Here is a 72,089-nt window from a genome sequence, read left to right on the forward strand (position 1 = left end):
CTAAGGGAAGCAAAACCATGGATAAAGAGGTCCTATTGTGTGGTGTGTGTACATGCATACACATGTACACACACAGATAGGTAGATAGATATAGATCTCACATGTTGTACTTCACCCTGCCCAAGTTATAAAGAAGTTTACTAATTAATATGACATCAAAGAATCATAGGCTTAGATGAGCCTTCACAACCAATTCATACTTGACAGATGATAACCTCTACAATATTCCCAGCAAAGGGTTATCCAGTCTTTTCTTGAAGACCTCTAGTGAGGAGAAACCAGTACTTTCCAAGGTCAACCATTTCTTTTTGGAATAATTCAAATTATTTGGGAATTTTGTTTATATTGGGTCTCAGGCTGCATGTTTACCATTTCCACCCTTTGTTTCTAATTCTTCCCTTTGGGATAAAGCAGAAAAGTCTAATCCTTCCTTCAGAAAAGGTTTATCATGCCTTTTCTAAGTCTTTTCTTCCTTAGGATAAATATATAGGGCCTAGTCTTTGGGCCTTTCATATTGTGACTGCTTTAAATTGGACATTTTGGATTATGAGCATACCTCCAAAAGTTAATACATAGTCCTACACATATTAACAGAAATGTGATGTGCAGAGGGGGGAACTATTACTTCCCTCTCTCTTTCTGCATACCATGACTCTTGCTGCAGCCAAAGGATGGTATTCTTTTTTTTTTTAATCTAAATTGATTTAATTTTTTTAATTTAAGTTTATTTTAAATTTATTTTAGTTTGAGTTAATTTGTTAATTTGTTAACTTCTATATGGCATTATTGACTCACTAAACATTCAGTCCACCCAAACCCTCAGATCTCTTTCAGGGCTGTTACCTATTTCCCTATCTTGTATTTTTAATGTTTTTTATCTGAACATTAGTTTCAGACTTTTGGCTAATTCTTGGATCTTCAGGAAGTTGCAATCTCAAAATATCTTAGGTCTGGGACATTTTTTAACATACATATTCATCTTTTAATGGCATAAAAAAGAAGCAATGATAAATTAACTATATGTCAGGATAATATAAAGGGAAATTCAATCTTTTCATTTACTAAACTTTACCATCCATTTTGACTTAGAGATTATTTTAGCCAGTAATGTGAATTGTCATGCAACAATTATTTTTCTTTCCAAATGGAACAAATGAAAGAATTTCAGAGGATTTACATGAAGCAATTTTCCAGTGTGTTTGGCAAAAGGTGGGTTTCAACTTTATTCAACATGGTAGATATTATCTTTCCTTTTGTCTTATGGTGCAGTCTGTGGGCCAGCATGTTAATTCTAACATAGCTTATGTAACAAAAATAGGGAATGCTCAAAATATGGTTTCCACTGCATTGAATCCATATTTTTTGACATTTTGATTACTTTCCTCATTGAAGAAGCACATGGATTATATTCCATTTCTTTCTTTCTTTCTTTATCCCACATGACACATTTCCTTAGTATTGGTAGGGAAACATGGAGACATCTCAGATGCCAATGTCATGACCATGCAGGATTTTTTTAAGGGTTTCACTGTAGGTGTTTCAGAAGAGATAACTGCTAGACAAATATGGCATAATAAACCTTATAGGGGATGAGTGCCTGATGTTGAAATGTTATTGATGTCTAGTCATTTTCAGTCATGTCCAATTCTTTGTGACTCTTTTTGAAATTTTCTTGGAAAATACACTTGGAGTGGTTTGCCATTTCCTTTTCCAGATTATGTTACAGATAAGGAAACGGAGACAAATAAGGTTAAATGACTTGCCTAGGTTCACTAAACTTGCAATATCTGAGGTTGGATTTGAACCTGAGTCTTCCTGACTCTAGCCAAGCACTCTTATCTATCCACTGCATCCTCTAGCTGCCCGTTTGTGGGAATGAATTTGTGTTAATTCATCCCAGGAGGGAGTGAAGAATGGAAATTGAACTATAAAAGGATCAATTAAAAGAACTAGGGTTGTTTAGCCTGAAAAATTCGAGACTCAGAAGCACGTAAAGAAAGACTCTTATGTGGGAGAGAGAGTAAATGTGATCTGCTTGGTCCCAGAGGGCAGAAACAGGAGCAAAAATTGATATTACAGGAAGAAAAAGTGAGACTCAAAGTAGAATGAATGCTAGATTTAAACTCATAAGGTACTTGGTACTTAAAAATCCTACCTTTGAAATATATAAATTCAATGACTATGATTTGACCTCTCAATCTGATTCTTGATTGGGAAATGAAATCATACCTACAATATCTAATTCACTATTGTAAAGCTCAAAAAAAGATAATGTATGTTAGGTACTTTGCACACTTCAAAGAACTATAGAAGAGTCATAGTATATAACAAACGGGGATCATCATCAGGAAAATATGGATTTAAGTCCTGCTCTCCAGGTATATGACCATGGGCAAGTCAATTTACAGCTCATTGGCAACAGAAAGCTAACTATGATTTTAGGATACGGAACAGCTGCTGATACAGATAGACTACAAACTCCCTAAGGACAAGGATTTTCATTTTTGTCTTCCTACAATAAATACTGAGCATATTTTCTATTACATAGTAGGCACTTAAATAATTGACCTATGATAGAAGAAGATGCCATACTGGTGAGCTCCCTTTAGGGATAAAATCAAAGGTCTAGGGAAAAGAAAAACATTACCTAAATGTCAATTGATGGGAATTTTTAAAATTATATTTTTTTCAATTATAGATAGATAAAATTTTTAAGAATCATTTTCTGACACTTGGTGATTCATATTCTTTCCCTCTCTTCTTTCCCTCCTCTCTCCCAGAACATGACAGGTAATCTAATATGTTATACAAGTACTATCATGTAATACATATTTTCATGATCATCGTGTTGTGAAAAAAGGCACATATTGCTTATACAAGACTTGAAATCATGAAGGAAATAAAACAAAAATGCTGTGCTACAATCTACATTCAGACTGTCACAGTTATTGTTATTAAGGAAAATACAAAGCATCCCAACAATCAGAGGCATAGAGTTAGAATGGGTTGCCCTTCTAGGTATTGGCTTTCCCATCTTTAAGTAAAAGTCTCTGAAGTCTCTCCAAGAATTGAGATTCAATGATTTTTGACTTAAAATGAGCAAAGAAAATGCACCTGTGGTCCTAGATAATACAGATGTAGAGGCATAACAAAATCTTATGGTGTTATCCCTACTCTCTAATTTTCTTTCCTTGCAATTGCTGTTCTGACCAATTTTTAATTGCTTTTCTTTGTTGTTTTTTAGCATCACCACAATTTCCCTTGTATAATTTATGTACTAGTCATGCTTCTAAATACTAGTATATAAAAAAGGCACAAATATGGTTCCTGCCCTCAGGAAGCTCACTTTTTAACAAGGAGACCACATGGAAATAACTGCATTCATACAAAATATAAACAATATGGATGGAAGGTAATCTTAGAAGATATGGATAGGAACTCTTCTGTAGAAAGTAGGAAATGGAAAACTATCTCATACAACAAAGAATGTTTTTAAAGCAAAAAAAAAAAAAAAGAAAATCAATATAACTGATCAAAACATTTAAAAAAAAACCCTGAAAATATTTATTGCCATTTCTAATCTCTCTCCTAAGCTTCAATTGTCACTACTTTTTGGTCATCTCAAATTATATATCCTGTAGACAATTCAAACAGAAGTTGCTATCCTTCTTCCCAATTTTCCTATTACCATAAAGGACAATACAATCCTTGTAAGCACCCAAATATGCAACCTCAGTGTCATCTTCAACTGGTCACTTTAACTCACCCCACCTGATCTTGACAATCTGTTGGCAAGTCTTGATGTTTTTAAACTTTATAGTTTCTCTTGTCTATGTCCCCTTCCATTTGTTCACATAGCCACTATCCTTGTATGAGTTTTCATCAGCTTACACAGAAACTATCACAATAGCCTTCTTTCTACCTGATTTTGCTACCTCCTTTCCAATCCATTCTCCATTCAGCTGCCAAAATAATTGATTTTTTTTTTAATCATGTGAATCACACTTTGATATTGGTCATTTTGTAAGAGCACACTTACACAAAACTAGATCCCCCAAATAAAACCATAAATGCACTGATGTTGAAAGATAGTCTGCTTTGCTCTGCTTCCATCCAACTCAATAGTTATTTCTTTGAATGTGGATAGCCTTCCCCATCCCAACGCTTTCAGAATTGCCCCAGATCACTGCATTGCTGAAAGTAGCTAAGTTTTCACAGTTGATTATGATCCAATATTGTTCTTACGGTGTACAATGTCCTCCAGTTCTGCTTATTTTGCTCTGAATCAGCTCCTGCAGATCTTTCCAGCTTTTTCTGAAATCATACTGCTCATCATTTCTCATAGCACAATAGTATTCCATCACCAATAATTACTACAATTTGTTCAGCCATTCTCCAATTGATTGACATTCCCTCAATTTCCAATTCTTTTCTACCACAAAATTGAGCTTCTATAAATATCTTTTGTACAAGTAGGTCCTTTCCCCCTTTTTATGATCTCTTTGGAATACAGACCAGTAGTGGTATTACAGGATAAAAAAGATATACATAGTTTTATAGCCTTTTGGACACAATTCTAAATTGCATTCCAGAATTTTTGGATTAGTTCAAAACAATGTATTAGTGTCCAAATTTTGTCACATCCCCACCAACACAAAATGACCTTAAAATTTTTTTTTCTCATGTATCTCTCAATATAGATATTGTCTCTTTCATTAGAATATGAACTCCTTGAGAACAGGGACCACATTTTGCAATGGCAGCCCAGAAATTAAAACGCTGGCCCTGGAAGTCAAGCAGACCTGTTCAAATTTGGCCTCAGGTTCTTGTTGGCTTTGTGAGCCCGGGAGAATCACTTGAACTTCTGTTTGCCTCAATTTCTTTGTCAGTAAAATGGGGATGATAATAATAGCACCTCCCTCCCAGGGTTCTTGTGAAGATGGCAGGAAATAATATTTGTAAATTGCTTAGCACTGTGCCAGACCCAGAGTTATTCCTTTTCCTTCCCAATGTATTATTAGTACTCAATCAAAAGTGTGTAGAATGTGGGAAGCATTAATTCAGAGGGCTAAGCACCAAACACAGACTTGTGGAATTAGAAAATGCACCATTTTACCCCTTGGGAACCAGTTTGCTTGCTACCTTTCCAGTCTTCTCATTCTTTACTTCCCTCCATACAGTTTACACCATAGCTTGTTTTGCTCTGCTTAGTGTTATAACTCAGATGTCTCTCTTCTCTATCTCTAGGATTGGCTCTGTCCATATGGAAAGGATTTATTTTTATGTGGGTCTTCACCAGCACCAAGATCATTTTGAAAGAAACCCAGGTCGAAATGGCAAATATCAACCTCCCTACACAAAATCCCTGATCAATAAATCTGTAGAAAGAGAATTCGGCAGGAACACTATTTTTACACAATCTTAATGTAATTTCTACTTTTTTCATAGCATATAGAAATAGGTATTAAGTCCAGTGATTTATAGCAAAGGGCAGTTTGGGAGAACTCTATGCATTGGGAAAAGATCAGACCCTGGCAATTCATGTCCAAAATCACAGTATATATTTTTAAGTCCTAATTTTAAGACAATTTCTAGGCTTTAGATAAGGAATACTAGGTGGGGGGGGGAACTTAATTAGTTTTACACATCTCTCACATATCAATAAAAGTTCTGCTATGTTCCTCATCTCCACTAAGGAAAGACTAATAATAAGCTTCCCTCTGATTCTTTTTTCCCCCCAAAATGGTTTGAAATAAAGAATTTTAGCCTCGAAAGAAGAAGGGAGGATTTTCAAGGTTGTTCATTTAAGGAAGATTTTGATCAGGTAATATTAGTAACAGGATGCATTGAAAGTCTTTTTTTTTTTTAATAAGGCAAAAGTGAGCAGTGCAACTAGGACAGGGAGGTGGTAGGAAGACTCATGTTCCTGAGTTCAACTCCAATCCCACTTAGTAGATGTGTGATGCTGGCAGGCAAGTCACTTCACCCTATTTGCTTCAGTTTCTTCATCTGTCAAATGAGATGGAGAAGAAAATGACAAACCACTCCAGTATCTTCACCAAGAAAATTCCAGGGCCCACGAAGAGTCAAATGTGATTGAACAACAAAGAGTTGAGCAAGTCTCAAGAATGGATAAGAAGCAGAAAATTAAAATAATGGACATTATTATGATGCTTTAAGACTTGTCAAGTATTTAAAAGAAAAACCTGTTACCTTCTGTCTTAGAATAAATAATAAGTATCTGTTCCAAGACAGAAGTATCTGTTCTAAGGCAGAAGTATCTGCTCCAATTGGGGTTAAATATCTTGCCCAGGGACATGCAGCTAAGAAGTGTCTGCGGCCAAATTTGAACCCAGGTAAACCCAACTCCAGACCTGACTTTCTATCCACTGAATCACTTAGTTGCCCCTTGTCAAGAATTTTAAATGCATTTCTTTATTTGAATATCACAATAGCCTTTGGAGGTAATTTTCTGTTTTAGGGGATTGGACCTCTAACAATTGTTTTTTAGGAAATTTCCAATAATAAAACTCCTATTCATGTGGACTTGTACCTGCTCTAAAATTTACAGTATTAAATCCTGAAACCCAGAAAGGTTCAATGAATTGCTTAGGTTCATTCATATGACCAATATGTGGCAGAGACAGGATTTGATCCTACATCTTTCTGACCCTGAATCTGTCTCTATAACCACTCTATAAGAGTTTAAGTCTTGATTTTTTAAAATTTTAAACATTATTTTTTTTGGTCATTTCCAAACATTATTCACTGGAAACAAAGATCATTTTCTTTTCCTCCCTGCCCCCCCTCCCACCACCTTTCCCTCTCCCATAGCCGACGCACGATTCCGCTGGTTATCACATGTGTTCTTGACTCGAACCCATTTCCCTGTTGTTGGTATTTGCATTAGAGTGTTCATTTAGAGTCTCTCCTCAGTCATATCCCCTCCACCCCTGTATTCAAGCAGTTGCTTTTCATTGGTGTTTTTACTCCCACAGTTTATCTTCTGCTTGTGGATAGTGTTTTTTAGATCCCTGCAGATTGTTCAGGGACATTGCATTGACACTAATGGAGAAGTCCATCACCTTCGATTGTACCACAATGTATCAGTCTCTGTGTACAATGTTTTCCTGGTTCTGCTCCTTTGGCTCTGCATCACTTCCTGGAGGTTGTTCCAGTATCCATGGAATTCCTCTACTTTATTATTCCTTTTAGCAAAATAGTATTCCATCACCAATATATACCACAATTTGTTCAGCCATTCCCCAATTGATGGGCATCCCCTCGTTTTCCAATTTTTGGCCACCACAAAGAGTGCAGCTATGAATATTCTTGTACAAGTCGTTTTCCTTATTATCTCTTTGGGGTACAAATCCAGCAGTGCTATAGCTAGATCAAAGGGCAGATAGTCTTTTATCACCCTTTGGGCATAGTTCCAAATTGCCCTCCAGAATGGCTGGATCAATTCACAACTCCACCAGCAATGAATTAGTGTCCCCATTTTGCCACATCCCCTCCAGCATTCATTAATTTCCATAGCTGTCATGTTAGCCCATCTGCTAGGTGTGAGGTGATACCTCAGAGTTGTTTTGATTTGCATCTCTCTGATTATAAGAGATGTGCTTATTAATGTGCTTTTTATATTTCATGTGTTTATTAATAGTTTTTATTTCTTTGGCTGAGAACTGCCTGTTCATGTCCCTTTCCCATTTATCAATTGGAGAATGGCTTGAATTTTTGTACAATTGATTTAGTTCTTTATAAATTTGATTAATTAAGCCTTTGTCAGAGGTTTTTATGAAGATTGTTTCCCAATTTGTTGCTACCCTTCTGATTTTGGTTACATTGGTTTTGTTTGTACAAAAACTTTTTAATTTGATGTAATCCAGATTATTTATTTTGCATTTTGTAACTCTTTCTAATTCTTGCTTGGTTTTGAAGTCTTTCCCTTCCCAAAGGTCTGACATGTATACTATTCTGTGTTCGCCTAATTTTCTTATAGTTTCCTTCTTTATGTTCAAGTCATTTTGAATTTATCTTGGTGTAGGGTGTGAGGTGTTGATCTAAACCTAATCTTTCTCACACTGTCCTCCAATTTTCCCAGCAGTTTTTATGAAATAGTGGATTTTTGTCCCAAAAGCTGGGATCTTTGGGTTTGTCATATACTGTCTTGCTGAGGTCGCTTGCCCCCAGTCTATTCCACTGATCCTCCTTTCTGTCTCTTAGCCAGTATCAGATTGTTTTGGTGACCGCTGCTTTATAATATAGACTGAGATCTGGGACTGCAAGGCCCCCTTCCTTTGTTTTTTTTTCATTATTTCCCTGGATATGCTTGATCTTTTGTTCTTCCAAATGAACTTTGTTATGGTTTTTTCTAAATCAGTAAAAAAAAATTTTGGAAGTTCCATGGATATGGCACTAAATAGATAGATGAGTTTGGGTAGGATGGTCATTTTTATTATATTGGCTCATCCTACCAATGAGCAGTTAATGTTCTTCCAATTGTTCAAGTCTAGTTTTAATTGTGTGGAAAGTGTTTTGTAGTTGTGTTCATATAGTTCCTGTGTTTGTCTCGGGAGATAGAGTCCTAAGTATTTTATTTTGTCTAACGTAATTTTGAATGGGATTTCTCTTCCTAATTCTTGCTGCTGAGCTGTGCTGGAATTATATAGAAATGCTGATGACTTATGTGGGTTTATTTTGTATCCTGCAACTTTGCTAAAGTTGTTGATAATCTCGATTAGCTTTTTGGTTGAATCTCTAGGATTCTTTAAGTAGACCATCATGTCATCTGCAAAGAGCGATAATTTGGTCTCCTCCTTGCCTATTTTAATGCCTTCAATTTCTTTTTCTTCTCTAATGGCTACTGATAGTGTTTCTAATACAATGTCAAATAATAGAGGTGATAATGGGCATCCTTGTTTCACTCCTGATCTTAATGGGAATGGATTTAGTTTATCCCCATTGCAGATGATATTAGTTGATGGTTTTAGATATATACTGTTTATTATTTTTAGGAACGACCCTTCTATTCCTATGCTTTCTAGTGTTTTTAGTAGGAATGGGTGTTGTATTTTATCAAAGGCTTTCTCTGCATCTATTGAGATAATCATGTGATTCTTGTTGGTTTGCTTGTGTGTTTATGTGTTTCTTGAAGACAACAAATGGTAGGGTTTTGGGTTCTAATCCAATCTGCTATTTGTCTACGTTTTATGGGTGAGTTCATCCCATTCACGTTCAAAGTTATGATTGTCATTTGTGGATTCGCTGGCATTTTGATATCTTCCCCTAGTTCTGACCTTTCTTCTTTAGCTATCTCCTTTTGAACCAGTGATTTACTTTAGGTCAGTCCCCCTAGTCCCCTCCCTTGAGATGCTTCCCTTTCTAGCCCCTCCCTTTTTATGCTCCCTTCCCCTCCCCCCTCTCCTTCCCTCCCTTTTTATACTCCCTCCCCTCTCCCCCTCCTTAATTTCCCTTTCTTTCTTGCCCTATTTGATAAGATAGAATTCACGATCCCACTGGATCTAGATGTTCTTCCCTCTCACATTTGACTTCACTGAGAGTAAGGTTTAAGTAATTCCACTTCGCACTCTCTTCCTCTCCTTCTCATATGAGAGTTCTTCCCCTCTCCTTCCCATGTGTATCTTTATATGGGAAAGATTATTCTATTAAGTCCCCCCCTATTTCTTGAAGTAAATCTTAGTGTTATTGACGTTTCCCCCCTCCCTTTTCCTTTCTTTGCTTCCACTTTCCCCAAATCTTCTTAATGCCCCAATCTTTCCCTATGCATTTCCCTTCTAACTACTCTTATGATGCATACAATTTATGAGAGTTACACAAAACATTTCCCCCACATATTAATATATATAATTTGATGTAAATGTAGTCCTTATAGAAGAGAGTTTGACTTAAAGAAAAAGATAAGATTTATCTCCTTTTCCCTTTCTTTCATATTTACCTTTTCATGTTTCTCTTGCTTTCTGTGCTTAGATATCAAATTTTCCACTAAGTTCTGGTCTTTTCTTAGCAAATGCTTGGAAATCTTATATTTTGTTGAATGCCCATACTTTCCCCTGGAAGTATATAGTCAGTTTTGCTGGGTAGTTGATTCTTGGTTGGAGACCCAGCTCTCTTGCCTTTCTAAATATCGTGTTCCATGCTTTGCGGTCTCTTAGTGTGTTAGCCACTAAGTCATGTGTGATCCTTATGGGAGCCCCCCTATATGTGAAGCTCCTCTTCTTGGCTTCTTGTAGGATTTTCTCCTTTTCTTGGAAGCTCTTGAATTTGGCAATTACATTCCTAGGGGTTGTCTTTTGGGGATTTAGTATAGAGGGTGTTCTATGAACCCTTTCTATTTCTATTTTGCCCCCTTGCTCCAGAATGTGTGGTCAATTTTCTTTTATAATCTCCTGTCGAATAACATCGAGTTTATTGTTTATCTCTGTTTTTTTCTGGGAGTCTGATAATTCGGAGGTTGTCTCTTCTTCCTCTGTTTTCCAAGTCTGTGACCTTTTCAGTGAGATATTTTATGTTTTCTTCTAATTCATTAATTTTTTGGCTTTGCTTTATTGATTCTTGCTTTTTTATGATATCACTTTCTTCTAGTTGCTTAATTCTGGTCGTTAGGGACTGGTTTTGCTTTTTAGCTTTGTCTGCCCTTCTATTGGATGCTTCAAGCTCTTTTTCCAATTGAGCAGTCTTATCTGTCAGACTGCTGATCTCTTTCTCCCATTTTTCTTTCCAGGTTTCCATCTTTTGGGTAAGCTCCAGTTTGAGATCTTCCAGAGCTTGTTGATAGTTTCTATTTTGGGAGGCATGTTCTGATTTTTTTTTTTTTTTGGATTTCTTCCTCATTCTCCTATTTTCCTTGGGTACTTCCACCATAAAAGTTTTCAATAGTCACCTTTTTCCCTTTCTTCCTGGAGGCTTGATTTTGGACCATGTGAGCCATCCCTTTGGTGGTTTTATTCCACTTTCCTTTTTGGTCTGGGGTCTGGGTGATATGGGCAGGTTTTCTGTGAATTTAGGTTGCCTCAGACTAGTTCTTCCCATCCTCCGAGGTTTCTTAGAGCGCTGGTCCCCTGATCACAGCCACAATGCCCAGGTGTTCAGCTCCTCCCAGATAATCAGCGCGTGGTCAGCCCCTGGTGTTTAGCTCCACCCAGATGTTCAGCTCAACCACCCCGAGTACAGCTACCTGGGCCCCCTTTGCTCGGCGCAGGATTCTCCCGTGTTTTTTCCTGGCAGTCCCCAGATCCCAAGGACCCTGGAGTGCCCCCACCCCCAAACAGAGACGTTCCCTATTCACTCACTGTCCCAGTGAGCGCTCTGGTAGCTCACTCTGGTTTGGTGGGGGAGGTGGGGGGGGAAGGGCGGCTCAGTTCACATTTCTGTGCAAGCTTTCCCTCCTTATTATAGTGTGGAAATGTTCAAACCCCATGTACCTTCTTCTCTGTGGGGTACTGGGGAGTACTGGGGAGTCCTTCTGTTCCTCCAAAGGTGATTTTTATGCTCCTTTGATGATTTAAGTACTACTGATATTATTATCCTCATTTTACAGATGAGAAGAGGGAATATCAGAGAGATTCAGTGTATTTCCCAGAGTTACTTGGCAAAGAATTATCAGAGGCAAATTTTGAAACCCAAACTTTCTTGATTTCAGTCTTGATTTCTTGTTGCAATATCATACTGCTTACCCAGAAGAAAAGATGATTGTTAAAAAAAAAAGAGAAAACGAAGAAAGAAAGGGATGTATTTAGCTGGTTCCCGGATAGGGCAGGCATGATGTTTTCATGCAGCCAGTCCTATCCAAAGAGCCCTTAGGGGGCTTCTCTTTTTCTACAATTAAGAATGGTTCCAAACATGGTAGCCACATGAGCTAGTGATATGGCAACGACAGGCAGTATTTCATCTTACGCTAATGGCTGTCTATTCTACAGATGTGTTGACGAGAAAGCCTTGTGTCTGTTGCTCAGTCTGAATCACCACTTACTTCTATCAATTTTTCTAAAAGGTGCAGACGATAGCTGAGAAATTATAGCTTTTACTCCATCAGCTCTGACTTGCCAATGAATGTCTGAAAGTACTTTCAAAGCTATTTTAACAACTCTTTGGAGATCTTCCACCCTTTAGCAGACACCATGAATAACAAATAGAACCTGATAATTGGGCCAAGCAATTTCTTACATCGTAAAATGGAATTGGAAGCTTTACACTAGGAAAAGTTAAAACTCTGTTAGCCAAGGAACAGATAATGGCCTGAATCGTATTCTCAAAGTCTGTAACAGAATCACCTCACCATTCACTCAACAGGCAATTATTAAGCACTCACTGTTTTCAGAACACAGTACTAGCTGCTAAAAGAGATTTGAGTTTTGAGGGATTTGGAAATGGTTGAATAGTTGGTACCAAAGAAAGTCATTAGTGATCTGATGTTGAGTCAGAAAAGGGTTTCTGAGGGAGTTGACAGAGATATGGGTTTGTTCTTGTACTAATTAACATTTTCATCAGTGACTTGGATAAAATCTTAGGACTTTTCCAAATCAGAAACTCTGTGATTCTGTAATAAGAGGGTTAGGTATATGGTGCAATGGATAAATAAAATCACAAGGCATGGAATCTGGAAGACTCCTCTTCCTGAGTTCAAATCTGGCCTTAGACATTAGTTGTGTGACCCTGGGCAAGTCACTGAACTCTATATCCGTTTCTGCCAAGAAAAGTCCAGATGGGGTTATGAAGTGTCAGACACAACTGAAAAACAGCTGAACAACAAAAATGAGAGACAATACTTGCACTCAGGAACCTTAAAGTAAAATCAGGAAGGGGAATTAGACATAATCACAAATAGTTTTAATGCAAACTATTATAAGAGACACATATTAGATAATGATTTAAAAAAGGGAAATTGTATGAAAAAGTTGAAAAGGAGTTATTTTTAAGGAAGGTAGCATTTGAATTGGGCTTTAACAGATGAGTAGGAATTAAATAGGTAGGGGCCAGCAAAGGAGTGGGTAAGCATTAACCTGTGTTCAGGGACCAGACAGTAATATAATTTGGCTTCAGCACATCATAATATGCAATGAGTTTGAAATAGATTTGGAAAGTTAAGGAGGTATCAGATTGTAAAGAGCCTGCTATTCCTGGCAAAGGAATTTGAACTTTAATGAGAAGGCAATATGGAGTCTTTGAAAGTTTTTGAGCAGAAGACCTCTATGCTCTCTGGTGAAGAAAAATAGTATGGAGGATAGACTAGCAAAGGAGAAAAACAGAGGTGAAAGACCTGCTGTAATATTTCTTGGGTTCATTGTCTTTGCATTGTGAGTAATCACATTCATCCTTACTGAGATCTTCCTAATCTCTTAGACTAAAGGACCATTGTTTTGAATTCTCCATTGTTCTCCCCATTTCAGAATTTTCCTTCTTCACTAAATCCTCTGTAGTTGCCAAACTTACCTTCCTAGGCATTAGTTGGATCATGTCAACTTTCTCAAGAATCTTCAGCAGTCTCTTATTGTCACTAGAATAAAATAAAACTCCCCACCATCTGGCTTTATCCAAGCTCTCCACACTAATTTTACATTATACCCCTCCCATGTACTCTGAGTTTCAGAAAACTGGCCTGCCAGCTGGTCCCTAAATTCTATTCTCCATTTCCTCTCCATCTATTTGCAGTAACAACCTGAGGCTGATTTGTGATGCCCTTTAATAAAGAGCATCTGTTGCCTGAACCCTGTCCCACCCCAGAGCCCTGGGGCTCACATCAAATGCTCCATTTCCATTTGGCCCCATAGCATCTGATGTAAGGTTCTTTTCAACTCGAATGTAGAAGGCATGATCAATGAAAAAAAGCTTGTTGGATGACTTTCTTTTGGTCAGTGCTCGGAACTGAGAGATCATCACTCATTGGGAGAAATTCTCAAGAGTTAAGTTTAAGAGAAGGTCATATGTCTAATTGTAGGGCAAAGATATCATCAGAGGGGGACCCCAGTTGGTGGGATGGACTCTACCCAGGAAGAGGCAGGTGGTGATGAAAATGGGAGAAAGAAAGAGAATCTGAGCCCTGTAGAGACGGAAGTGTGGAGGACCAGGTCTTGAATTTCAGAGAGTCCTGGGAAACCCACAAGCAGCTAGCAGAGAACCAGACTTGGTGATGGCAATAAGAAAGTGATGCCAAAGAGGAATTTGGATAGAATCCTGATTATCCTGCTGCTAAACTGATCCCTTTAGAATATTTCATCCTGCCCTTCCAAAAAAGGTTCCTGTTTACCAGAGAGATGAGAGAACACTGATATCAGACATGGATCTACTGACAGTTTTCTTAACCTCATGGCTCCACGCCCAGAAAATAGCTTCCCCTATCCTCTCATGGATTTTCCCTAGAATAATTCTATCCAATTTCTCTTCTAAGGAAATGCAGGAGATTGGCATCTACTTGTGTATGGGTACAGAGAACTCTTTTTTTTAAATTTGGTTTTGCTTCTATGTTGTTTCATGATCCTAATTAAATTTCTTTGCTTTTGAGCTTATTTGTCTTATTTTTGATCTGATAATAGAGAACATGCTGAATGTTGGTTTAGGTTGCACCATACCCAGAAAAAGTAGGAATTGTAGAGCTGAACTATAGCCACAGGGGAATGCTACTCTATATGATGTATCCTCAAAGTTTTAGTGACATTTCAAGCTCTTAATAACAGATAAAAAATAATCCTTAGGGGTGATCAAGATCAGGAAGACCTGAGAGAAAGGAAATCCTGGGAGTGGGTGTATTTTGATTCCCGGTAAAGCAGTGATATATCCTGATGATGGTAGATTCATAGAAAGAGAAGCATCAGGAGCAGTCATGGAGGAAGACCCCAGTCAGTCAGTAGAGTAACTCACTCCTAAGGAGTTTGTTGATCCTGCCTTTTCCCACTCTCTCTTTCTCTGATTCCAGGACCAAAATATGACCTTGCCCTGCCTGGAAGCTGAATCTTTCCACAGTTATTCTGTTCCATCTTTGTCACTTCCTTTGACTGTCTCACTCATCTCCTTGCATGCCTCTACTTTTTCCTTTTTCCCATTTTCAGAGATGGAGAGACAGAGAAGGATGTATATATGTCTAGCTTTCTGGAGCCAAGTCCTCTGTTTTCCAGCCTCCTCCTTGTCCCACTAGAACTCAGGATCTCATTCTTGGGACCCTGATTAGTAAACTTTCACCTTTTCTTACCTGGGCCCATGAGGCTTATTCCCAACTACCTGAAAGCTATGCCTCCACATACATAGCTCCTGCCCCATGTGCTCCTCCATCCTTCTTCCTTTTTTTTTCAAATTACCCATTCTATATGAGATTTTTCCCCTTTAGAATGTGATTTCCTTATATGTTTTGCCTGATAGTATTTGTATAATCCAGATCAATATGCCTACCATTTCTGGGAAGGCAGAGGGAAGGCAGAAGGGAGGGGAAATTTTTGTATCATAGAACTTCAGAAAGCTTACATGGAAAATTGTTATTACATGTAATTGGTAAAATAAGACAGCTTTAGAATAAAAGGTAATTTCCTTAATAGAAAGGACCATTTGTTTACATTTGTATTTTGGTCCTTAACACTGAGATTAGCATACAGTAATTATTTAATAAATATTTTTTTTGATTCTATCTAACTCCCCAGCCTTTCCTATTCATAATCTGACTTTGAAGGACAAATGAGGAAAGCAAGCAAAAACAACTTTTTATTAAGCACCTACTATGTGTCCAGCATATACAAATACTATTAACAACTCTGGGAGTTGGGTGCTATTATTAGTTCCATTTTACAAATGAGGAAACTGAAGGAAACAGGTTGATTTGCCCAGGTTTAGCCAGCCAGTAAGTATCTGAGGCAGGATTTGAACTTAAGTCTTCCTGACTCCAGGTCCAGTGTTTCATCCATTGTGACACCTCGCTGCTGGAAAAGAGTAGATTTAGTGAAGTACAGGGAGACCTTCTCTTTGGAGTTTGGGGAAATATTTCTCTGGCAATAGCTTCCTAGACAATCATCACTGAACAGAGTCAACCATTCCCTCCACCCACAGCTTATTGGATGGGCTTGGCAATATGAAGTCTCCTTGACAAAGCAGGGATCTAAGTTGATTATATAATCCTACCTTTGCTGTTGCCTGTGTGACCTTGTCCAAGTATTTTTCTCTTCCCTTGATTTCAGTTTCATGTGTAAAATGAAGGGCTTTTACTGAACCACACATATCTAAGATCTCTTTTGGCTCTAATTGTTACAGCTCTAAGATTACCAAAGCCCTACCCAGGGAGACATGCATAGAGGAAGGTGGGAATTCTACTGTCTTGTTGATTAATTGATTTTCCCGGCCTCAAACTCACTTCCTTTCATCATCCTACATCAAGAAGAACCATCCTAAAATGTACTGTGAAATGCATCATCCCCCACCCCATTCTGAAAAAGAAGTCCTGTCCACTGGAGAGCCTATGAAGGGGTTCCAAATTGTTTAGCTCAGTGGTTCTCAACCTTTCTAATGCCGTGACCCTGCAATACAGTTCCTCATGTTGCAGTGACCCCAAACCAAAAAATTATTTTGGTGGCTACTTCAAAACTGTAATTTTGCTACAGTTATGATTCAGAATGTAAATACCTGATATGCACTATGTATTTTCATTGCTACAAATTGAGAGGTTGAGAACCGATGTTTTAGCTCATCTCTGATGACTACTGTCAATTACTCATAGTTGGCTGTGGGCTAACCATTTCTCCATTGGACTTCAATTTCATCATCTTTCCATAAGATTTTTATAGTATATTATTTTTATATTATATTAATGACCTCTAAGACCATTCAAAGTCATAGGATGACCTCTCAGTCAGAATTTTTGACTCAAAGGAAGAGGGGAGGAGATGACCTGGGAGAGAGGGAAAGGTTCTTTTTTCAGGGATACTTCATATTGTCTAGCTCATCCAATAAGCTCTAAAGGTAGAGAGTGGTATCTTCAGATTTGACTAGGGCTTGTAAAGTTATTAAAAAAAGACCATGTCTGTGTCAAAGAGGTAGGAAAAGTTCTGTGAACATCTTTTTAAAATCTCTATTTAGCTAAGTTGTAACTTGCCATGAAGAAGTAAAGCAAAAAAAAAAATAGTAACCCATTCTCAATCTGAATATTTTGCAGGGTGCATGCATTCCAAGTTTCCTCCTTAGTTATCTAGTCAAGTTCTATTCTTTAACTAGACTTTCTAGGTTCTGTCTAGTCCAGACTAGGATTATGTCTACATAGGCAAGGTGGAGTAAAGAGATGAGTTAATTATCCAAAATATCTTGGGCCAAAGTTCTGTAGGATCATTTCAGCACATTTATATATGTGCCCGTCATATCCAGATAACGGGTTGTTGAATCTCCTTTCTAAGATAGACAGAAGGTGAGGGAAAAAATAATCATTTCCCCAATAAGTTCCCAAGGCTATACTGAAGCTCAATATCCTTTCTCTTCTCCAATCTCTTCCTTAGTTCTTGATTTCCGAGCTAATAAAACCATTGTCTATTGTCCTATATCTCTCCTCCCTTTCTCTGTTAAACTCATTAAGAAAATAGTCTACTTTTGGTGCCTATATTTGCTCTCTTCTCAATATTTTCTAAGCCCAACCTTCTGCCCTTTCTGAAGTGGCAATGATCTCTTAATTGGGATATTAAATATTCTTTTCTTCATATCTAAAACACTTGAAATATTTCATTATACTCTTCTAGATCTTTTACTCTCTAGATTTTCTTTGCACTTCCTCCTGAGTCTCCTTTTGTCTGACTGCTCATTTTCAGGCTGGGTGTCCCCTAGCTGCTATTGCCTTCCACTTTCAGAGTACCTTCCCACTGGTTTAGTCATTTACATATAGTCTCTCTTCATACACGTGTATGATCCTTGATGTCTGGAAATGATTTTTGCCTTTCTTTGCATCTCTAGTGCTTATTACAATGCCTGGCATTGTGAACCTTAAAAATTCTCAGACCCTACTTCATAAGGTTGGGTTAAGACCATTCCCCACTTTAAACAATGAAGGAACTTAGATCAGGAATGTGAGACTTCTACTTAGATCAGGAATGTGAAGACCTCTACTCCATCCCTACTTAAGCATACTTTAGGGGAAGATAAAGTTGTAAACTCTTTGCTGAACAATAAAAAGTACTTAAACCCATACTTGTAATAAGGCAAAAAAACTCTTAAGCTGTGCCTATTTTTAGATCTAATACAAAAGGGTGCTAAGAACCTATAAAGGTCAGGCAACTTGTGAACTTACAAGGAGCAAAGAGGTGAGAACTTACACAGAGATTCTAGTCTACTCAGGTGTGAATTACTCAAAAATTTAGACTTCTTAGGTGTGAATTAAGAATGGTCTGTCCTTTGAAAAACATCTACTGTGATTGGTAGATGTAAGAATTTAGGGGAGGTGACATAGGAGAAAATTCCCTTTAAATAGGAGCTCAGATAGAGCTGAAGGGAGAGTCTGATTCACATTCAGATTCAGGATTGAGCTGGTGGAGTCAGCTGAGATGAAGCTGGCCTGGTGTCACTAGAATCCTTGCTTGAACAGATCTTGTGGTGAGTGATTAAGGACTGACTGATCTTTCTCTTAAGGCTTAGGCCTGGGTTGGCCAGGGCTGCCCTAGGCCGGCCTATCCTTTTCTCATTATTTCCCTTTTCTCTCTTTCTCTCCTTTTCTTTAATTCCTCGTTTGTATGAATTAAAATCTCTATAAAACCCAGCTGACTTGGGTATATTTAATAATTGGGAATTCTTCCCTGGCGACCACCTTATATTTAATTTAAACAAGACAGTGTCTTGAAAAACATATTTTCTGTGGTCACAATTTACTCTTCCACTCTTATATCTACCACAATTTATGTCTTCCACTATTTTAATCTTTACAGTTTATGACAACCAACTATTTTAATTATTACAGCACACAGTAAGGCCTTAATACATGCTTGCTGACTAACTCAAACATCCCATTTAAAGACTCTGGTGGTTGGTCCCAGTGATAGAGTCCTCCTGGAAACTTTTCTCTATTCAAGGAAAGATTTCAGTCTTATGCTCCAAATTACTAGTTCATAACTTTTTATTTGGGAGAAAGAATAATATTTAGCAGAAGATGCTCTGTATCCCCAAGCTCTGCATTTTCTAGGAAGAATAATGGAATAATGTCCTTAAATCCAAAAAGGAAGGGTTTTTTTCCCTCTCCATACATTTTCATCTCCACTAAAGTCTTCCTCCAATACCTCCTCATGGTGTGGAGGCCTTTCATTTCTTCAAAGATATCTGGCAGATCAAAGGAACTACTAAACTAGAGTTTTCTGAGTGAACAGTTTTGACATATTGCATATTTGTGGTTCAAAAATCCACCTAGCTTAGAGCAGAGAAATGCCACTAGAGGAGTTTGATTGATGGGGTGATGCTTTTGGCTATGACAATTCTTTACGACCAATTACTTACCAATTTGTGGCAATATTTTTGCAAGTATAGAGAAGTCCTAGCTTGTTCTGAGAGGTAGAGTGAGCATCCATATCTGTAAAGTTATAGATACTTTAAAGATTTAAAATTTAAATATTCTGTACCAATCTCACAAAAATCATTATTTTCCCTATCTATAATATAGCTGCAAAATAATTGCTATTCTCCCCCTGATCAGCTAGGCTGGGGTCCCCTGTTCTTTGTGCCTTCTAGCTTTCCTTTTTCTGACAAATTAATGGGTGCACTTGGAAATAAATGCATGTTACTGCTGGGAGCCATCAAAGACCATGCTGTTTGACATGGTCCATGTGGAAACCAGGCACTGCAAAGCAGCCCCCAGGAAGGATGGAAACACCCACTGAAACCCCCCTATGTGACTTTCATTATTAACATTCCCTTATTATTGGAATTGCCATAATTATTATTCTTACTTAGACCCAGGAAAAATAGATGAGAGTAACATGCTTGCAGGGTTAATACAGATGTTCCATTCTATCCCCCCAGGATATTACCAGGAGAGTCCATTTACAAAATTAAATCTAAGGATTCCTATATACCCACTTAGATAGGACCCCCTTTTGTAGGCATAAAAACTTCTGGCAAATCTGTGCTCTGAATTCCCCAACCTATATCTGGGTCATATTGATTCTACCCACAGAACCTGCCCTTAGCAAAAATGTTTCATTGACTATCTTCCTAGGTTTCCTGTCTGTTGTTAGGTTCCATGGAAACATGTATGTTGAGAATGAAACTGTGTGCCTAGTAGATATGTGATCATGAGGGTATAAAATAAAGCCAGGCCTCAGCCAAGGTGGAGCAGTTTAGCCTGTGAAACCTGTGCTGTGGGTTGAATGCGAAAGCTGCATCCCATCCATCATTTCATCAACAACGTCCCACCTCTAAGACCCCATCCTCTGTGGGAGGCTGGCCTTCCCCACAGCATGTTACAAAATTATAGAATACAAGGACTTAACAAGATCCATACCATTTGGTCTAGGGATTCTTAATTGGGGAATCATGAACATGTTTTAAAAATATTTCAATAAAATATTTCAAAATAATTTGGCTTTCTTTGTAATCTCATATGCTTTATTTTATACATTTAAAAGCATGTTTCTGGGAACTGCCATTTTGAGGAAGGAGCCAGACTAAGTTTCTCTCAGTTTTCTAGAATTGGCCATAAGTCCCATCTCTAATTTTCAATTCCCTTTTTACATGTTATCTTCTCCCATTTTAATGTAAATAGTTATCCATATATTAATTTATATGTTCACTCAATAATGATGGAGTCCTGATTAGAAGTCAAGTATGCTATTAGCTACCTACCAATCAACGCTGGTTCCCAAAGTAGCTGAGATGGTATATAGCAATCAAATTTCTTTTTTGTTTCAAGTATCCAGAGTATTGGCCTACAATAGAATAGCAGGTTTACCATGGGCCAGAGGTATATGTTGGCTGTCTATGTACCCCAGTTGACAGTATCATGGAGGTATAAGGATCTGGGTCCCTTGACCCTGGACTCTGATTTTGAACTCTGAGATCTCACATACTCAGATTTATAGAACATTAGAGCTAGAAGGAACTTTTAAAGCTATCTAGCCCAATCCTTTCTAGCATTTTATAGAGGAAGAAACTAAGACCTAGAGAAAGGAAACTACTTATTAAATGTTACACAATAATGGAAAAGGAATTAAATATTTATAAAGGGCCTATGATTTGCTAGGCTCTATCTAATGCACCATTTATCTGACTCTATTAATTGAAAGTTCTAGAACTTGAATCCAGACCTTCCAATTTCCAGGCCACTATTCCTTCCATTATACCATAAGGTAAAAGAGTAGTTCTGAAATAGCTCCTTATGGGCTAATTCCTTTTAGGCCCTCATGGTTTTCCCTCTGGAGTAACACTGAATAGTCCCTTCCTTCCTTTGTTTATCCCCAGATTGGAGTAGATTGGAGAGAGGTCATTAATCAGAGAAAACTTCAGTGGGAGGAAGTAGGACTAGAAATTATGTATAGTTCAGTAGCAAACCACAATAAAGTTTCACTACATTATGAGGCATTTGAAATCTTAGTATTATGAGCCAAAGAACAAAGGAAAGCGTAGACTTGGGGACTTCTGTCCTTTAGAAGAAATGCCAGGAAATGGGTAGGAGAGTCTACAGCTTTTGTTTGACAAGTGGCAATGTGTGAAGCTTATTAAAAACTTCTGGACTATGACTCCTGCCTGATCGAATGACTGTAGGCTGAAATTGTGACATGAATTATTCATTGACAAAGGCTCTTTGCTCTGAAATCAGTACGCCAAATTCCCTGTGTAGTCAGACTGAAATTTCCAAATATTCAGTGGATAGCTGAAATAGGAAAAATCGGCCAAGAGCTTTGATGTTTGCCACTCTACAGCTGGCATGACAAGAGAAACTATGGCCCTTCAAAGCTTTTGTGAGGCTGCCTTGAATGTCACCCAAATCCTAGCTTTCAGGAATCTAAGGTTTCTCTTAAGAGAAAGAAACTTCCTGAGCAGCATGCTCCCTGGCAACAGAAAAGCTTCACAAATATGGTGCTAGGGACCTGGACTTCTTACTCTGTTCCTCCGGGGAGTTATTTGGAAGGTGTGGCTATTTGGTGGTGGAGACTTGTCTGCCATGAAGTCCCAAGTCCATTTCTTTTTTGGGAATCCAAGCTAACAGAGTAGTACCAGAAGGATTTGAGGGTATGTGAGTGAAAGGGGAGCTCCATATGATACTGAGTCTTCTATCTCAGCCCAAAGTGTATTTCTTCTCTGGGGCTATGAGTCTGGGAGTTACTGCATATATTTCTGTGGAAAATGAGACTCACCAGAATGTTGAAGGATTACTTCACTGGCAAATCACACAACGTCCTTGAATCTTCAGGACTTTAGGAACCAGGTAGAAAGAGAGTGAAAATTATGTACTTTGTCTAGGAGTTACTGTACAAACAAACATTTATAGATATGATAGACTAGTATCTACCTATATCTTTGTTTTATATTTATTTATGGGCTGTATACTGTGTGTGATGAATCTTTGGTGCTTTCTGAATATTCTGTGGGATGAAATAAAAGCTGTCCCATACCTGATAAGTGAACATTGTCACCTTAGACACTTATACAGGAGCTAGGATGGAAGATATGGGGGCAAAAGAGCATTTTACTCATATCTGTGAAGTACTTAATGTGCACAATAATATTTTTTTTGAGATTTCCCAGATTAAACCATGCCTGGAGACATAACTAGAATTAAACTTTTAAGGTGATCCCAAGATTGGATCCTGTCTCTGTAGATCCAGAGATGGGATATTACAATCTCTTTTCCCTCCTCAAAATCTGATGCACAAATGAAGCAACTTCAGTATTCAGGGACTATGAAGGGTTAATATATTTTGTGAATTTCTGGGAATTTGTAGCACCCAGTAAAAAATAGCTTCTAGTTGAGAATTACCTCTGTATTTTAAAAGAAAACTGAGAAACCAGTTAAAATATTGTCTGAAGGCCTCCTCCACCATTCTGATTTTTCCTTTGACCAAACAAATAAACGAAATTCTATTTTCAGAAGCAAGTGCCACCCACATGCTGCAATAATGAAAACACTCTCGGACACACATGCTGGAACTTTGCTGGTGGGAAGCAGCGGTTACTTCTCCTTTGGGAAATGTGGTGGACTAGAAGCAACATAGGACAATGGACAAAATGTTGAACTTGGATTCAAGAAGAACCGGGTTCAGATGCTCACAGGGTGTATGACCCATGGTGCTTACCTCTTAGGGCTGTCATATGTCTCCAGTGAAATTATATATATAAATTCTTTGCAAACCTAAAAGCATCTTTTATATCCATTTTTTTATGAGAAAGAAGATGAGCCCAGCATAACCAAAAGTTTTTTTAAAATACAAATTAACTTGATTCCCATGCCAACGAAGCCTTCTTATCCATGAAGGTAAGGATAGGGAGGTTTTGAAATGAATTAATAAGAAAATAATCATAAAGAGAAGGGAAGGGGATAAGCATTTACTAAATGCTTGCTGAACTACCTACTTTATAGCCCAAGTGGCATAGGTCTGGTCTCTGGGAACCCAGAGACACAAATTCTAGGTCTGTACCAAATTAACTGGCTGGATGGCCCTAGATAATTCATTGTTTTCTCTCTCTGGATCTCAGGTTCCTCTTGTGTAAAATGAAGGGTTTGGACTAGATGACTTCTGAGGTCCTTTCTAAGTGTCACATTTGACTGAATATAGGATATCGTTGTCTCAGGAATTCCTCTTGATGTTCTCTCCACAGATATAAGGAACCCTGAGGAGTTAAATGACTTACTCATACCCACACATTCAGCATATATATGGCAAAGGCTGGGCTTAGATCCCTCATGTTCTAGACTTTGAAGCCAGACTACCAACCACTGAACCAACCTTGTATGTCTCTAATAAATTTATTCAGTGAAATTCCTCAGTCCTTTAACACAGCCATAGGAGGAAAAAATGAAATCTAATTTAAGTTCTACCACTGGGCAGCAATGAGACCTTAGGTTTTACCTGATTTTCAGGAGCCTCCCCTGTAAAGTGGAACTAATATGTGACCTGCCTAAAGGCAAGAAATTGGCTGCAGCAATAATAGGATCATAGAATTTAAAGTGGAAGGGACCTTAGAAATTGCCTAGTCCAACCTCCTCATTTTACAGGTGAGGAAATTAAGGGCTAAGAAGATGAAGTGATTTGACCTTCTCTCTTTATGTTCCTTCTAACTCTATTGTCTAAGATGGGATAGTACTATTACTGTTCCTTTACAATAGATATCACTGCAAATTTCATGTGTGCTCTGAGATTTATTGCTTTTGACAAAGGGCCCACAGCAATATATTTTCCAATAAACTCTAACTTATTGGGATCATTTGGGGTTAAAGAAATCTGATTACTGTCTCATCATAAGGAGAATAATCATCATTTTGAAATTAGAGTTTCCCTGATAGTTTCATTTGGAGATATATCATTTGAAGAAAATAAAAAGAAATAAAGCTGTGGCATCTCTGGTGTGGAAAAGTAGTGTCTGGAATAAGGGCATTCACCCTGGTTAGATCATATTGGGGGTATTGTGTCTATTTTTGGTATGCTATCTTTTACAAAGTATATTGGCAAATGGGGTTTGTGCAGTGGTTGAAAGAACTAAAGATGTTTAATCTGGAGAAGTCTTTGAAGATAGATAGATAGATAGATAGATAGATAGATAGATAGATAGATAGATGGATGGATAGAGAGATAGATGGATGGATAGGTAGATGGATAGATGGATGGATGGATGGATGGATGGATGGATGGATGGATGGATGGAAAGATGGATAGTTGTTTACTTGGTTGAAGAATTAAATCTGATCTTTCTCTTCTCTTCTTTCAGACTCCAGAAAAGAGAGCTAGAGGTAGTGGAGGAGAAATTTGTGGAGAGGTAGATTTTTGGACCTGACATAGGCAGCTAGGAACTACAGTGGATAGAGTGTTGGACATGGGGTCAGGAAAACTTGGGTTCAAATTTGGTCTTAGATACTTACTAGCTGTATGACACTCAACCATTCATTCAATCTCTCTGAACCTTAATTTTCCCTTCTCAAAAAATATCAACAATAATAACTACCTCTCAGGGTTGTTGAGAGGACAAAATATTTGAGATAATAGTTATAAATAACTTTAAATTTTAGTTTTGATTATCATTATTCATAGCAGTTCAAGTTATCCCAAAGTGACAGCTTTCTTTGGAAAGTACTGGCCTGACGGTCTTTTAGCAGAAGGTAGATGATTTCTCATCCAGAAATTTATTGATGGATTCTTGCTCAAATCTTATAGTGGGAGTTGGCCTTCATGAACTCTGAGGTCCCTTTGATCTCTGAGAGTCTCCTTCCCATATACTGTCACCAATAATGAAGGCAATTGTAGAATAAACAATTATTATGCCTTTGAAGTGGCTTACCTGACAAAGGTAAGACTGCTGAAATGTAGGATATTTATTCCAAATGACAATAGGAATTGCTACTAATCCATTTCAGATGAACCTTCCATTTAGTAAAATGTAAGTAACAGCAAAGTTAGAAGCAGCTACATGGCATAGGCTAGAGAGCCCAGATCTTGGATTCAGAAATAACAGCAATAGGCATTTAAGCACTTAAATTGTATCAGAAAGGCCTGAGTTTAAATCCTGCCTCACATACTTAATAGAGAAATGTGATCCCAGACAAATCTCTTAATTTCTCTTGTCCTTGGTTTCCTCATTTGTGAAATTAGGAGTTTGGACTTCATGGTATCTAAGATCCCTTTGAATTCAAAGTCTGTGATTCCACAGTAAATCGTGAGCTTCCTGAGATGTCTAGCAGTAAAACACAAATATGAAATTTTGGATCAGAAATTTCTATTTCAGGAGAGCTCAAACCACAAAGCTATACCTGTTTATCAGGCAGCATCTTGAGGCAGGCAAGATAATTGAATCATCTGGTCCTGTTCCTTAGGATGCTATAAAAGAGGACACTCTAAGGAAATGCAGACAATGCATTGTGCCTTTGTGACTAGATGGATTTCTTTAACAAAAGGACCTCAGGCTCAGGTGAGGGTCTTTAGCTATGTGGGCAGGAATAGAAGCATTACTAGATAATCATAGCTTAAGCAAAAAGGCTAATAGATACCAAAAAAATAAGTTGTGGTGAATGAATGAATCTTTTGGATTCATTGGCTGATCTTGCAGATGGCTATTATGAGGATTGTGACATCCTAGAATTATAAAGAAGATCCCAGAGATATCATCTTGGTATTCCACCCCAAGTAAGCGTTCTACTTGTTTTGTTCTGAGCGAGTATCTGAGGGACAGATAGACAGGCAGGAAGACAGACGGAGAGAGAGAGGAAGGAAGGAAGGAAGGAAGGAAGGAAGGAAGGAAGGAAGGAAGGAAGGAAGGAAGGAAGGAAGGAAGGAAGGAAGGAAGGAAGGAAGGAAGAAGGAAGGAAGGAAGGAAGGAAGGAAGGAAGGAAGGAAGGAAGGAAGGAAGGAAGAAGGAAGGAAGGAAGGAAGAAGGAAGGAAGGAAGGAAGGAAAGAAGAAGGAAGGAAGGAAGGAAGGAAGGAAGGAAGGAAGGAAGGAAGGAAGGAAGGAAGGAAGGAAGGAAGGAAGGAAGGAAGGAAGGAAGAAGGAAGGAAGGAAGGAAGGAAAGAAGAAGGAAGGAAGGAAGGAAGGAAGGAAGGAAGGAAGGAAGGAAGGAAGGAAGGAAGGAAGGAAGGAAGGAAGGGAGGGAGGGAGGGAGGAAGGGAGGGAGGGAGGAAGAAGAAGGGAGGGAGGGAGGAAGGAATAAAGGAAAGAAAAGAAAGAAGAAAAATAATTTACATAGCAATATTTCTGTATTATTCCCTTTTCATTCATTCATATTCATATACATGATTGCTCAGAATGGTTTTTCCCACTGACTTGTCAGGCTCCCTGCTGGCCATTTGTAGTCCAGAGGGATATGGCTATAAGTCCTAAAATCCAGTTATTGCCTGACATCCTTCCATTCAAGAGTATTTATTAAGCACCTAGTCTAGGGGCAGAAGGTACTGTGCTGAGTGCTGGGGAAGATTTAAAGTTAAAATAAGATGTCTCTTTACCCTGGTGTAAACCATTTCCAGTTTCAGTATCAGCAGCTAAAAATAATGGGTAGGCAATGTGAATGTGATTTTTAAAAATAAGAAGTCAAGGAAGAGAATAGATAAACATCAAAGAGGAAAATAACTACCAAAAAAGACAAGATTAAAAAATAAAGCATCATGAATATAGAAGTGTAAAATACCTTCCAGGTCGTTGATTTCAACCCTCTGATTTTACAGATAAGGAAACGGAAGCCAAACCAGGTTAAATGACTTGCTGAGCATTTATGCAGCTAATGAATGTCTATAGTAGGATTCAAACTCAGGTCTTTTTTACTTCCGGTGATCCAAGGCAAGTCTCTTAATTTCTACTGTCCTTGGTTTCCTCATTTGTAAAATGAGGAGTTTGGACTTCATGGTATCTAAGATCCCTTTGAATTCAAAGTCTGTGATTCACAGTAAATCGTGAGCTTCCTGAGATGTCTAGCAGTAAAACACAAATATGAAATTTTGGATCAGAAATTTGTATTCCAGGAGAGCTCAAACCACAAAAGCTTTACCTGTTTATCAGGCAGCATCTTGAGGCAGGCCCTCTAACCTACAAACCATGCTGCCTTTTCTCCTACCATGACTCTTAAGACCTAACACTTGCTTCAAATACCTCAATTACCTCCCCAACTTCCAACCCTTTTGTCATGTATATCTGATGGTTAGCAGGAAAGACCCTTTTGGAAACTTGTGGATGTTCTGGTGACTGTCAAATATCTCCAGATTTCTCTCTCTCTCATGAGACACTATTTCTTCCTTAAGCAGCTACATGTCCTCTGTCCTTGATCATGTCTACTGATGGACTTAAGCCATTTGGAAATTACATGAGCAAAAGCAAGCAACTGACATTTGCAAAAAAAGACCACACTGGCCCTCTTATTTTACTGTCAAGAATTATTTGTCCTTAGGATGATTTGGCAGGGGGAAAAGGGGGACAATTTGGGAGGGAGAGTGCCCTTTCTGGTTTAACATCCTCTGCATTTTTTTGAAGAGGGAACAATTATCTCATATTTTAGTGTGGACATTAACTACTTCCTTGACTGTCTGTTTCTGTAACTTAGTGATGGAAAATTGGAGATCTGTCCTCATGTGATGAATCATTGTGATGTCAAGGGAATTCTGGGAAGGGGGAAAAATAGGTTGCCTCACTTCATCTGTCACTTTGCAAAAAGGAACGAATGTCTGGATTTCTCTTTTAAATCGCTAGGTGCTTTGGGGATGGCAAGAATGACAGGTCTGAGGAGGCTGGGCTGACTCCTCATGAGTGAAGCCCTCATCCATCATTTTTATACTGCTCCTTTATAGCCCAAACATCTTCCTGTTGAATCTCTGTTGGTAACTTTGCCCTACCTTGTCTTGACAGTTTAAAGAACCATTGAAAATTTAGGGAAACACACGCACGCGCACACACACACACGCGCGTCAGTTGGATCAATAAATAACAGCAGGCACAATTTGAAGGGTTTCTCGTTTTCGTTTTATTCCTGAGAATTTCTCTTAAAATCATATAAAAAGAGATAGTAAATTGTTTCTTCATCAGGTATAGGCCAGGAGTATGTGGGACTATTGCCTCTGAAGACAAATTAGGCTTAATTCTGCTTATCCCCAAGGGATGAAACTAGATGGCAGAAATTAGAGAAGACAGATTTGGGCTCATATAATTATAACACCTTTTCAATAATTGAATCATTTTAAGCCTAAGGAGAATACAAGGGGTCTTTATTTTTCTCTCTTATTTGATTTTAGGGAAATCATTTTAGAGGAAAAGTTATGAGTTCAGACACAATTACTCTTAGCTCCCAATTAGGGAAATTCTCAATATTTAATTGGTGTTCCTACACCAATTGCCCTGACAGGGCAGGCAAAATAACCTAACTGATTCATCAATGCACCTTGAAAAGAGAGAGGAAGCAGTATGTGCCACACAGTACAACCACCACCATTGGCTTGACTACCATCTCCCCTTGGACCCTGAACTCGAGAGCCTGTGGAATAGGTATTTTTCCAGCCCTGTATCAAATGGTTCATTGTCAAAAACTGTTATGGTTTTATCTTTAGAAATATCACTTAAAAAGAGACCTTGCTTTGTGACTGAACCCTAAGGACTTGGGGACCTTTCCATCTTACTCGAGGCTAAAACCTCCCAGTACTTGTTATCTTTCCATTGCAATGGGAGTTCTTTGAAAAGAGAAGTTGTCTTACCCTTCTGTTTGTGTCCCCAGTGTTTTATAAATATATAATGCCTAAAAATGCTTTATTCACTCAATAAAATAACAGATTATATTACAATTTAGGTGGATAGATGTGTTCCAGGAGGGAATTCTGAGGAAAGAAACTACCTTTTCAAGAGAGGAATTTACTTCTATTCTGACATGCTTGATGATCATACCTGAAAGCTCACTTCTTGGCAAGAGTGTAGTCCTATCCTTGTTCCTCAAAAATACAGTGGAATGCCACAGTTGGTCCAGCCTCTCACCTGCATCTTTTTTCAGTTCACTTGATAATTTATAGTTCATGACCTTGTGCATGACCAATTTTCTTAGTCTAAATTTGAATGATTGGGCATCTTATTTATTTTACACAAGTAAGTCATCACCCCTCTCTTACAAAAGAAGAACTTTCCAGTAATTAGAGTAGCAATTTTCAAAGTGTGGTCTAGGAACTCTTAAGGGTTCCAGATACCTTTTTGAGGAGTCCATGAGATGAAAATTGTTTTTGTAATAATATTAAGATGTTTTCCTTTCTAATATGAGAAATTCCAATATATTACCCTTATAAACAAAAGTTCTTTTTGGTTCACGGTAATTTTTAAGATTATGAAGTCCTTATCACTCACATGACCAATCTGAAGGAAAGCAGTCTGTGGGGCTCCTCCAACCTCAAGCACCAGCCTCGAACTGAACTCTAGCCCTCCTCATAGGAAATCCTGAGAACTCCAGAGGGTGTTCACTACCTCACTTCCTGCATCTCACATGTGCCAGTGGTGGTTCTAGCTTGACCTAGGACCGCCCAGAGGTCTGTCCTTTTTTTGCACATGTCTGTTGAAGGCCATATTTTCAAATAATTAAATCTTGAGTTTGCTGCAGCCCTTCCTAATCTTGTTACACTGAGTAGGGTGGAGAATGTAGTTTCCAAGACATGATTATTCTGTTATTTCAAGTATCTCTATTGTTATTGATCAGGAAATAGCTAAATCTGATCTTCTAAAGAATGATCTGAATAGGGTGTTTTTTTAGAAGTTTTAGTTTTAGGTTTAGTAGTTTTGAAATTCACATTGCATCTGTGACTCAGTTTCTTTATCTATAGAACAAGAAATCTTGATGGCTTGTAGTGTTCTCTCTAGCTTTAGATTTCTGTTCCTATGAAAACTTCCCCTTCATTTAACTGGTTGTGGAAACAACATAGATGTTGATGGGATTATAGATTTACAGTTGGAAAGAAACTTGGAGACCATCTAGTTCAAACATCTCATTATATATACATATGATAAATTCAAGTCCCAAAGAGAAGTGACTTGTCTAATGTCCTAAAAATAAGAGAGGGGATTAAAACTCAATTTCTCTAACTCTGAAGTCAGCACTGTTTCCACTAGACCACATTGATCAAATACACGATCATGTTTATAGAACACTAGAAATCCTGCTTTCACATAGATGAGACTTAAATCTATTACTGCCTTTGAAAGAAAATTTTTGTGCTTGACTAGGAACAAATGGCCTTGGGGATTTGACTTAGGTTAATGACTGAGACCTGGAGTATTGAAACATCCCAGGATTGGTTGTGGGTTACCATTAGTTTTGTTTTTCATAGCATCTCCCTTGTCCTATAAAGCAGAAGTCTAAAGAATTACCTATTGTTGAATTAACTTTTTTTTTGGAAAATTAAGTAACTTGCTTCTTTCTATAGGAAAATACAGCTCACTACATGATCTTTATTCTCCCACATGGAGAGTGATACAGAACAAAATGGCCATTTCTTAGTTTATGTTTTAAATCTTTGCTACTGCAATTTATCTATGATTTTATTAATGTGGTTATGCTCTCCAGCAATGTAGCTGGGAACTCATTCATGTCTGTCTATCCTATCTGACTCTTCCTCATTTAATCCCTACCATAACTCCACCACAGGACCCATTGCATGAATTGGATGTCTTTGCCTACTCTTCCTGTATGGACAGCAATGGAACACATTAACTTCACTAATTGCTCCTAGCATCCACTAAGAGACCCATTAACCTTTTTCAGGCTGGAATTTTTCTGATTCCATTCTTCCCCCCATAATTCCTCACTTCTAATGTATTGCAGTTTTCTCACACTCACTCAGTGTATTCATTGCTTTTTGGGTTATCTTCAACTTTTATTCTTCAGAGATTGTGGTATTCTATGACTCATAGTCATTCAGTATCTCCTGGAAGATCATTGGTGTTAAAAATACATGCCTTTGTTTCAGGGATAAGTTTGAGGTCATTTAGTGACTAGTGCCATTTCCCAAAGGCAATGCAATCTCAACAAGCAATTATTAACCACCTATAATTTTGTGCCCAGTTCTTATCCATTTGCTTTGTTTGCTTAGATAGATGTACTGATGGATGGCCTCTTTGGGTTGTCCATCCAATCATATATCATAGCCTAGAAGATAATAGACATCCTTTATTTAGTTGTTTTTTTTTTCTTTTGAGGATGGTTATAAGAAAAGGAAATGCAAACCTTACTTTATATGTTTTATAAATTCTGAAAAATACAGCAATTTGAACACATTATGCTTAAACATCAAATATTTTATCTTTTATTATATAAATTGGGCTTCCCACATATCAAGATTTTTTTAAAGTAGAAGTATATCTGTCTCAAACTTTTTCCCAAATGTTAAATTTGGACAGATACAATTTGGTCTGTGGAAGATCAAAATATGCCATCCCCCATTTATGAGTTATTATTTTTATAATGTGGTATATTATGTTTTGGGGTGGTGGTTTCTATTATATTTAAAAACTAAGGAATATCAATTTCTTATATGTAAGAATCAGTTCTTAACTGTGCCAAGCCATTGAGACTGGTTAGCCAAGGTTGCTCTTGAGTGGTTGTTGTGTGAAGAGGATTTAATCATCCCTTGTGGGAATAGAGCTATGGGGAGAAAGCATGGATTTGTTGCAGGTTCTCTTTTCTGAAATTTGCGCAATTGAGAAAAGTCTTTTAAGAAAACATCTTGTAATTACTGTATGACTAGGAACCAATGAATCATTTTGCCACTATGAAAACCCAAGTAAAATTAGCAGACTGTTTTTAGAATACACATTGGCAGCTATTCTGTATAGAGCTGTTCAAGTTCCACAAGTAGCTTTCCATGTGTTCCTGACTTAAGGAAATGAATGCACACACAGAGACACACATATTGAGTTAATAGGATGCAGGCTGGAGAGATGCAGAAAGTCAGAGAGAGGGAGGGAATAAGAAAAGGAGGATGAGGAGGAGGAAGAAGAGGAGGACGAGGAGGAGGAGGAAGAAAAAGAAAATGAAGTAAAGACAGAAGAAGAGGAAGATATGGGACAAAAGAAAGAGACATGAGAGAAAGAGAAAGAGACAGAAAAAGACAGAGATCAAGACAGAGGCTGAGATGAAGCAGCTTAGCATATTGGTTAAAGAGCTGAAGCTGGGGATAGATAGGTAGCTCAGTGGATTGAAAACAGGGCCTTAGAGACAAGAGGTCCTAGGTTCAAACTTTGATCTCAAACACATCCTAGCTGTGTAAGGCCAAGTCACTTAACCCCCATTGCCTAGCCTTTACTGAAATTCTGCCTTGGAACCAATACTTAGTATTGATTCTAAAATAGAAGACAAGAGTTTTGTTTTGTTTTGTTTTTAAAAGCACATACCAAACTGAGAAAAAAAACTAAAAACAAAAGCATTATTCTTGATAGTGTGTATTCCAAAAGTCTTAATGTGGTTTTAATCGAGAAACTTAAAAATGCTTTAAGATTTTGGGACTATATATAAATATTTGTATGTATGTATGTATGTATGTATGTATGTATATTTATCTATAGAGAGAGAACAGGGAAGATACAGATGTTATAGAGATAGATAAATAAGAAAGACAGATAGAGATGGATTTATGGATAGGCAAAGATAGACAGATATAGACAGAGAGGCAGGCAGGCAGAGAGAGACAGACAGACAGACAGACAGACAGACAGATAGATAGATAGATAGATAGATAGATATTAATATATAACCATTCTTCTTCTAGATATCCACAACAAGACGAAAGGGTCCCCAAGTTCCTTTGCAAAGCCTCAAGTTAGTATACTATCGAATATAAGGCAGGAAATTCCTTTCCAAAACATGTCTCATATCCAGTTCTAAAAACACTTTAAGTATATTCTTCTTTCTTCAGAGGTTCCCACCACTACTTCTCTAGAGATGTCCAGACTTATGCTACTATGTCATAAAGCTCCTTGTTCTCAAAAAGAAGGAAGTATTTTCAAACAGTAAAGAAATTACTCCCTTTTCTGGGTAAGTGACATATAAATACAATTTATTTCACCAATAAAAGACAGCACGGTCTAGGTTTGTTCTACTCTACCAGAGGTTTTCAGGGTGTGGTCTGGGGACACCTGGGGTCCCTGAGACTCTTTCAAGGGGTCCATGATGTCAAACTATTTTCATAGTAACAATGAGGTGCTTTAATTTCTAATATGACAAATATTTATAGATACAACCCATATAAGCAAATGCTCTTGAGGGGGTCCTCAATAATTTTTAAGAGTGTAAAGGGTCCTAAGACCAACAAGTTTGGGAACCTGATGCTCTACTTTTTGGTTCTGCCACATCCAACAGCTCAGCTTCTCCAGTTGGTTCAGGAATTGATCTGATTGGGCCAGAAACTCTGCTATTGTTCCATTATGTCTACTCAGCTGCCATCTTGAGTGAAGAACTCTTTATATATTGGCCATTGCCTCCATACACTGTTATCCATGGGAAAATGTTATTCCCTGGAGTAAATGATTCTCTGGATCAACCACAGGGATTCATAGGTTTGTTGTACATATGACATTTTTAAAGCTCTATATTTTATATGTATGCATATATGTGTATATATAAAACATTTGTGCATATATGGTTGGTTGTCTCTCGAACCGAGGATGATGATTGTCTTTGTGCGTTTTTGTGCACAAAGACACCTGTGCATGAAGATTTAAGTGGAAAAGTCGAAGCACAGTGACAGTCCCACTCTCTCGGCGTTGGAAGTCTGGGTCCAATGGCATGAAAAGTCCTTACACCTGGAGACTTCCTCAGCTGCATTGGATGGCCGTGTTGTCCTGTGTGCTCCAACATGCCCTAAGCACTCCACAGTGCCTTGCTGCATCGCCATCTCAGCCGTTGAACCTTCTTGTTGGTTTCTTCCGCCGAAGCAGTCTTCACATGCTGGGTGAGCAAAGCCCTGGTTCACCAGGGGTCGACGTCGACCCGATGGCTACCCTTACAAGGTTTAGCCAGCCTGTCGAAGCCGTTGCCCGGGGTGTGGCTGCTGCCGCATGCTAGCAGCTACTGGGAGCCACAAGTGAGAGCTGGGTGTCAGATGGGGGTCAGAGGCTGGAGAGCTGCCCTAAGAGGGCACGACAAGCCCTCCATAACAGAGATATTACCCCTCCCTGAGCACCCCATACACCCCTGTGCATATATATATATACAAACATATATAATATTTTAAGGTTCTGATACATGAACTGACCTAAACCAGCCAATTAGTCGTATGAAATAGGCAACAAAAACCTAGGGCAAGGCAAGGAAAGATTTATAGCATATCACAGAGTTAACCTGGAAAGAGAATTTCAGATACTTTTAAGAAGACATCATTAATATCCAAGACCCCATTAGTGTAAATATGGAGAATCAAATAGGGGAGTGGAGGAGTACTTTTACAGTCTTCTCTAGGGAGATAACAAGAATGCCAAGGTTAAGGTCTCATTAACAGAGGCAACAAGGACCCAGGATAATGCCTTGACACAATCACTATATTAACTTGGAGAAAAAAAGACATACAAGTCCTAATTTGGAGAAAGTCAGATGGTATGTCTAGAATATCTTTTTATGGGCTATTGCAAATGTCTAGAATGTACCCACTTCTTCCCTCTGTTTCACAGAATCCCTAGCCTCCTTTTAATCACAGTTCATGTGTCACCTTCTGATTCCACATGCTGCCCCCAGTAAAGGGCACCTTTCCTAATGCAAATTAGTTCATATCTATTTTATATTTGTTTTTCTGTGAACATATGGTTTCTGTCCAGTAGAATGTAAGCTTGATGCCAAGATCTCTTCTGTTTTTAATTTGTAACCCAGTGCCTGGCATATAGTAGGCACTATAATTGATACTTATTGGTTGTTGAATGAATATTGGAACATCTATCTTTTCGACAAACTATTGCTCGAGTAATGAATGCTGTGTAGAATTTCAAAATATTATATTTAAGATGTGGCTTAGCACCAGAGTCTCAAGCTATTTTTGCACATGAAGCTCTTAAGTCCACAGATTTTGAAAACCCTTAGAAGTGATGCTTCTCTAGTTAGACAGTACTTTTCTGGTTTTCAAAATTTAGACAGAAATAGCCTTTGTTGTGGTATTTCAAAAGCTCATTCTCTTTCAAATATCTGTACATTGTGGTATCAGATGTGCCTAAAAGGAAATGTAAAATAAAACATTCAAAACATACTAGTAACACTAAAAAAAGACAAATAAATTTAAGAATGATTGGAGGCTTCAAATTATGGGACGTAGAACTGGAAGAAACCTTAGAAATCATCTAGTCTATATTTATGGATGAGGAAACTGAGAACCTGATAGGAGGAATGATTAACCCATACCTACTAAGCAGCAGTAAGGGAAGCTATTAAAGATGGCACAGCCTTATTCATTAGGAAAGGATTTCTCTCCTGTCTTGGCTCGATTTCGTATGATTGTGCTTAGGCTTCAGTGGCTCTGTAATTTCACCAAGAGATAGTTGACTTCCATGCTTCTATGTCTGTCCCTGCAATATAATTATTGTGGTTTGTCCAATTCATTCATATTTTATCACCCTATGTCACTTAGTTCACATCTTCCCATTTATCTTCCACTGTGGGGATCCAAGTGCAAGGGAAGGGAAGTATAGGGTGGCTCTTCCTTTAAATCCATTGACAATAGTGTAGATATCAAAAAAATTTGCACACATGAAATTTTAATTCTTCCATCCTTTTACTCAGTTCTCCACCAAAAGGGCCCCTGTGATCTAAACCATTAAGCTATCATCTTTGGTGTTTTCTCAATAATAGCAAGTCCCACAGGTGAGTGGAATAATTCTTTCATTAATAAATGTTGTAAAAAGCTTTGGGAAATAATCACTGCTTTGTATGTAGAGGTATATGTGCTTCTTGGAACAGAATGATTAAATACCCATCAAGGTACCAGCAACATTACTCAGTACAGTATTAATCCCTATAATAAATCAAATAATTTGAATGATCTGAGAAAGGGGGAGAAAGAAAGATGTGTATTCAAACTTATGAATAATCCACACATCATTCTTAAGGCATGCCCTTTATGCCATACAGTAAGTAGTAAACTAAGAAATAGATTATGGGTTCCATTAAAGAAGAAAATGGAGCCTTTGTTTTATATGGAGAAAAACCAATTTTCGGGGTGAGTAGCATAAGCTCTGAAATAACATGTGAAGGCCCTTATTACTCCTTGTGAACCTGCTACTTTGCTCTGTAGAATACAGCAAAGAGTACATGGAAGTATAGTACAGTAGAAGGAACTAGACTTAGAGTCAGAGAGACTGGGTCCTGATCCCAACTTTGCTCCTTACTATGACCGTGGACAAGTCATCTAACCTTTGTAAGGCTCTGTTTCCTCATATATATAAAGAGTAAATTAGATTAAGGTCCTTTCAACCCTAAATTGATGATCATCTAAAAGGGCTATTTGTATGATGGTGATTCAGCAAAGTCATTTCAGCATTTTAATATTTAGTATTTTAATGTTTCAGAAGACCTACCCCTGATATTGGGAAGTTTAGAGTGAAGATGTAAGAATCTTATTCATGTGAGAATCTTATATATAATATAGAAGAATCATATAATTTTGTGTATGATATATGGGTAATATAATCCTACATGTGAGTATATAAAATATATGATATATAAGGATATAAATTCTATATAAGAATCTTAACTATTTTATTTGGTTCCAAAGGATAGAATTAGAAGTGATGGACAGAAGTTGCAAATTGGTAAATTTAAACTCAATTATCAGGAAGACAATCAAACAAACAAAACCTTATTAATCATTTGAGCTGCCTCAATGTGAAATAGTTTGCTTGGGAGGTAGTAGGCCCTTCTTCATCACAGATTTCTATGCAGAAAGTGGATGACAATTTTTTATATGTATTAGAGAAGGGATCCCTTGTTGGATACAACTTGGACTGCATAACCATCAAGGTCTCTTACAATCCTGAAATTCTATGACTGTGATTATTTCTTCCCAATCAGAGAATCATCATGATAAATTAATCATCTGAAATTAAATAACAAAAACTTGAGAGACAACATGATGCAGTGAGTAGAGGGCTGGAATTGAAGGGAGAAAGAACTTGTTCAAATCTTACTTCAGATATTTATTAGGTGTGTGATGCTACTTAAATCAGTGAACATCTTTGAATCTCAGTTTTCTTGGTCATATAATGAGGAGATTGAATTTATTGACCTCTAAGGTCCATTCCAATTCTCTAGTTATGATCTTATGAACTTTTCCCCTGCTCTTATTCATTGATTCTATAGACTAATTGATTTATTTGTTCATTCAGCAAATATTTATTGCATACCTACTATATGTAGGATACAGTGTTGGGCAGTGGATAGAAAGTTGAATAACATACAGCTCCCAACATCAAGCAAATTATAATAAAGATTCAATACCGTAAGTCTGAGCCAGGGGCAAAGTAAATGGTCGTCTACATGACATGACTTGAGGAGAAACAGAAAGTTCAACTTTGCCCAGAACATTTCTGCCCAAAATATTTATCTATGTGTCATCTGAAATTCCACGGTTAATGCTATAGTCTTTTGGTGTAAGGTTTTGAGTTTCCCAGTTGTCCTTTGATAAATGCAAATAACCTTGGAGAAGTAACCCATTAAGTTTTACTAGGCATTAACATCTTGGTGGGTATTAGTTTGGGATATTTCTATTCATGGAAGATAAAATTATTTCTAAGCCTCAGTTTCTTCATCTGTAAAATGAGGGAATTGGATTAGATGGGCTCTCATGTTCCTTCTAGCTTTATATTTGTGACGCACTTATCCTGAGATCCTAACTTATAGGCACAAAAAGGTCAGTTGTGGTGTATTGATGTTTGGAATGGGGGTGGAAGGATAGAATTGAAGGCAAAAATCTCAAGCTCACATTTATTTGAGGAGGTCAGACTGTAGTATACAGTTTCTATGGGGACTTTAGACATACAAGGGGTAGAATCCTAATTCTGTGTATCTGGAAGAGGAGATAGAAGAGTGAGTAGGTACCAAGCATTACATTTTTGCCCAAGGCTGGTTGAGTATTAGACATCTATCAACCCAGAAGCACAACCCTAATATTGTTTATTCCTGCAGATTATCTAAAGCAGAAACTGATGTCTATTAGAAATTCTATATCTGTTGCAATGGTTGGTGAAGACTAAAGACAGCCAGTTGGCAAAATGTAGTTTGGAGGGAGCAACTGGGTGGCTCAGTAGGATAAAGAAGCTCCTCTTCTACCTAAAAATTGATGCTAAAAAGGGGTGGCAAAATGGCTCAGTACATGGAGAGCTAGGTCTAGAGATGGGAAGTCCTGGGTTCAAATCTGAACTCAGACTCTTTCTGGGCAAGTCCCTTAACCCCCATTACCTAGCCCTTACCACTCTTCTGATTTGTAACCAATACACAGTACTGATGCTAAGACAGAAGAGTTTAAGAAAAATAACACAATTGAATAAAAAATAAAATAAAATAAAATAAAATAAAAGTGACTAAGCTGCACTGAAAGGTGACAAATGCATTCTCTTTGCTTTTTTCTGCAAACAATTTTTTTTCAGAGACTGACAAAATCCAGGTCTCCTTGCAGGCTAGGTGGAAAAAAAAACAATAAATACAAGAGTTTTGGAATTAATTCCCTTTTAAGGTATGATGAAAATTGGATTCTTGTTGAATGTGAAAGGTTGGGGGGAGATGCTTCAGATATTATAGATTTGAACAAGCTGATGATAATCCATCTACCATAGAGTTTTCTCAGTTTGTGCTTAGTATCCCTACAGGAAATGTAATTTACAATGCCAGCAGCTTTCTCTGCACAGAAATAATTTAAGTCACTCACTACAGCTTTCTCCATTATCTGATTGATTGAAAAGATCTTACATTTTTTTGAAACCTCTTACAATCATAGAGCTCTTAGAATTGGAAGTGGAACACTATAGATCATCCAGTCACAATATGGTGGAAAGGATACTGACTTTTGGTGGTGTCAGCCTCAGTAAAGTTCATTAGGGAGTCTAATACCTTTTATATATTCACACTCACAGTTGTCTGATTTCTGCTATAAGACACCAGGAATACTTTGAGATCTCATGTTAGCACCATTAAAAAAAAGACAAAAAACCTCTTACCTTCCATCTCAAAATCAATACCATATATTGTACCATGGCAGAAGTGTGGTAAGGGCTGAGCAATGGGGGTTAGTAGGGTCTCACAGCTAGGAAGTATCTGAGGTCAGATTTGAACATGGCTAGCTCTCAATGTACTGAGCCATTTTGCCACCCCTCTTTAGCCTCAATTTTTAGGAAGAACAGGAGATTCTTTAAGAGTTGAAGTGTCTTCCTGGGCTTGGAAAAAGAAGAAACCATCTCCAATTTCCTTGGTCAACGTTGGTCTTAACTGTCGACTGGAAAGAAGGTCCTCATACACCCAGTATCCCAATTGCTTTGAATGACTATGGCAACTTTTCTTCTACGGTCACAGTGCAGAATTACCAGGGATGCTGGAATTGGTTCCAAAGATATCTCCTGACCATAGTTATTTGGACAGGGCCTTTCCTAAGAAGCACATCACAGAGGGACTAATTTGAGTAGAGGAGAACCTACAGAGAATGCTACATTTTTATTTAATATTGCATCAGCTTGAGTGTTGCCACCATCAAAGGAGATTCCCATCAACATTTGTAGCCTATTACCATGGTGAAGATGGATAGGGCACTGGTCTTAGAGGTAGGAAAACCAAGGTTTGAATCTCACTTTACATACATATTTGCTTAGCAAATCAGATAACTTCTCTGTGCCTCAGTTCTTTATCTGTAAAATGCAGGGGGTCTCAAAGGTAATTTCCAGTTCTAAATCAATGACCCTATGAATCTGCAGGAAGATGGAATTAGTATTTTATTTTAACTATACACTTTTAAAGTGGGTTCTTTTAGTTCTTTAATAGTAAAGTAGTTTTTAATTTGCTTTTACAGAACGTAAGTTCTCATTGTATTTTAAATTTTGAACCTTGTAGACTATGCCTAATTGATTGTGCATACAAAATGCTTTCTTAGATGATGTGCCTGTATTTTTGCTTTGCCACTGTAGGGTAGTGTGTAAAATTAAGCCACATTCACACCTGAGTACAAATGTTGTTTAAAAACACATATAGACACAGACCATAGGAAGTAAGCACATTTATGATGGGAAAAAAGGTGGCATCCTACCTTTGTTGACCTCCCTTGTTTTTTGTGGTCTGGTTCAAATCCCCAAAGGAAGTGGGAAGCCAGAGGAAAAGGTACTCTGTTGCAACATGATAACATCATTAGCAGTGACAATAAATGGAAAATTCTAATTATTGCTTTGTCTATACATGTGACTATAAATAGTGTTACAAAATGCTTCGGACCATCATAGAATTGAGGATATACCCTCCAAAACAAATGCACACTTTCTTCTCTTTATCCTTCAGAATTCTCTTTATTCAAGGCTCAGCTCATCACACCTCCCTCTCTGAAGCCTTCTTTGTTTCCTCTCACTTTTTGTGCTCTGTTCTGCTTCAGTTTTCCTCATTTTATTTAATTTATACTATATCTATCTTTATTATGCTTGGGAAGGCAGTGAAGTATACTGGATAGAGCTTCGGCATCGGTCAGGAATACCTGAGTTCAAGTCTTAACTCAAATCCAATGGCTGTATGACTCTGGGAAAGAGTCATTCAGTCTCCCAGTTTCCAAGACAATTCTCTAAGACTTTAATTTGCAAAGTGAGTGTGAATCTTCATTAGTAGAGCTTCCTTTACCCATGCAATCTAAACCTGATTAATAATATTGTTCTTTCATTTTTCAATTGTGTCCTCTTTGTAACTCCATTTAAGTTTTTCTGGGCAAAGAATACTGGAGTGGTTTGCCATTTCCTTCTCCTTCATTTTACAGAAAAAGAAAGGAAGGCAAACAGGATTAAGTGATTTGCCTAGGGTCATAAAACTAGTGTCTGAGGCCAGATTTGAATTTAGGAGGATGTCTTTCCAACTCCCGATTTAACACTATCTACTGTGCCATCTAGCTGCCCCAGATTAATGGTATTACTTATTCTATATGTTTTTCCACCCAGAATAAAGTAACTTCTTTGAGGTCTAGGACTATTTCTGTGTGGAGGTTTATATTCTAAGTGCCTACTTAAAAGAGTGCTTTTACATCATCTGTATGTGATAAATTTTAGCTGAGTTCAATGAAATAATTATCCACTTTCATTGAGTTTTTTGTGTAAAGTTAGAATTTTAATAGTGCTTAAAATTCCAGGTCTCTAATGACTGTGGCTCTCTACTGGATTGAGGTAGGTGGTAATATTGCTAAATGAAACATCAAATTTGTTCTCTAAGGGTTCTCCCAGTCACTAATAATTTTGTTCTCCCTCTTCTTCTATACCATTCTTGTCACTCTATAGAAATATGAATTTCAAAAGGAAGAAATCCTCTTCTGAAAGATAAATCCCATTTGGTATTCACCATTATAATTCTGAAGTGTCAATGTGACATTTCAATACTTTTAGTTCCATTCAATATAGCCAAGGACTGACTAAACTCACCCAAAGCTAGAAGATGAACATTCTGCTCAAGATACACTGTTTGGGGAAGACCTTGCTTTTTGGCTTATTCTGCTATCTGAGATGCCAGATTTATCCTAGAACAGAAGGGCCGTTGTTCTGAACCAAGAGGCTAATACAAGATAATCATAACAGGGCCCATTAAGCATGATACATCCAGCTTATTCTATTCCAGAAGATATTCTAGGAGATTAGCCTGGGTGGTCACTCCTACGGTCCTAAGGTCACTGTAGAACTGGCTTTCCTTTTTCTCCTTGGACAATAAGCTCCTACTACTACCTCTACTCCTAGACTGCGCCTAGAACTAATCAAACCTCTAGAGATCTACGATATAGCAATTATCAGCACATACACAATATTGGAAGGCATAATGGAGAGCATGATACTGTTACAGCCCACTGGTTCCCACTGTGTGTTTCATAGTAACATGATAATGTGTTCCACTCTACCAGCAGTGAAAACACATATAATATAGTTGTTTAGAACTGTAATTCAGCTTCTCCAAATTATCACTCATGGTGAGGGATGAGGGAGACCTTAAGGGGGAGGGATGGTCCTCTAGGCACAGAAAAAAGAAAATTTAAGCAACTCCCTTTAAATTAAAAAGAAAAAACCCTTACCTTGTTAGAATCAATAGTATCAGTTCCAAGGCAGAAGAGCAGAAAAGTCTAGGCATTTGAGGTTTAAAAGACTTGCCCAGGGTCACACAGCTAGGAAACTTCTAAGGTCACATTTGAAGCCAGGACCTCTCAATTCCAAACCTGGCATTCTATCCACTAAGCCACCTAGCTGCCCCAATTTAAGCAACTTTTTAAGGGTTCTAAACACTTTAAAGTTTTAATGAAAACATGTCCTGATATGATGTTACTAAATGGATAGCTGAAGGTCCATCAATCAATAATGGAGTAAAAACACTTTGTACTCAGGATTTAAGGATATTAGCAAGCCCCAGTACTTGGAAAAGTGCTTCAACCTCCTGTCCATCATGAAAGATGATGCAGTTCAGTAATAGTTATTTGAGGAGAGAGAAAGAAAGACAGACAGACAGACAGACAGACATGGAGACGGGGACAGACGCGGAGACGGAGACGGAGACAGAGACAGAGACAGAGAGAGATCCCTCCCCCTTGTCCTTTGTTCCTTTATTATCACTAACATCATGCAGCCTGGCATAGTATACTTGACAATATCAAATGAGATGGTATCATATAAAAGTAACACATGATAGAAGGCATTTCATGATTTGGCCAGAAAAAACAAATTACATGGAGTGACCTGAGGGAACCCAACTTTATTAGAATCTTGGCCTCAGTGTACATTACCATTTTGCCCCAGTAAAGAGATTTTTTTTAACAAAAAAGGTTACTATGGCTTTCAGAAGGGAGACCTTATCCTTTTCAATTACATCTGATTTATGAAGTGTTTAAACTCTTTCCCAAAGCCTGCCTTCCCAACTTCTAGCCTATCAGATAAACACTACACGCAAATATTACTTGCTTGCAAAACCGTATTCTTGCCTGTCTGTATATGGAGAGGAAGGAACACTGAAGGCCCAAAGAGCTGTTGATGACAAATGTCTACCACGTTTCCTGATATTAGGAAACAAAAAGACTTGAAAGAAATAACAGGCTCACTGATGGGAACTTTTTCCTTTAGTTTCTTTGGAAACAATTGCTACCCTATAATATCTTTTATTTTTTCATTTTGTTTTTTCCCCCTCTCTTCTCTTCATTCTCTTTGTAATTGTGGTCTGCTGTCCTGAAGTACATTTTTGGTGGGTTGGGGGTTCAAACCAAAGTGAATTATAGAAAACAAAACTCTTGGAAGTTCCCAAGCCCACAGTTTTCTCACAAGCCAAGAAGCGAATGGGGGTGGGTGGGAATATAGAGGGAGGGAAGCCTCTTCTCATCCCACCCCCATCCTTTTTTAAAGTCAATTTCCTTTTAAAATGTGGAGAAATCACCACTCAGCAGTTAGCTGCCAAGGAGGAGGAGGTGATCATCTTTCAAAATAATAACAGTGCTGGACTCAAGTAGAAAGAGTAAACCCTTTGTTGTAGAGATCCTACAAATACAAGTAAGCCTCTCTAGAAGAACTTGTACAAAGGATTTTTTGGAATTGGTTCATGTATTAGTCTAGACTTCGAAAAGGCACCATAAAACTGTTATTTTTCAATGAGAGAGATTCTCATCCTATGCAGCTCCATATTCTGCACATTTTAAAGTTAAAACAATTTTAAACTGAGAATGGTTTCCCCTGCCCTGGGGCAGCTCCTCTTCCTACTTAGAATATGATACTGATTTCAGAGACAGAATTCCAATGAGGACTTTAAGTAAAATGTGGATTCTCCAGTTCCTATAAGACAAAGGTCTGGATGCTGGTTTCTACTGAGAAAAAGGATGCTAGGTTGGATGTGATGTGACATTCTGTCTGGCTTAAGCCCTGAATGCCAGTAACACAAACTGTTTTACTTAACTCAGGAAATTCTTTTGATCTGCCTCATCTTGATCCTAGAGGACAGGTTGTTGAGCTTGGGAAGATCGTTTTGTATATTTATGGTCATCCTTCCTCATCTCATGCTCCTCTTTCACCAATCAACACTGGGGATTTTTATATTTTCAGCATTAGGGTGTTGGCTCACAAGAGGCCTGGAGGGTGAGAGGGTGACTTCCCCTGAGATGGTGAGAGTGTCTGGGAATTCTGAGAGTCCAGTGAGTAACATCCCTCTGGTAGACACATGAGGTCAGATTTAAATTCCAAATGCTTGCCACCAAAGTCGAGGTGTGGGTGGATGGACAGAGGGGAGGTAAGACTGTTGGAACATTTGAGAGAAGAAAGCTCAATGGGCCAAAATTAGAACCTGTCCACATCTATGGGTGAGGCTCCTCCAAGTGGGCTCACTTGGTGCTCAAGGGCACGTATGTTGATGTTCAAGTGCACGTACCCAGAGCCAATATTCACTTCCTATTTTTAGGAGGGAAAGCTTCAGAGACTTATTTAAGGAAGACTCCGAAGTTTCTTTGGGCAGAAAATGAATGTTAACCAAACAACATTGTAATGGATTTTTAAAATATATGTGAATCAGAAACATATGGATTCAATTTCCCCAGGACTGCCCACAAGTTTTAGCTAGAAAAGCAACGTCTAGACATTTTTGTTGTTACATTTTTTTTGACAAATTCTCAAAAGTAGAAGGGCTGTGGTTGCCTCATAAGGATTGGTGATAAGGAATTGTTTTCTATGAATGGGAAAGTACCTGACACCACATTTAACAGCATTCCTTCCAAATCACTGAATATGTTGTATTTAGGATTTAGAATACACAGCTTAACAGTCCTTCTAAGTGATGACCTGTTCCTACCAGATGCATTGAATGGTAAGATTGTTTTGCAATACATGGCTAATGAAGAAATGTATTGTGAATGTCTTCATGTGTATCATGAGGCAGCTAAGTCATGCAGTGGAACACTGGGCTTAGAATTGGAAAGATTTATCTTCTTGATTTCAAACCTAGCCTCAAATACTTACTAGCTATGTGACCCTGGACAAGTCTTTTAACCCTATTTGCCTCAGTTTAATGAGCTAGAAACAAAAATGGCACAGCACTCCAGTATCTTTGTCAAGAATACTTCAAATGGAGTCATGAAGAGTTAGACGAGACCAAAATGACTGAACGACAACAAAAATATATATAATGTACATCAGGTATATGTGTATTTCTTGCCTTCCCAATGGTAGGGGAAGGGCGGAGAAGGAGAAAATTTGGACTTAAAAATAAAATTTAAACAAAAAAAAACCACAGTAATCAATTCCATTTAATTCAACAATCATGGATAAGTAAGAAACACTTTGACAGAGCTGGTAGAGAACCAGCCTAAGAATCAGGAAGGCTTGGGTTTAAATCCTGCCTCTCTAAGCTCTTTGCCTGCAACCTTGGGCAAACACTTATTCATTTACTGACCCAGGAAATTCTCTAAAATGACAACAGAGTCAAACAGTTTCTGATCTGTTTTGGTAAAGGGAATTTCATACTAAAGGTTTCCTATAAAAATAAAACCAGAGAGCCCAGCTTCCCCTTCACTCCCTCAATATGCCAAGTACTGCAGATTCAAAGGCAAAAATGAAATTTCTTGTCCTCAAAGGGCTTACATTTTATCAAAAGTGAGTAATTGGACAATTGGATGAGGCAATATGGACACAGCAATGTGAATTCACAATATAGAACAAGGAACAATGGAGTTGGGGGTGAGTGGCTAACAACTGAAAGAATCAAGAAAGAGACTAGAGCTCCCAATCATTTAAGGAAGGAGAGCATCCATTCCAAAGATGAAGGACAGTATGTGCAAAGTAGATATCCTGCATAGAACAGATAATCCAGTTTGGTGGAAATGTAAATTACACAAGGGAAAATAAATCAAATTGTGAAGGAATTCAAATGGTAAAGAAAGCTTCTATTTCATCTTAGAGGCAATAAGGGACTACTAAAACTTCTTGAGAAGGAGGGACCATGGTCATATATGCTTTGGTGGATTTCTAGAGGACTGATTAGAGAGAGGAGAGATTAAAGCATGGAGGTAAATAGGATTGGCACTTGGGTCCTTCAAGGAGCTCTTATAAGGAGTGAACATATTAGTGGCATAATGAAGAGGGAGTCAGTAAGTATTAATAGGAAAGCAGCTAACTTTCCAGACCCTTGACTGTGTGTGTTATCATCCCCTTTAGAATGTAAACTCCTTGAGGGCAGGAATGTTTAATTTCTATCTTTTGTCTCCAGTATTGAGGATAACACCCAAGATATATTTGTTGTTTAGTTGTTTTTCAGTCATGTCTGACCCTTTAGGACTCCATTTAGAATTTTCTTTGTTTTATTTCCAGATTACATGTTGTTACAATTAAAAAATATTTATTTATTTAGAATATTTTTCCATGGATATGTTATTCATTATTTTTCCCACTCTTCTTCCTTCCTCCTTCCCAGAGCTGACAAGTAATTCCACTGGGTTATGCATGTATCATTGTTCAAAACCTATTTCTATGTTACTCATATTTGCACTGGAGTGATCTTTTAAGGCCCAAATATCCCATTGAACCACATGATCAATCACATGTTTTTGTTTTGAATTTCTGCTCCCACAGTTCTTTCTCTGGATGTGGATAGCATTCTGATGAGACCAGCTTGATAAGTCCTTTCTCATAAATTCTTCTGGATTGTCTTGGGTAAGTGCATTGCTACTAGCAGAAAAGTCCATTACATTCAATTCTGCCAGACTGTGTCAGTTTTTGTGTACAATGTTCTCCAGGGTCTGTTCCTTTCACTCTGCATCAATTCCAGAGGTCTTTCCAGTTCATGTAGAATTTCTCCAGTTCATCATTCCTTTCAGCACAATAATATTCCATCTCCATCAGATACCACAATTTGTTCAGCCATTCCCTAATCAATGGACACCCGCTCATTTTCCAATTTTTACCACAACAAAGACCATGGCCATAAATATTTTTGTACAAATATTTTTCTCTATTATTACCTCTTTGTGGTACAAACCCAGCAGTGGTATGGCTGGATCAAAGGGCAGTCAGTCTTTTAAAGCCCTTTGCACATAATTCCAAATTGCCCTCCAGAGTGGTTGGATTAATTCACAACTCCACCAGCAGTGTATTAGTATCCCAATCTTGCCACATTCCCTCCAACATTTATTATTTTCCTTTGATGCCATATTGGCAAAGCTGCTAGGTGTAAAGTGATACCTCAGAATTGTTTTTATTTGTATTTCTCTAATCAGGAGGGATTTAGAACACTTTTTATGTGATTATTGATACTTTTTATTTCTTCATCTGAGAACTGCTTATTCATATCCCTTGACCATTTGTTGTTTGGAGAGTGGCTTGATTTTTTTTTGTAAATTTGACTTAGTTCTTTATATATTTGGGAAATTAAACCTCTGTCAGAGAGTTTTGTTATAATTTTTCCCCAGTTTGTTGGCTTTCCTTCTAATTTTGGTTGCATTGGTTTTGTTTGTACAAAATCTTTTAAATTTGATGTAATCAAAAATCATTCATTTTACATTTTGTAATATTCTCTATCTTTTGCTTGGTCTTAAATTCCTTCATTTCCCACAGACCTGACAGGTATACTATTCTATGTTCACCTAATTTATTTATGATTTTACTCTTTATATTTAAGTCATTTACCCATTTTGAATTGATCTTGGTATAGCGTGTAAGATGTTGATCTAGACCTGATTTTTCCCATACTGTTTCCTAATTTTCCCAGCAGTTTTTGTCAAATAGTGAATTCTTGTTTTAAAAGCTAGGATCTTTGGGTTTATCAAACACTAGCTTGCTGAAGTCATTTACCCCTAGTCTATTCCATTGATCCACCCTTCTGTTTTTTAGCCAGTACCATATTGTTTTGATGACCACTCCATTATAGTATAGCTTAGGATCTGGTACTATTAGGCCCCCATCCTTCACATTTTTTTTATTAGTTTCCTTGATATTCTTGATCTTTTGTTCTTCCAGATAAACTTTGTCATAATTTTTCCTAATTTCTATAAAAAGATTTTTGGTAGTTTGATAGGTATATCACTAAATAAATACATTAATTTGGGTAGGATTGTCATTTTTTTATATTAGCTCATCCTACCCATGGGCAATTAATGTTTTTTCCAATTATTTAGATACAGTTTTAATTGTGTGCAAAGTGTTTTGTAGTTGTGTTCATATAATTGCTATGTTTGTTTTGGCAGATAGATTCCTAAGTATTTTATTTTGTGTAGAGTGATTTTATTTAAAAAAATTTTTTTAACTCTTACCTTCCGTCTTGGAATCAATACTGTGCATTGGTTCCAAGGCAGAAGTGTGGTAAGGGCTAGGCAATGGGGGTTAAGTGACTTGCCCAGGGTCACACAGCTGGGAAGTGTCTGAGGTCAGATTTAAACCTAGGACCTCCCATCTCTAGGCCTGGTTCTCAATCCACTGAGCTACCAAGCTGCCCCCTAGAGTGATTTTAAATGAGGTTTCTTTTTCTAACTCTTGCTGCCTAGTTTTGTTGGAAATATATAGAAATGCTGATGATTTATGTGGGTTTATTTTGTATCCTGCAACTTTGCTAAAATTGTTCATTGATTCCCTAGGATTGTTTAAATAGACCATCATATCATCTGCAAAGAGTTAGAGTTTAGTTTCCTCATTGTTTACTTTAATCCCTTCAATTTATTTTTCTTCTCTAATCGCTACTGCTAGTGTTTCTAGTATCAGGTTAAATAATAGAAGTGATAATGGGCATCCTTGCTGATACAATTTTTATTTCTTTTCTGACATTTTGCAATCCATGTTTTCTCTCTCCGTCCCACTTCTGCCCCTTCTCAAGAAAGCAAGTAATATAATATAGGTTGTAAATACATTATCACATAATACATATTTCTATGTTCATCATGTTGTGAAACACGAGCCATATTGCTTACACTCGAGAAAAATTGATGGAGAAAATAATGTGAAGGATGGCATGTTTCAATATGAACTCAGGCTCCATCTGTTCTTGGGATTTTCTTGGCAAAGACACTAGAGTAGCTTGCCATTAACATCTCCAGCTCATTTTACAGATAAGAAAACTGAAGCCAACAGGGTTAAGTCACTTGTCTAGTGTTCCACAGCTAGTAAGTGTATGAAGCCAAACCTGAACTCAGATCTCCCTGATTCCAGACTCTGTGCTCTATCCATTGGGGCCACTGAGACATAGTAGGTTACTTAACAAGTGTTTGCTGTTTAAATGAATAATTTAGTTAGTGGGAAACTGGAGTAGGGGACAGAGAGGGGAATGTTAGGGGTGGTAAAGGGGATGGAACTGATCTGCGGCAAATTTGACTTCTCTCCTCTCCTTATTCATTTGGTTTAACCAGATCTGAGATAAGGATGGCAAATGGATTCCAGAGGGGATAGGCAAACACACGTTAGTAAACATCTTCAGTTCCCAGACAGTCTCCAGGTGCATCTGATACTTAACTAAGCTACCTTGTGATAACAAGTCGCCATGACCCAATTTAAATAGCATGCCCTAGAAAAAGCTGATGAGAATCTTTGGGGGAGAAGAGGTGGGATGGTACAATCACTTCTGCTAGAGTGCTTTGTTTGGTCTCTGGATTTATTGATTTCATGCTCTGTAGATACTACCAGGTGTAACTAGGCAACAGAGATAATGTGGAATTGTTCACCTGTAGCCTCCTTCCCAGGACTTCATATTTTCTCAGAAGTGTTTCAAATTCAACAGCTTTTTGTCATGTAAAACTTTAACATGGCCACTGAAAGCTCTATATTTTGCTTTCAAATATTTTCTGGTTGTGGTTAAATGCTTCTTCAATTAAGTTCTGGTTAGCTAGATAAAGAAAACTGATAGATGGCATAGATCCAAAGTAAAAAAAAAATGTGTTCATTTTCCTTTTCTTCTCTGTTCTTCCCACCATTCATCCCTGAAGAGCCAGCATGGGATAATGTCAGAGGTACTGGCAGAGAAGTCGAGAGAGAAGGCTTCTTCTCCTTGGAAAAATTATAATAATTTCCCTATTAAATCATGAAAAGAGTATTTTTCAGCCTGACTAAGATTTTTAAAACACAGACACTCTTCTCTAATGTGTATCTGCTCATTAGAGTCCTGCTCTAACAATATTCTCTTTAGATCTGCATACCAGGATTAATTTTTAGTTTAGATCATAACTAACTACATGACCTTAAACAGGTCATTTTCTCACACTAGGCCTTAGTTTCCCCCTCTGTAAAAAGAGCAATTTGGGCTATATGATCTCTAAAGATCCTAATGAGTACTGCCATTCTATAATTTTCTGATTTTTGGTGCCCTTGAGTCTATTAAGTGGTTTATTGGGAAACAGTGGCATTCCTCTTTGTCTCATTTTTCTCTTCCAAACCCACAAAAGGGAAATTACCAAGTAACTTTAGCATGGAAGTTTGAAAGGTCCTCTAACATTTTCAGTATTTAAAAAAAATAACAACTTGGGTTAAAACATATTACTGGAACTGGAATTTATAAAAGGGATTAAAGCATTCCTATCTCCTTTTGGGCTTTGCTTCCCTAGCTCTCAGGGGCAAGGAGATGATGAATGAGTTAATATTTGCTCAGTGCTGTGATGAAAAGGACTGTCTTAGCTCCTTAGGCATATGTGGTTCCATTCTCCCTCCTGCAGAGATTATTAAAGGTAAGAAAAGGAATGTAAGAACAGCCCAGAGGTTGAAGTTTCTCTCTTTCAGATAAATCTGCAAGATGATGAGAATCACCTTACCTACCCACAGATAACAATATTTATCCATACTCTCATTCTTGGTCAATCACAGTACCTATCGATGGTAAAATGGTGGAACCAATGAATTGTACCTCTAATCCATCTCCCCTGCAGCACCCTCATTTTTGTCAGTTCCTTCTCAGCTCCTTCATTTCCTGGTGTTACCCATTATAATAGCATTTATATAGGACTTGAACGTTTTCAAAGTGCTTTGTATATATTAGCTCACTTGATTCCCTATAAGAAGTCTGTGAAGTAGGTGCTATTGTTATCGTCATTTTACAGAAAAGGAAACTGAGGCTGAAAGCAGGTTAAGTGATGTGTCTCAAGTCACACAGCTGATTTGTCCAAGGTCACATAGTCAACCCAGACTAGAGATGATAGACTAAAACAAGTCTAAATAGACTAAACAGTCTAAAAGAGACCTAGAGTCATAGAAATATTTCCTGTTCCCTCTTGGATGTGTGACAAGAGCAGAATGAAGTCCTGCTCTTACTCTCTCTTTCTATTTTTTTTCCTGTGCCAGGGTGAGGGAGCAGACAGCAGAAGCCTTCTTGCTTTTTTAAAGGGAGGCTTCTCTGCTTCTAGTGTGGTTTGACCCTTCCATCCTTTCTGATGCTGCTTCTGCTGGGAGCTGTTGGGAAGACAGTGAGCTAGAACCTTCATAGCATCAGCATGAGCTTTATTCTGTCTGTCTTCTTCTCTGTGTCTTCTTCTCTCCGGATCTCTACCTCTCTCTCCAGTTCTTGGTCACTATCTTTATCTTTCTGCTGCTTTCCTGTGTTATCTTCTCCCATTAAATTATAAGCTCCTTGAGAGTAGGGATTATTATAGATTATTATATTATAGATTATTATAATATATATATAATCCCTACTCTCAAGGAGTTTATATATATATATATATATATATATATATATATATATATATATATATCCCTAGTACTTAGTCTAGAGCCTGGCATGTAGTAGGAGCTTAATAAATGTTTATGGACTGAATGACTCTCTCCTTATCACTGTCTCTGCCTTTGCCTCTGTTTCTGTATCTCTCTATCTTTTCATGTCTCTGTCTCTCTGCCTTTATGTCTATTTCTGTGTCTCTGTTTCTGTCTATCTGTATTTTTTCTTTCCTCCCACCTCAAACTCCATATTCTTTGATGGGGTGTGGTACATTTTTCCCCCTTAAGGAGTTGGAGTTGTATCTGCCCTTGTGATTTCCTCTTTCATTTTTTTCCTTGTCTCCTCTGCTTCTTATCTTGTAGCTGATGAATCTCTATAATCAGAGCATAGCGTCTAACTAAATCCAAGGTGAGGATACAGGTTCAAAATTTGCTGCCAAGTTGTGTGATTTTGAGTAAGCTACTTGAACTCTCTAGACTTATTTCCTTCTTAATGGAATTAGGAGATTGGATGTGAAGTGTAAAGCTGTTTCTAACTCTAAATTAATGAATATATCATTCTGCCACTCTTTTTTTTTTCTTTTCCCTCCCATTTCTCACTGGCTTGGGATCTCAGAACTTCCAGGTTACTTGCTTTACATATCAACCATGCCCATTTTGGTCTAAGAAAGACATAGCTTTATCCTCAGTGTCTAGTTTTCTTCTAAATATCTCTATGTTTATTAATTTTTAGAATTCATATAGAAAAGTAGATCTTCCATTAGAGAGGCTTACACATTTTGCCCATTTACGTCAAGCGAGTAAGTTCCTAAAATATTCCATGCACCATTCATCCAAATGACCTCTGTCATTTGTCATTCAAGAAGATATGATCTTTCCAGTTGGGAAAGATGACTACACAGTTGAAAATGTCTGAAAATTAGAGGACTCCACCTCACCTCACTCCTGGGAAAATCCTAATCCAAGGTAGCTGATAATAGCTCAATTGTTTACCAACTATTATTAGCTTATGATTTCTAGTAAACAAATTCACAGCTATGACTATTTCCTCATTTAGAAAATAAGAATATTGGGCCAAGGGTTCTTCAAGTGCTTGAATCCATATGTCTAAATGATCCATAAACCAGGTAATTGCATTTCACAAATAATGATTTAGGAGTATGTGACCTAGTAGTTTCCAGCAGTGTTACAAGACCAGTGGAGAGATATTTCAGGCAGATCAATTAATCAATCAACAAATTATCATTAAATAGCTTCTAGGTGCTCATCCACCTCTTCTAAAAGTTTAACCTATCTGGTACTTTAATACTTATATAGACTGTCATTTCATTAATGTGTTTATACTCTCAAGTGTTGCAGATTGTAGCTATCCATACCTTCTTAATTCTTGATCACTGTTCTATATGTGCTTTCATAAATCTTCCGTTGGCATCTTCTCATCATTCTTGGTCTTCCTCTAGTTCTCTTGAATCTGGAGAATATCAATGGAGCATGCATGTGGTCTTTTGGGCATTTTTCACTTGATACATATCCAATACCTCCTTTTCTCATGATGATACTCTTCACTTTGTTTCATCTGTGCAATTCTTTATTAGTAATAAACTGCAGTCTACACATGCCCATCATGTACTTCTGCATTGTCCTTTTGGTAACCTGCAACTTGGATTCTTCTGATGCTCTGATATTCCTTAATTTCTAACAATACAATATCACTAGAAGAATATTGGTGTAAAAAAAAGATAGGTATTGTTTCAGAGAAAAGTTTAAAGGTTATTAAAAGCTCTGCACAGTTTTCTAAATACTCCCAATCTTACTTTGTTCTTCTATTCATTCATGGGTCCATTTCATATTTCACCTATAGGTTTTGCACAAGATATGCATATTGATAGACCAACTCTATGAGCTATCCATTCAATTTTAAATCAGTCTGTCTTCATCCATTTGATTTTTCTTATGTGGATAATTAGAGTGCTTTCATGAGATTGATTTTGAATTCACATGTATTACAGGAACTGGTTCCAAAAACATCTTACTAAACAGTTCTTTCCACTTTCTATTTTTCTCTCTTCTCTCCACCAGATATACCTAGCATCTAGTAATTTTCTAGCACTCCATTTTCACCACATCTTCCTCCTGCTTAAAACACCTTTAATTAATCCGCAATCCTTATTCTAACATTCAAGGTATTCCACAATCTGGGCCAAGGCTGACTTTCCAGCTTTAACTCTTCTACTATTTCCTTTATAGAGTAGTTCTATCAAAACTCTTCTAACTTACAATTCAGTGTTTAAAATGCGCTATACTTTACCATCTCAGGCTATCCTCTCTTATTGTCATCTACCACTCTCTCTGCTTATACAAGATTTACCCATTCTTGGACTTTGGTACCCAGTTTTAGTGTCATGTCTTCTACAGAATCAACCACTAGCTCGTAATGCTTTCTATCTGTCAGGCACTGTGCCTATTTATATAAATAGAAGAATAAAATATCCCACTCCCTTGAAAGACCCAGGATCGCAACTTATACACAGTGTATATGCAGTTGGTATTTGTTGACTGATAATGATTTGGCAGGTCCAATTTGTAGGCTTCATGAGCAACGGAGACCCATCCTTTGACTTTATTAGGTCATATGGCTTCTCATTTGCCACTGCAAATTGTTGTGTTGTTTTCAATCACGTCTGACTCTTTGTGATGCCATTTGGTTGTTTGTTTCCTTGTTTGTTTTTTGGCAAAGGAAATGGAGTAATTTACCATTCCTTTTCTGACTCATTTTATAGGAAATGAGGAAACTTTAAGCAAATGGGCTTAAAGTGACTTGCCCAGGGTCATACAGCTAGTGTCTGAGTTCAGATTTGAACTTAGATCTTCCCTGACTTCATGCTCAGTGTTCTGTCTACTGTGTCAGCTTACTGTACCCCATTTCAAATTAAATACCTAAATCATTCAGAAGAGTACAAATTTTGTTTCCCTATTTTTAGATTCTGCTTTAAAATCCAACTCCAAGCAGAGGAAGTATTTACCAGAAAACTGGGCATCTTTAACTAATTAAGAAGTTTTCATTTTTTTAAATTAGTGTCTAACTCTAAGTGAATCTTTTCTAGTGTCTTTATTCAAGAGAAGAATATAACATTATCCAAAGAATACACTGGAAAGTAATTTGAAATATATGAATCATGCTCACTTCCTGCTCCTCAACACAATAGTCAAATAAGGTCATGTCCAGTAAAAACATGTCCTCTGCTTGCTTTTTTGAATACTTCCAATGATTCCTAATTTTATCAGTATAGGTGCTGGTCCCACTAAGCTACAGCAAATGCTCCACATCTTTGTAATCTTCACAAATTGTTGTTGGAGAAAATCATCCTCAACTGGAGGACAACCTTCCAAGTTTAGTCTCACCAAGCCTTGTTCTTTGATATAAGTTTGTTCATAGTCCAATGATCTATACAAAAATCTTTCCATTTTTGTGTAATCTGTCAGAATTGTATTCTACTAGCGTATCCTTCAAGAACCCATATCAATGTCAGTCCTATAGTGAGGCATCCAAATAGTACCTGATTGGAAAATTCAGTCTTCTCAAAAGAAAAAAAAATGTTTCCCTTATAGCTCCAATATAGAGGCAGATAGATCTCATAACGGATAACTAATATCTGAAATGACTTGAGAAAAACACTTATGAAAATTACTTTCAAAATCAATTGCAACTGAACTGGAAATCTAATGCAATTTGAACTTATAATTCTGGATACTGTAATTATGTGTCAAGTACCAGAAAGGAAATTGGTTTCATAGCTTTCTGGGGTTCTCCAAAAATGTGAATTCCTATTTAGGCAAGAAAGATAAGGCCCATAGGAGATTTTCATGAACTCTACTGATTTATATTTGTTTGTGAAAATATTACTCAGTGGAATAAATCTAAAATGATTACAGTGCAAATATTTTTTATTTCAGATGCACAAAATCAGACAAATCAAGATATTATTATAAATATGATGTACTTAGCAGGAATATTGTCTTTCTACTATATATTATTGCCTGCTTTTGAAGAGGTTTATACTAATTTTCTTAGATTCTTTTGCCCCATTCCTGAATAGTATGCTCTTGTAAAAAGCAGAGGTCACTGAAAACTTTTATCTGGGTAAAGTCAGTCAAAATTACATGAGAGTGTACTCAGTGTGATTTCACTGACTATTCAATGGGCAGTGTCCTGAGGGACAATAAGCTACTGCTTACTCTGGAAAAGATTTAATCTCCAGTTTTCTTATTAGTGATGATCTTTGTGTAACCAGTGTTTAGTGGAAGGAAGATTGTAATCTGAATATTACCTTCCCTTTTGAAAATGATTAGAGAAAATAGTGTTGATCCTAGGTTGACCCTAAGTATTAAATACCCATATTAACAATATGTAAGGCACAGTGGATGGCCAAAATTCTAGACTAATACCCCTTTTGGAGATAGGTTAGGGAAGGAGCAAAAACCCATCCACAATCCTTTTCCTACCCTCCCCACAAAGGCAAAAATCAGACTTGTTCAGAGAGTGGTAAGTCATATCCCAAATCAGGTATCTCTCCATGCCAGAAGGAACCAGCCACATATTTACATTGATGGTCCATATGTGTATATCTCTTACACTTATATGATTTGGTTATAATCTTTTTTATTACTTATTCCTAGCTCTTCAGCTTTGACAAGAGACAAACATCCTGCCTATATTCCCAGGCTGATTATACATTACTCTCTTTCTCTCTCTCTCATTCCCTCTACCATCTAGCCCAAATGGCATATTTTCTATTCCCATTACATTACATTATTCATTATCTCACCTCTGTGGCTTTGCAAATGCCATTCCTCTGAAACAGAATATTCTCCCTCTTACCTACTCCTGGCTTCCTTTAAGGTCCCATTCAAGTGCAATATCTTACAAAGAGCCTTTCCAGATCTTCCTAGTCAGTGCCCTCTCCCCTAAACATTTTGTACTGATTTTGTATATACTCTATACCTGTTAATATGATACACCCACATAAATATGTACATATGTGCAAGAGAGAGGAAAGACAGAGAGAGGGAGAAAGAAAGAGAGGGGGGGTGAAGAGGGAGTGGAAGGGGGGAGAGGTTGGCATACTGATTAGCATGTAGTGGGCACTTGGTGATTGATTGATTCTTCAAAAAGACACAATCTCATACAACTTTGGAACTGAAATAGACCTTAGAAGTTATCTAATCTAGAAGTGTTAATCTCAGGGCCAGAAGAAGCTTGAGGCTTGTAAATCTTTGAATAGGACCAGATTCAGATTAAAATATAATTGGAAATTGATTAATAAATAAGCAAAAATAAGATGCAACATAGATAACATTAATTTGTGCTTTTCTAAGTTGATGTATAGTCCATATGGATCCATTTCTATCACATTCTATCCTTTGGTCTAGTCCATCCTGCTTGCTTTACAGATAAAGAAATAGAAGTCCAAACAGGTTAAGTAAGTTACCTAATATCACATAAGTGAAAAGCTGAGTGGGGACATAAATCCATATTTATGGCACTTGAGTCCAGCATCCTTCCCACTACTGCATGCTATATTTCTTAGGTTTCCTTGTATGAATCTATAGCTCTGGAATACCCCCTCTATGCCAGAGATAAAGCCTTTGGAGAAAGCTTACATCCTTTTGAGTTGCAAATTTTCTGAAGGACCAGAAATGTAACATTATGCCATGCCAGCATTTGAGCCATGGTTGTGGTCACTCCTCTCCCTAAAAATCCTTATCCATTTGCTACTATGGATGTGGATTGGTGAATGAGACAGCTCAAAGAAAGAAGATGGGGATGGAGGTGCTATACTGGACATCATGGCTTCAGGTGATAGGGCCAGCATGAGTGGCTCAGTAGCCACACTTCAGCTACATTGAGATTTTGGAAGCAAAAACAAATATACCTCTATGGCTACTCTCAGGGTTGTCAGAGATGCGCTAAAAAATAACTTGAAACTACTTATGAGAACCGATTTTCAGTAGTATCATTTATATCTGTAAAGAGTAAAATTAATAATCAATAACAATTATATTTTTAAAGTTTTATTAATAATAACTAAAGTAAGAGGAAGTTCCTAAACTCAGCCTGGTCTTGTTAAAAAAAATGTGGGTGGAGTTACAGCCAGTTAAATATCAATAACGTGATCTCGCCTTAACAAGGAGACACAGGAGAGATCATAAGGAATTTTGGGAAATACTAAGGACTTCTGGGGAATGAAGTCAAAGTTTCAAAATCTCAATTTATACATATCTCCCTGTGATCCTATTGGGATACCAGTCTCCCCAAAAGGATCATGGAAACATAATCAACTTTAAAATTGCAATAATTTGTGAATAAAAGAAAGAAAAAAAAACAAAATTACTAGGTTGACAAAAAGTCAATTTGGGGGAGGTACCCTTTGGCATAAGAGTATACATTCAAAATAAAGGCATTTCAATCTCCCACAGTTCAATTCACATCCCAAAATTCACTCTGGATCTTCTGGTGTGGCATATGGTCTCTGCATGCATCTATCTTCTTGGCACATTCTTGATTCTGGGAGGTAACAAGTTTTTTATCCTAAAATTGCTCAAATGTAAATCAAAGTTCACAATAGTAACTTGACCCCCCTGAGGTGAATAATAAAAAAACACAGGGATCACTCAGGAATGCATGGCTAAGTTATGAGGTATATGAATCAATTTGCAAAAGAAAATAAAAAACATCAAAAAATCCAAATAAAAGTGATAAATAACGTGGATAAAATACAAAATGTAAAAGTCTTATGTCTAAAAAAAATCTAAGTAAAGAAAAAACAAATCTATAACAGGTCCTTGAATCAGAGCCCAATTAAAATTATTTAAGAAATTATGCACTTACCCAATCAGTAGCTGGGACTACAGAAAATTTGCCACACTATGAAAGAGAGAAAAGGGATTAGATTTCAGCACCAAATGGGAGCCAGGATGTCAGTGAAAAGGAGGTGCTTGATAGAATGTGGCTCAGAGGAAATCCAGCCTCTGACATATGTCAAAACAGTTGCAACCTCGAACCCCAAACAAGTTCAAGTCCTCTTGTCTTGGCTCAAAATTACATCAATCCCACTGGGATTGGTTTCTTTGACCTTGTGCTCCATAGGTACTATGCAGGTGCTCTGTGCTTCTTTAGGACTGTACAGTGGCTCTTTTGTATATTCCTTTCTTCTGGAATTAGAATCATGAAGTAAAGTCCCATAATATTTTTAACAACCAATGGCATCATTTTTATAGTCTAAAGCATTGGGGTATGCATTAATATAACAAATGTATTTTAAACTTATATTAGTGCAAAATCAAAAAAGTTAAAGAAAAATCTTCTCAATACTGTTGATATGTACTTCAAATACAAAAGGGAGAGAAAAATACTCAGATGGAATATTGTACATGCAAGGAAAAACAATAATAAAAAAGCTTTAAAAATAAAAATATATAGCTTATAATTAGTGACACACTGTGTCAGCCAAGGAGAGGTAGAATACAAAGGTTCCTCACTAAAATATGAGATCCATTTCCTTTTAGCTTGGCCATGAACCATGGTATGGGTATATTATGATTTTCAGAATAAAACAGTAATACAGTAGATAATGCACATTCAAAGAAGTACCAAAGTCCCCAAAATTCACGATAGCTCAGTTAATTACAATAGAAAAGAAACCCACTATCTAAGTTGCTGTATAATAGTAAAAAAAAAAACAACAACTCTATGAAATGAAAGATATTTGTCACAATTTTTACAGATGTAGCAAATCTTTCAACCTTGGCAAATATATTTTTAAACAAAATAAAACTTATTTGGGTCTAGAACATTACTAAGAAATCTAGATTGTTCTGGTGGGAGTAAATTAAACTGAAGAATTTTTCAGGAGATCTTTTTGGTTTCCTGCTTCATAGAAACACCTTGGTAGAAATATTTATTTGTTTCTCTACCTTTAATACAACATTCTTTATAATATAAATATAAAAAAATCATCCATTCAGAAACCACAAGTTAATTAAAATTATTTCTGAAGACCTCTTAGAATTACCATTTAAATTCCTAGCTTGTTAAATTCTCCAAAGGTTGCATGAAATTTAACTAGTTTTGTTGAAATCCATCATCATTCATGTGACAATTAACAAAAGCAAAAAACAAAAACAAAAAACAGAAAAGACTTTTTAAAGCAATATGTGATCTTCTATGGATCTAGATTTGGGCAAGATATTCATGGGCTTATACACTATTTTGTTCTTCAGTAGAGATAAAGGTACAAATTAAAGATCAATATAGGCAAAACATAGTAGCTTAAAATGATTCAGTTGTACAGAAAGATATTGATTGAATTAATACAGATAAACTTAAAAAAATTAAACTTTATAGCAATCAGTAAATACAATAATATAAACAAATGAGAAGATGCAGGCAGGCAGTACAGTCAAAACAACTTGTTTACTATTATAGGAGGAGAATAAACTCAAAATAGTTAGCAATAAACTTCCAGATCTCTTTGAAAGTTTCCTTCCCCTTCCCCAGTATTTATCATCCATTCGCATTTCTTTTGTCAGAGCTCTGAAGTTCATCATAGAGAGGGAGGATTCTATACTGAACATAGTATGGAGGTATCTCAAATTGGAGGTATTGTAGAGGTTGGGCAGGCCCAAATGCCAAAAGTGTGTAGGAAGAGGAATCTCCCCATCTGAATCTCAGGATTATTCAAGCTAAATGCAAGGATCCTTGTACCCAGGAACAGAAGTGAGAAAAGACACTCCAAAATTTTGAGCTGGTTGAGATAGGTAATGCATTGCTCTTTCATAGAGTGAGCCATGCTTTGTAACAGATTTACTCCTTAAATAAAAGTTAAAGGAAAGGAGACCCTGACTGAAGGTAAAGAGGAATATTTAATAAGGGGTTTTAAAGAGCTATTCTTCTGTGCTATCTTCTCTAAGGGCAAAATTTTGAGGGACAACAATAGCATATTTGCATATGAAGGAATGGAATTTTGGGTCAAGGGAGAGAAGGAAAAAACAGGCTTATTTCCTAAATCTGACTTTAAATCCACTGATTTGGACTCCCTTCCCTCCCAGTGAAAAACCTTGAATAACAATCTCCTAAACTAGGGAGTCCAGGGTCAGCTTAAGACTTCATCTTGGAAATTAGGAGTGGGTGGAGTTTCTTTTCCTCATGCTGAAAAATGACTATGACATGCAAAAAGAAAAAGAAAAAAAAGAAAAATGGCTATGGAAGGCTAAAAAATCCATGTGGAGTGTAGAAAGGGATTGGGGTGGAAAGATTTTTGTATGTCACCCTCTGTGGAACAAAAAAATGGCTGGGATTGTCAGGCTCTTGTGGAGGGTCTGATCTTGGCAAGAGGAGGGTCCAAGCTGAATGGAGAGCAGTGAGGCATGCTGACTCAAGCAGTAGGCAATGGCGGGTGGCAGGGCGGGGCAGGAGCATAGGCAGACCCACCACTGGACCCTCGTGGTTGGACCCTCGAGGTTGAATCCTCATGGTGAGTGGTTACCAGGCACACTTACCATCTTTACTGTAAGGCTATCTGCTCAAAAATTTTTGAGAATTTGTAATCGCTTTGTGGTAAGCCAAATTGTAAAGATTAGAATGAATAATCAATAACTAAGTATTATATTTTAAAAGTTTTACTAATAATAACTAAAGTAAAAGGAAGTACCTGAACTCATCCAGGTCATGAAAAAAAAGTATGTGTGGAGTTACCACCAGTTAAATACCAATAACAGGATCTCGCCAATGTGGTAATGCAGGAGAGATTATAGGGAATTTTGGGAAATACTAAGGACTTCTGGGGAATTAAGTCAAAGGTCCATTTATACATATCTCAGAAATCAGGCTTTGAGTTACTGTTTTGTTGATTATCTAGACTTAAGAAAGTGACTGAGAAAATGTTAAAAATACAGATTAAACTTAAAAGTGTCATGAATGCATTTTTCCTACAGTGCTTTTTGCTAAATATTTACCAGCACAGCCCTGCCCATATTTAAATGAAGTAATAATTATAAAGGATATCTATAAAAGGATTCTTATAAAAATGGCCTCATAACAAAGTCAGTAATAGCACCAAGAAATGTTTTGAGATGTATCACAATATGCTACCTGGTAGAGAGTCTGTGTCTGAAGTTTGTGACACTGTGAATTTAAAAAATTTTACTTTTCTTATTAATAGAATTTATATACAAGTATCTCACCTCTTATTTTTCCTCCCTACATCATAGAAGGCATCATTTTGCAAATAGATTTTATATATAGATTATGTCTTTCATGTTTCCATTTTTCACCTCATTCTTCAGAGGTGACATTCGCAAATTATTCTTCAAGTATTAAATCTGTATCTATATATAATGTTTCTTGATTCTATTCATTTTGCTGTTCATTATCCCATGTAGTTCTATTCAAGTTTTTTTTTAATTATCCTGTTCATTGTTTCTTATGGTGCAATACTATCCCGTCACCATCATCTGTCATAATTTGTTTATCCATTCTCCAATTGACAGACATTTCCTCAGTTTCCTGTTCTTTGCTACCTCAAAGAAAGCTGCTTTAAATATTTTGGAACTTATAGGTTCTTTTCCTTTTTTTCCTCCAGTTTCCTTGGGAAACAATAATTGCTGGGTCTAAGGGTATGTACAGTCTTATAACTCTCTGGATGTAATTCCAAATTTCTTGCCAAAATGATTAAATCAGTTCACCATTCTACCAACAGTATATTAGTGTTCTGATGTGTTTTTTAAAATTATCTTTGTTTTTACATTTATATTTATTGCACTGCTTACATTTATTACTACTATTGTCATTATTTACTACATTAGTAAATATAAATGAATTAGAACAAATTCTCAAACTAGGAGAATACAATAGGTGCACATTACCCATTCTCTGCTAACATTCAACAATTCTCTATTTACCAGCTCTGATGGATTCCATTCAGAACAGCTCAGGCACTTTTCATGGACAGCAGAGCCATAAACTAGACTTGCCTATGTTTTTTTTTTCCCCTGATGATCTATTAACATTTTCATTCTTAACTACTTGTAACATCCATGATGTTGCTTGGAGTCAATATTTAACCAAGTTTTAGCCATTAATTTTTTTTAAGTTCTTCTATCACCATTGCCGCCCTTTACTTAATCTGCCATTTTGTTTTGAAGGGAGAACTAGAAACACTGGTCTGGACAGCTTAGACGGTTAGACAGCTGGACAGGTTAGAAGAATCTTCTTTTCTCCTTTCTAGCATGTCAAGAAATTGGGCTGCAAGCACTTTGTTTACCCCCATTCCCATTATTATTGGCCTATGTAGTATACAGCCAAATAACATTAAAACTAAAATAGTTCTTAGAGATGACATTTGTCTTGCCTCATGCTATAGTGCTGATTATTGTCAGCGTTAGGACTTGAACCATCCCAGCTGATGACTTTTAGATTAAACCATGCTATGGTTAGGATAAAGGGACTTAAGGCTAAAGGGACCTAAAGGATCATCTTGTCCACTTTTTCCATTTTAGAGAGGGAGATTTGTGACCCAAGGAGGAATAATGAATTGGCCAAGGTAAAAAAAAAAGCAATGATTAAGAGCATTAGGATTCAAATCCACACCTGATTGTAAATTCAGTGCTCTTTCTCTTACATCATACTGCTTTCTCTGGGTCTATGAACTCCAACCTGTCTCAAAATTGTCCGGATCTGGTTTTAGACCCAAATCTCATGAATCTGAATTCCCAACCAGAGCACTTTCCCCTAAATTATGTTGCTTCATGATTTTTTTTTCCATCTGGAAACTACTTGAGAATGTTTTTAAGTTCTGTTGATCTGTTTGTAGTTCAATAGTGATGAGATGTAGTTTGGCCTAATTGAAAGAACGCTGACCTCAGAGTCAGGATAACATGATTTCAAGTCCTGCTTCTGACACATTCTAACTATGTGATCCTGAGTCAGTCCCTAGTTAAACTCTGAGTTCCTATGCAATTCGTTATATCTATAATATGCAGTCAGTAGCTCTTCTGTAGTGGAAGAAAGAGTTTCTTAAGTAAATTCTATCCACTGATTGTCATAGGTCTAGACTCTAGACCAATAAATAATTTTTGTCGTTCAGTTATTTCATTCCCATGACTCTTCATGATCCCAAATGGGGTTTTCTTAGCAATGATACTGGAATAGGTTGTCTTTTCCTTTTCCAGTTCATTTTATAGATGAAGAAACTGAGGCAAACAGGGTTAAGTGATTTGCCCAAGGGCACACAGCAAGTAACTGTCTGAGGTCAGTTTTGAACTCAAGAAGATGCATCTTCCTAATTCAGGCCAGGCACTCTATCACCTAGCTATCTCGAAATTAATAATATTAATTTCTTATCTTTTATCATTCAAGCATAAATGCTTTTCAAATATCAACTTTTGCTCAAACAAAATACCCCTCTTTGAGATGATTGGAGCAGGGCTTCAGTTATTTCTTTCTGGATAATTTTCTCCTATGGATTATGGACTTTTGTGTTTTGCTTCCTAACTTGCATTTTCCCCCTCTGTCCTCATTTTATATTTGTAGCATATTTCCATTTGTCACCATTTGCAAATCTGATGTTACATTGTTTTTGTTCCTTTCAGACCTTTCTTAAGGCTACATCATCAAGCTATTCTAAATGCCAGCTGCAATGCCCAGCCATCCCACATCTTCCTCAAACTGGCACAGAGGTTCACCATTCATTTTTGCCTGTGATTACTTACTTATGATGAATGATCCCCGCGAGGTTCCATGTTTCCTCATTTTGGGTCTTATAATGGTTGTTTATGGAATCAGTGCCTTGAGCTCCCAGGCCACACCACTGTGACCTTGTAAAATATCCCAGCAGCATAGTGAAGAGTTTTAAGGATTGTACCCCTATAGAATAGTACAGCATTGGATTTGGGACAAAATACTTGAGTTCAGAACCAGAACTATAAAGGGGCTGCTGGGACTTTACTCAGGGTGTTAATATTTGGAGATAGACTTTTCCTCTGTCCCATTGTGCTGGCACTGCAAAGATCCTGTTGCCCTTTTCCTGAGTTGTCCCCTTAGCCACAGTGGACTGCCCTACTACCATATTTCTGCCCTGCCCCTTGCCTGCCATTTCCCTGGCTTTGTCTCTTCCTAAGGCATCTGAAGATGCCCTTTGCCTGGGGCATCTGTATAGAATACACTGTCCTCTGTGTGTCACCACATTCTCATTTCTCTTCTCTTCAGGGTTGCCCAAGAGTACCTATATGGCAACCAATGAATGGGCTGCCCTCCATTCCTGCCCTACAACCGATTTTGCCCTGTGAAACAGAATTCCTAGTTCCAACTCTATCTGGGTTTAACTACAGTTTGGATACTGCTAATCTGTGTGACCTTGTGCGTGTCTGATCACTTCTTGGGGGTCTCATATTCCACATCTATGAAAATAAGAAGTTAGAAATGGATATAAATCATATAATCTTGTGAAACATCAAGTCTAATTCCTGCCTCCCCCTTTTAAGGGAAAACATAAAACTTTATTGGCATCAAGACCCAAACTCAGGCAAAATGTAAAGCAGATGAGGTGTGCCATTATGGTCCATCCCACTTGACGTCTATTCATTTTCCTTCTCCTTTTTCATTTCCTCTCCTCATTCTCATGAATTATGATTTCTTCAGCTGCCCTGAGTCTTGAACTAGGCTGCTTCTCTAGGGCTCAGCAGAATCCCCTACTCCAGACCTTTCCTGATCTCCTGCCTGCTCCTCTTCCATTTCCTCAGGACTGTGCTAAGTGCCTGCTAAGGTTTAATGGCTTACTGCTGGTTTATGTTACTGCTACCAGCTAGCTTTGGCATTTCAACAAAAGCCTTCAATGCTGCAGAATAGGAATTATAGGAATTTTAGTAGGTTCCAAGGTAGGTAGTCCCTCCTTTTTCCCAGGCCCCTGCCACCCTCCCACTCCAACTGGCACTACTATCATCCAGGTTTGTTGGTTTTTTTTTTTTGATAACTGGAGGAAATTTTACTTTACAGTTACAGAGACAGTAGCATTTTAAAATCTAGGAGATGAGCAAAGTCTAACTTGGCTAGGGAAGACACAGAGAGCATTTCACTTATATGTAGTCTTGGGTTCCCTGAATTATTGTCTTCTTAGGTTTGAAAGGAAGAATTGATCTGAAGATAACACTCAATCAAAAAGGATTAATTTTTTTTAATATTAACTTTATTTATTTAATAATTTAGCATATTTTCCCATGGTTACATTATTCATATTCTTTCCCTCCTCTCTCCTCCCCCCCCTTCCTGTAACCAATGAGCAATTCCACCATGGTTTACATGTGTCATTGATCAAGAACTATTTCCAAAATATATTAATTAACTTTTAACTTTGTACCAGGCATTGTTTTAGACTATGGAGATACAAAATGAAGGATAAAAAATGTCTTACTCTGAAGGCATTTTATCATTAATTAAACTCAGGAGATATAAATAGAAAGAATGAAACAATTCCTGCTCTCCCGGGACTTACACTTTACCTTTTATTAAATGCCTACTATGTGCAAGGAACTAGATGACCATAAAAATGAGTCACCAAATTAAAAGGCAAATAGAACATGCCTTCCTCCATTTTTTATGTTATGTGTGGATTTTCCAGGCAGAGGAAAGAATGGCCTTCTTCTCTTCTACTATTAAACTCTTCCTATTACCTCAAATTACACCTAGGCAAAAGGATTATTGAACTTTCTTTCCATTTGAATGTTCTATACTTGCAATTTATTGTTGATAAAGAGTATATTATTTGGTTGTTTTTTTTAAATCTTTACCTTCTGTCTTAGAATTGATAATATATAATAGTACTTAGGCAGAAGAGCAGTAAGGGCTAGGCAAGTAGGGTTAATTGAATTTCCCAGAGTCACACAGCTAGGAAATATCTGAGGCCACATTTGAACCTAGGCTCTCCCATCTATAAGACTGACTCTCTATCCACTGAACTACCCTTAGCCACCCCAAAAGATCATATTCTTGAACTCATCTCAGTGGAAGAAAGACTAAGGCTTACTGTGTTGAGATTACCTTAAATGTCAATGAGTTTATATATTTAAATTATTGAACTTTTTTAAAAAGTTAAGAAAAGGACAAATGAAAAGATTTAAAATATATCTTTTTTAGTGTCTACAGTTTATAGAATTTAGTTTTCTAGGGGGTAGCTGGGTAGCTCAGTGGATTGAGAGCCAGGGCTAGAGATGGGAGGTCCTAGGTTCAAATCTGGCCTCAGACACTTCCCAGCTGTGTGACCCTGGGCAAGTAAGTCAATTAACCCCCATTGCCTAGCCCTTACCACTCTTCTGCTTTGGAACCAATACACAGTATTGATTCCAAGATGGAAGGTGAGGCTTTAAAATAAAAAAAAAAAAGAATACTTTTCTAAATTCATTTTTGAGATGCATTTTTTTACATGTCTTTCATTTTCCATAGTGCAACTTCTACTCTGAATATGTTCTTGAGCGGGATGGAAAATAAGAGCTTTCATGTGTATGCTAAGAAAGTCAGAGCCATTTAAAATTGGAACAAGATATGAAAACACCTATTATGTCATAGTGTTTTGCTCTTTGCCAATGCAAAACTGTTATTTGCCATCTATTTTCCAGGGCTTGGTCCAGATCCATTTTAAATGACCCAAATAATGGGGTTTCCACAACTTCTCTTGGCTGCCCATTTTAGTGGGTAGTAGACCTTATTTAGGCAATGCTTTCTGATATTTAGACTAATTTTTCTGTTTGCTCCATTTCATTCCATTTCTCCTAGTAAAACCACATCACAAAATGCTTTCTGTTCAATTAAACCCACATATCGAGTGTCTCTTCTATACAAAGTGCTATGCTAGTTTCCATGTGTGCCAGAAAGAGGATACAAAGTTTAGATGTTTTAATGGAGTTTACAATCTCATAGTGATCATGGCCAATATTTATTTAGTACTTTATATGATTGATCCTTATAACAACTTAACAGTTCTGGCATAAGTAGTATAAATTTCTTATCTTGGTTTTATAGATGGAGAAATAGAGGCACAAAGGAGTCAAATGACTTGCCCAAATTATATTGGCAATAGGTGACAGTCAGGATTTGAACTTCCATCTTTTGACTCCAACTAGATTGTGCCTTTCATTGCACCACAGCTTTGGACAGGTTCATCCCTGCTTTATATTTTAATTCTTCATTTAGATCTTTTTAGTCACAGATTATGCCATCATCTAAGTTCTTTTACATTGAATGGCTTAATACATGTCGATCCACTGAGCTACTAAAGGACTGCTTTCTATAAAAGATAACATAGGAGAGGGAAAGAATACAGATGAATTAAGCGCTTACTATGATATGGACCAGGTAGTATACCAAGCATCTCTTTTGATCCTCCTTATGACAACCCTGGGAGGTAGGTGCTATTATAATTTTCATTTTACATTTGAGAAAATTGAGGCTGACATTTTCTCAGGACACACAACTAGTAAAGTGTCTAAGGCTAGATTTGAACTCACACCAAGCCTAAACCTCTTTTTCCTGTATCATCTCTCTCAGAAGATCATAGGATTGAGAGCTAAAAGACATGAAAGAGATCATGTAGCTTAATCTTCTTATTTCTAATACCTAGCACAGAGCCTAGCATGTAGCCGGGCTTAAATCAATCTTGCTGACTGACTCATTTCATTTATTTGTTTATTTATTTAGATTAAATATCACCAGGTGGTTAACTGGATCTTTGTAGGGCATGATCTCTGGCTCTTTCACCATCAAGCTGCTTTCCTCTCTTCAAAGATGAGCCTCTTTCACTTCTGCTAATAATTCTTGGAAGGATTATTAAGTGGTTTTACCTACTAATCATTCCTGTAATCAGGAAAATCTGAATTTGATCTGAACTCAGACACTTATTACTTGGGTGACCCTAGAAACATCACTTTACCTGTTTGCCTTTGTTTATTCAATTTTAAAAAGTTCCTGTCTTTCAGGGTTATTATAAGAATCAAATAATACTTATAAAGCATTTAGCACAGTACCCGACACATAGTAGACTATAGATGCTTATTTCCTTTCCCCTGTAATAACTTATTATTATTCATATTAATTGGTAGGCCAATATCCTATAGCTTTGGAAATTAAGGGAAGATTATCTAAGAAATAGAACACTACCTTGAATAATCAAAAACATTGAGCTTTCATCCTCCCTACTCCATCAAACATCAGAAAAATTAGACTGAGAAATGTTTTTTTTTAAACCAATAATTCATTATAGTGAAAAGGAAAATGGTGTTCATCTTTGACATCAACAACACTCACATATAAAAAACTGTGTTTCATACAATGGTAATTTCCATTCATAGTTCAGTCGACAAAATTCTAGCACAAAAATCATCAGTCCATCACTGATGGACTGATGGGACATGTTGGGAGACTATATTTTACTGATTTGGACTCAAGTTGAACTTTTTTGTCTTCATATGTCTTTGTGGCCAGTGGTTAACCCATGTGAATGAGACTTATCAGATAAACACATCCACAGCTAGTTTAGAAGCTTGTTTGCCTTCATTTAAACAATTAAGGGGATAAAGAATGAATGTAAAATAATAATAATAATAATAAATGAGGACATGTCTAGAAACTGAATTGGCTGTTTTAATACTGAGTAATTACCCTAAAAAGAATGAAAGGCTGAGTGTTTCTAGTTTTCTTTCTGCCTTTCTCTGAACTAGAGGAAATAGCTTTGTCTCTATTCCATTCCCTTGCAACTTCACCTACAAAGGAAAGCAGAAGGGATTTGAAGTTAAGAAAGTGTTGACTCTGTAACTCCAAAGCGCTGGCAGTTATTGGGCAAGTAGCCCCTACGTGAATGATGGGAAGCTATAGTGTGGCCTTGAGCTTAAAATTGGAAAGTATATGGAATACTCACCCTAAGCAAGAATGTGGTCACCCATATAAAACTAAGCACAGCAATCAAGAACTTCAGCTCAAAAAGATAGATTTGACCCAGAGGGCATTAGTCACTTAGAGAGTGTCTTCTCTTTGTTTCATGGAGGTTAGCACCTGGACCAAAGAATTTCCTATTTGGTATGAGAACCCCTGTAGCCAGATACTGAAAGGAACAAGCAAGGTCATTCCAAAATGGAAAAAAAAAACCTATTTTTTTTTCTTTTTGAAAACCTTTTGCAAATCCATGAATGGGTAGCTCTTCTAAAAGAACTATTAAAAAAATTCTCTGGCTTTGAACTAAAATAACTTGTCAAAGTCTACTCTCAACAGAAAAAAAGAGATAACATTATATCCAAAGACTTCAACTAAAGTCAGAAAAATCTAGAAATAAAAGTTCTGCAGTCACACGCCCACTGGGGCCATGCTGGTCAGGATCCACTAGAGACTCTAACTTTAATGGTACAATATCCAGCAGAGATTGCATGTCTAATGGCACAGCATACATCAGAGGTCATAAATCTGGGAGAGACTAGTGAGGAGAGAAACTGGTGGAAACAGTATGATGGCTGAATCAGAGGATATCAAGGACCTTGTAACTTTAGAGATATAACTTTTCTATACGTACACTCTGGGCATATATGTGCCAAAGATTATGTGCCCTCTGTGCATATGTTCTTGCCACATGTGTTCTCTATGTGTTTGGGTCCTTCCATTTTTCTTGCATGGTCACACATGTTTTCTAAGGTTACTTTTATCTATCTGTGTTCCCTACATTTTCCCTTTTTGCCCATTATTGGTGTGTGAATTTGTAGAAGAGTATATCTCAGACTCATGCAGAAAATATTTTATTGCTACTTTGGTAACTAGGTCATTTCCTCAAATACTTTGTTTTATATTAATTGTGTGCTTTGTTTGATCATTTGAAGGTAAGCACAATGGTAGGGGCCCAGAAACTAGAGACCCACAGATTGCCTTGAACTTGAGAAAGGACCTTCTGGATAATATTGTGTAAGGCTGAAGAGTGCCCCTAGGTGCTGTGTAAAGGGAAAAAAACCAATGAATTATCCCAAAAGCTTTCTGTTGCTCTCCTTTAACCTACTAAGTAGAAATGACATATACTGTAAGAATGTAAGGATATCTTCTCTCTCTCTCTCTCTCTCTCTCTCTCTCTCTCTCTCTCTCTCTCTCTCTCTCTCTCTCTCTCTCTTTCTCTCTCTTTCTCTTCCTCTCTCTTTCTCTCTCTCTCTGTCTCTGTCTGTCTGTCTGTCTGTCTGTCTGTCTCTCCTCTCTTCTCTCTTGCTCTCTCTTTCTCTTCCCCTTCCTCTCTTTCTCCTCCCCTATAATGTGTAATGAAAAGATGATCCCATTTCATATCTGGACTTGTTGAAGGAAAAAGCTGCTCTTTGGCTTCTTTTAGAAAAAGTTTTTGACTAATTCTAGTCACAGAGGAAAAGTTAAGTGGCTTTAGTTAGAACACACATGCTTCAGATTGTAGAAAATTCTCAAGGCTCCTTACCAAACAAGTCCTGAGCTTTCACATCAGACCTTGGACAGGCAAAGAGAAATGGAAAGTTGAAATAATCATGTGGTTGAATCAGGGCCCCAAAGCTTCAACTGATTCAAAAATCAAGTGCACTGGGACCAAAATTATGCACCTTCAACTCACAA

This window comes from Monodelphis domestica, chromosome 8 (genome assembly GCF_027887165.1).
Source record: "Monodelphis domestica isolate mMonDom1 chromosome 8, mMonDom1.pri, whole genome shotgun sequence".
Lineage (NCBI taxonomy): Eukaryota > Metazoa > Chordata > Mammalia > Didelphimorphia > Didelphidae > Monodelphis > Monodelphis domestica.